Here is a 72089-nt window from a genome sequence, read left to right as displayed (position 1 = left end):
ATTTTAATTTTAAAAAGAATAACATAAATGTTAAAATGAAACTAAAAACATTAAAATACATGCTGTTTTGAGAAATGCTTAAACTTTGTTTCACATCTATTAATTTTCATGTTTAAATATTAACAGCCTTTGTAAAATTTTTAACAAAGTTTAAAAATGTAGTTTACAACCAGAAAAGAAAATGTAGAAAAATAAATACGCGTTTACATTTCAATTTGAAACAGTAAAAATAACTGCTAAAATGAATGTAAGTGCATTTTAGGAAATGATTAAACATAGGTTTCCATCTATGAGCTTCTTTGTTAATATATAATCAGTACATGTAAAACGTGCTTCAGAGGTTGTAAAGTTCTTTTATACATGCAAATAAAATGTAGATCTCGAAATTCACAAACAGATTTCAGTATGGAAAAGAATAATATAAATGGTAAAATGAAATTACAAACATAAAAATTAAATGATTTTTGAGAAATGTTTAAACATGGTTTCACATCTATGAAACAGTACATGGAAAAATTACTTTTCTACAAGAAAGCAAGACGTAGATCCGTAAATTCAGTTCTACATTTTAATTTTAAAAAGAATGACATAAATGTTAAAATTAAACTACAAACATTAAAATACGACTTTTTATAAGAAACGTTTAAACTTTGCTTCTCATCTATGAATTTTGATGTTTAAAAATTAACAGCCTTTGTAAAATATTTAACAAAGTTTAAAAATGTAGTTTAAAACCAGAAAAGAAAATGTAGAAGAATCAATACGCGTTTAAATTTCAATTTGAAAAAAGTAAAATTAACTGCTAAAATGAATGTTCACACATTGAAATAAGAGCATTTTAGGGAATGATTAACCATAGTTTTCCATCTATGAGCTTCATTGTTAATATATAAACAGTACATGTAAAACGTGTTTCTGAGGTTGTAAAGTTCTTTTCTACATGCAAATAAAATGTAGATCTCGAAATTCACAAACAGATTTCAGTATTGAAAAGAATAATATAAATGGTAAAATGAAATTACAAACATAAAAATTAAATGCTTTTTTTATAAATGTTTAACCATGGTTTCACATCTAAGAAACTGCACATGTAAAAACTACTTTTCTACAAGAAAGCAAGACGTAGATCAGTAAATTCACTTCTACATTTTAATTTTAAAAAGAATGACATAAATGTTAAAATTAAACTACAAACATTAAAATACGACTTTTTTGAGAAACGTTTAAACTTTGCTTCTCATCTATGAATTTTGATGTTTAAAAATTAACAGCCTTTGTAAAATTTTTAACAAAGGTTAAAAATGTAGTTTACAACCAGAAAAGAAAATGTAGAAAATTAAATACGTGTTTAAATTTCAATTTGAAAAAGTAAAATTAACTGCTAAAATGAATGTTGACACATTGAAATAAGTGCATTTTAGGGAATGATTAACCATAGCGTTCCATCTATGAGCTTTATTGTTAATATATAAACAGTAGATGAAAAACGTGTTTCTGAGGTTGTAAAGTTCTTTTCTACATGCAAATAAAATGTAGATCTCGAAATTCACAAACAGATTTCAGTATGGAAAAGAATAATATAAATGGTAAAATGAAATTACAAACATAAAAAATAAATGATTTTTGAGAAATGTTTAAACATGGTTTCACAACTATGAAACAGTACATGGAAAAATTACATTTCTACAAGAAAGCAAGACGTAGTTCCGTAAATTCAGTTCTACATTTCAATTTTAAAAAGAATAACATAAATGTTAAAATTAAACTACAAACATTAAAATATATGCTGTTTTGAGAAATGCTTAAACTTTGTTTCACATCTACTAATTTTCATGTTTAAATATTAACAGCCTTTGTAAAATTTTTAACAAAGTTTAAAAATGTAGTTTACAACCAGAAAAGAAAATGTAGAAAAATAAATACGCGTTTACATTTCAATTTGAAACAGTAAAATTAACTGCTAAAATGAATGTTCACACATTGAAGTAAGTGCATTTTAGGAAATGATTAACCATAGCGTTCCATCTATGAGCTTTATTGTTAATATATAAACAATACATGTAAAACGTGTTTCAGAGGTTGTAAAGTAATTTTCTACATGCAAATAAAATGTAGATCTGTAAATTCACAAACAGATTTCAATTTTGAAGTGCGTAAAATGAAATTACAAACATAAAAATTAAATGCTTTTTTTATAAATGTTTAACCATGGTTTCACATCTAAGAAACTGCACATGTAAAAACTACTTTTTACAAGAAAGCAAGACGTAGGTCCGTAAATTCACTTCTACATTTTAATTTTAAAAAGAATGACATAAATGTTAAAATTAAACTACAAACATTAAAATACGACTTTTTTGAGAAACGTTTAAACTTTGCTTCTCATCTATGAATTTTGATGTTTAAAAATTAACAGCCTTTGTAAAATTTTTAACAAAGGTTAAAAATGTAGATTACAACCAGAAAAGAAAATGTAGAAAATTAAATACGTGTTTAAATTTCAATTTGAAAAAGTAAAATTAACTGCTAAAATGAATGTTCACACATTGAAATAAGTGCATTTTAGGGAATGATTAACCATAGCGTTCCATCTATGAGCTTTATTGTTAATATATAAACAGTAGATGAAAAACGTGTTTCTGAGGTTGTAAAGTTCTTTTCTACATGCAAATAAAATGTAGATCTCGAAATTCACAAACAGATTTCAGTATGGAAAAGAATAATATAAATGGTAAAATGAAATTACAAACATAAAAAATAAATGATTTTTGAGAAATGTTTAAACATGGTTTCACATCTATGAAACAGTACATGGAAAAATTACTTTTCTACAAGAAAGCAAGACGTAGATCCGTAAATTCAGTTCTACATTTCAATTTTAAGAAGAATAACATAAATGTTAAAATTAAACTACAAACATTAAAATACGACTTTTTTTAAGAAACGTTTAAACTTTGCTTCTCATCTATGAATTTTGACGTTTAAAAATTAACAGCCTTTGTAAAATATTTAACAAAGTTTAAAAATGTAGTTTAAAACCAGAAAAGAAAATGTAGAAGAATCAATACACGTTTAAATTTCAATTTGAAAAAGTAAAATTAACTGCTAAAATGAATGTTCACACATTGAAATAAGAGCATTTTAGGAAATGATTAACCATAGTTTTCCATCTATGAGCTTCATTGTTAATATATAAACAGTACATGTAAAACGTGTTTCAGAGGTTGTAAAGTAATTTTCTACATGCAAATAAAATGTAGATCTGGAAATTCACAAACAGATTTTAATTTTGAAAAGCATAATATAAATGGTAAAATGAAATTACAAACATAAAAATTAAATGCTTTTTTGAGAAATGATTAACCATGGTTTCACATCTATGAAACAGCACATGTAAAAACTACTTTTCTACAAGAAAGCAAGACGTAGATCCGTAAATTCACTTCTACATTTTAATTTTAAAAAGAATAACATAAATGTTAAAATGAAACTAAAAACATTAAAATACATGCTGTTTTGAGAAATGCTTAAACTTTGTTTCACATCTATAAATTTTCATGTTTAAATATTAACAGCCTTTGTAAAATTTTTAACAAAGTTTAAAAATGTAGTTTACAACCAGAAAAGAAAATGTAGAAGAATAAATACGCGTTTGAATTTCAATTTGAAAAAGTAAAATTAACTGCTAAAATGAAATAAGTGCATTTTAGGAAATGATTAACCATAGCGTTCCATCTATGAGCTTCACTGTTAATATATAAACAGTACATGTAAAAGGTGTTTCTGAGGTTGTAAAGTACATGCAAATAAAATGTAGATCTGGAAATTCACAAACAGATTTCAATTTTGAAAAGCATAATATAAATGGTAAAATAAAATTACAAACATAAAAATTAAATGCTTTTTTGAGAAATGTTTAACCATGGTTTCACATCTATGAAACAGCACATGTAAAAAGTACTTTTCTACAAGAAAGCAAGACGTAGATCCGTAAATTCAGTTCTACATTTCAATTTTAAAAAGAATAACATAAAAGTTAAAATGAAACTACAAACATTAAAATACATGCTGTTTTGAGAAATGCTTAAACTTTGTTTCACATCTATGAATTTTTTTGTTTAAATATTAAAAGCCTTTGTAAAACTTTTAACAAAGTTTAAAAATGTAGTTTACAATCAGAAAAGATTATGTAGAAAAATAAACACGCGTTTACATTTCATTTTGAAAAAGTAAAATTAACTGCTAAAATGAATGTTAACACTTTGAAATAAGTGCATTTTAGGAAAAGATTAAACATAGTTTTCTATCTGTGAGCTTCATTGTTAATATATAAACAGTACATGTAAAACGTGTTTCAGAGGATGTAAAGTACTTTTCTACATGCAAATAAAATGTAGATCTGGAAATTCACAAACAGATTTCAATTTTGAAATGCGTAAAATGAAATTACAAACATAAACATTAAATGCTTTTTTGAGAAATGTCTAACCATGGTTTCACATCTATGAAACAGCACATAATTCACTTCTACATTTTAATTTTAAAAAGAATAACATAAGTGTTAAAATTAAACTACAAATATTAAAATACGACTTTTTTGAGAAAGGTTTAAACTTTGTTTCACATCTATTAATTTTCATGTTCAAATATTAACAGCCTTTGTGAAATTTTTAACAAAGTTTAAAAATGTAGTTTACAAGCAGAAAAGAAAAGGTAGAAAATTAAATACGTGTTTAAATATCAATTTGAAAAAGTAAAATTAACTGCTAATATGAATGTTCACACATTGATATAAGTGCATTTTAGGAAATGATAGCGTTCCATCTATGAGCTTCACTGTTAATATATAAACAGTACATGTAAAAGGTGTTTCTGAGGTTGTAAAGTACTTTTCTACATGCAAATGAAATGTAGATCTGGAAATTCACAAACAGATTTTGAAAAGCATAATATAAATGGTAAACTGAAATTACAAACATAAAAATTAAATGCTTTTTTGAGAAATGTTTAACCATGGTTTCACATCTATGAAACAGCACATGTAAAAACTACTTTTCTACAAGAAAGCAACACGTAGATCCATAAATTCACTTCTACATTTTAATTTTAAAATGAATAACATAAAAGTTATTTAAACATGAAAATTCATAGATGTGAAACAAAGTTTAAGCATTTCTCAAAACAGCATGTATTTTAATGTTTGTAGTTTCATTTTAACAGCCTTTGTAAAAATTTTAACAAAGTATAAAAATGTAGTTTACAACCAGAAAAGAAAATGTAGAAGAATAAATACGCGTTTGAATTTCAATTTGAAAAAGTAAAATTAACTGCTAAAATGAATGTTCACACATTGAAATAAGTGCATTTTAGGATATGATTAACCATAGCGTTCCATCTATGAGCTTCACTGTTAATATATAAACAGTACATGTAAAAGGTGTTTCTGAGGTTGTAAAGTACTTTTCTACATGCAAATGAAATGTAGATCTGGAAATTCACAAACAGATTTCAATTTTGAAAAGCATAATATAAATGGTAAAATGAAATTACAAACATCAAAATTAAATGCTTTTTTGAGAAATGTCTAACCATGGTTTCACATCTATGAAACAGCACATAATTCACTTCTACATTTTAATTTTAAAAAGAATAACATAAGTGTTAAAATTAAACTACAAATATTAAAATACGACTTTTTTGAGAAAGGTTTAAACTTTGTTTCACATCTATTAATTTTCATGTTCAAATATTAACAGCCTTTGTGAAATTTTTAACAAAGTTTAAAAATGTAGTTTACAAGCAGAAAAGAAAAGGTAGAAAATTAAATACGTGTTTAAATATCAATTTGAAAAAGTAAAATTAACTGCTAATATGAATGTTCACACATTGATATAAGTGCATTTTAGGAAATGATTAACCATAGTTTTCCATCTATGAGCTTCATGGTTAATATATAAACAGTACATGTTAAACGTGTTTCAGAGGTTGTAAAGTACTTTTCTACATGCAAATAAAATGTAGATCTGGAAATTCACAAACAGATTTCAATTTTGAAAAGCATAATATAAATGGTAAACTGAAATTACAAACATAAAAATTAAATGCTTTTTTGAGAAATGTTTAACCATGGTTTCACATCTATGAAACAGCACATGTAAAAACTACTTTTCTACAAGAAAGCAAGACGTAGATCCATAAATTCACTTCTACATTTTAATTTTAAAATGAATAACATAAAAGTTAAAGTGAAACTACAAACATTAAAATACATGCTGTTTTGAGAAATGCTTAAACTTTGTTTCACATCTATGAATTTTCATGTTTAAATATTAACAGCCTTTGTAAAAATTTTAACAAAGTTTAAAAATGTAGTTTACAACCAGAAAAGAAAATGTAGAAGAATAAATATGCGTTTGAATTTCAATTTGAAAAAGTAAAATTAACTGCTAAAATGAATGTTCACACATTGAAATAAGTGCATTTTAGGAAATGATTAACCATAGCGTTCCATCTATGAGCTTCACTGTTAATATATAAACAGTACATGTAAAAGGTGTTTCTGAGGTTGTAAAGTACTTTTCTACATGCAAATGAAATGTAGATCTGGAAATTCACAAACAGATTTCAATTTTGAAAAGCATAATATAAATGGTAAAATGAAATTACAAACATCAAAATTAAATGCTTTTTTGAGGAATGTTTAACCATGGTTTCACATCTATGAAACAGCACATGTAAAAAGTACTTTTCTACAAGAAAGCAAGACGTAGATCCGTAAATTCAGTTCTACATTTCAATTTTAAAAAGAATAACATAAAAGTTAAAATGAAACTACAAACATTAAAATACATGCTGTTTTGAGAAATGCTTAAACTTTGTTTCACATCTATGAATTTTCATGTTTAAATATTAACAGCCTTTGTAAAAATTTTAACAAAGTTTAAAAATGTAGTTTACAACCAGAAAAGAAAATGTAGAAGAATAAATACGCGTTTGAATTTCAATTTGAAAAAGTAAAATTAACTGCTAAAATGAAATAAGTGCATTTTAGGAAATGATTAACCATAGCGTTCCATCTATGAGCTTCACTGTTAATATATAAACAGTACATGTAAAAGGTGTTTCTGAGGTTGTAAAGTACATGCAAATAAAATGTAGATCTGGAAATTCACAAACAGATTTCAATTTTGAAAAGCATAATATAAATGGTAAAATAAAATTACAAACATAAAAATTAAATGCTTTTTTGAGAAATGTTTAACCATGGTTTCACATCTATGCAACAGCACATGTAAAAAGTATGTCAGAGGTTTTAAAAGTATTTTTATACAAGAAAGCAAAATGTAGATGGGTAAATTCACCTACATTTCAATTGTAGAAAGAATAACATAAATGTTAAAATGAAACTACAAACATAAAAATAAATGCTTTTTTGAGAAATGTTTAAACATGGTTTCACATCTATACAACAGCACATGTAAAAAGTTTGTCAGAGGTTTTAAAAGTACTTTTCTACAAGAAAGCATAATGTAGATGCGTAACGTCACTTCTACATTTCAATTTTAGAAATAATAACATAAATGTTAAAATGAAACTACAAACATTAAAATACATGCTTTTTTGTGAAATGTTTAACCTTTGTTCACATCTATGATTTTTCACGTTTAAGTATTAATAGCCTTTGTAAAACTTTTAACAACATTCAAAAATATAGTTTACAACCAGAAAAGAACATGTAGACAAAGAAATACGAGTTTATATGACAATTTCAAAAAGTATCAATAAATGCTAAAAGCAATGTCCACACATTTAAATAAATGCATTTTTGGAAATGATTAAACATACTTTTCTCATCTATGAACTTCCTTGTTAATATATAAACAGTACATGTAAAACGTTTTTCAGACGTTGTAATGTACTTTTCTACAATCAAAAAAAATGTAGATCTGGAATTTCACATCCAGATTTCAACTTTGAAAAGAATAGTATAAATGGTGACATGAAATTACAAACATAAAAATAAATGCTTTTTTGAGAAATGTTTAAACATTGTTTAACATCTATGAATTTTCACGTTTAAGCATTGATAGCCTTTGTAAAACTTTTAACAACATTCAAAAATATAGTTTACAACCAGAAAAGAACATGTAGACAAAGAAATACGTGTTTATATTACAATTTCAAAAAGTATCAATAAATGTAAAACATTTTTCAGAGGTTGTAATATACCTTTCTACAATGAAATAAAATGTAGATCTGGAAATACACATCCAGATTTCAATTTTGAAAAGAATAGTATAAATTGTCACATGAAATTACAAACATGAAAATAAATGCTTTTTTGAGAAATGTTCAAACATGGTTTCACATCTATGCAACAGCACATGTAAAAAGTATGTCAGAGGTTTTAAAAGTATTTTTATACAAGAAAGCAAAATGTAGATGGGTAAATTCACCTACATTTCAATTGTAGAAAGAATAACATAAATGTTAAAATGAAACTACAAACATTAAAATACATGCTTTTTTGAGATGTGTTTAACCTTTGTTTCACATCTATGAATTTTCACGTTTAAGCATTAATAGCCTTTGTAAAACTTTTAGCAACTTTCAAAAATATAGTTTACAACCAGAAAAGAACATGAAGAAAAAGAAATGCGTGTTGATATTACAATTTCAAAACGTATCAATAAATGCTAAAATCAATGTCCACACATTGAAATAAATGCATTTTTGGAAAAGATTAAACATAGATTTCTCATCAATGTACTTCCTTGTTAAAACAGTACATGTAAAACATTTTTCAGAGGTTGTAATGTAGTTTTCTACAATCAAATAAAATATAGATCTGGAAATTCACATCCAGATTTCAATTTTGAAAAGAATAGTATAAATGGTCACATGATATTACAAACATGAAAATAAATGCTTTTTTGAGTAAAGTTTAAACATGGTTTCACATCTATGCAACAGCACATGTAAAAAGTTTGTCAGAGGTTTTAAAAGTACTTTTCTACAAGAAAGCAAAATGTAGATGCGTAAATTCACTTCTACATTTCAATTTTAAAAAGAATAACATAAATGTTAAAATGAAACTACAAACATTAAAATACATGCTTTTTTCAGAAATGTTTAAACATGGTTTCACATCTATGCAACAGCACATGTAAAAAGTTTGTCAGAGGTTTTAAAAGTACTTTTATACAAGAAAGCAAAATGTAGATGGGTAAATTCACTTCTACATTTCAATTATAGAAAGAATAACATAAATGTTAAAATGAAACTACAAACATTAAAATACATGCTTTTTTGAGAAATGTTTAACCTTTGTTTCACATCTATGAATTTTCACGTTTAAGCATTAATAGCCTTTGTAAAACTTTTAACAACATTCAAAAATATAGTTTACAACCAGAAAAGAACATGTAGACAAAGAAATACGTGTTTATATTACAATTTCAAAAAGTATCAATAAATGCTAAAATGAATGTCCACACATTGAAATAAATGCATTTTTGGAAAAGATTAAACATAGATTTCTCATCAATGAACTTCCTTGTTAAAACAGTACATGTAAAACATTTTTCAGAGGTTGTATTGTAATTTTCTACAATCAAATAAAATGTAGATCTGGAAATTCACATCCAGATTTCAATTTTGAAAAGAATAGTATAAATGGTGACATGAAATTACAAACATAAAAATAAATGCTTTTTTGAGAAATGTTTAAACATGTTTTCACATCTGTGCAACAGCACATGTAAAAAGTTTGTCAGAGGTTTTAAAAGTACTTTTCTACAAGAAAGCAAAATGTAGGTGGATAAATTCACTTCTACATTTCAATTGTAGAAAGAATAACATAAATGTTAAAATGAAACTACAAACATAAAAATAAATGCTTTTTTGAGAAATGTTTAAACATGGTTTCACATCTATGCAACAGCACATGTAAAAAGTTTGTCAGAGGTTTTAAAAGTACTTTTATACAAGAAAGCAAAATGTAGATGGGTAAATTCACTTCTACATTTCAATTATAGAAAGAATAACATAAATGTTAAAATGAAACTACAAACATTAAAATACATGCTTTTTTGAGAAATGTTTAACCTTTGTTTCACATCTATGAATTTTCACGTTTAAGCATTAATAGCCTTTGTAAAACTTTTAACAACATTCAAAAATATAGTTTACAACCAGAAAAGAACATGTAGACAAAGAAATACGTGTTTATATTACAATTTCAAAAAGTATCAATAAATGCTAAAATGAATGTCCACACATTGAAATAAATGCATTTTTGGAAAAGATTAAACATAGATTTCTCATCAATGAACTTCCTTGTTAAAACAGTACATGTAAAACATTTTTCAGAGGTTGTATTGTAATTTTCTACAATCAAATAAAATGTAGATCTGGAAATTCACATCCAGATTTCAATTTTGAAAAGAATAGTATAAATGGTGACATGAAATTACAAACATAAAAATAAATGCTTTTTTGAGAAATGTTTAAACATGTTTTCACATCTGTGCAACAGCACATGTAAAAAGTTTGTCAGAGGTTTTAAAAGTACTTTTCTACAAGAAAGCAAAATGTAGGTGGATAAATTCACTTCTACATTTCAATTGTAGAAAGAATAACATAAATGTTAAAATGAAACTACAAACATAAAAATAAATGCTTTTTTGAGAAATGTTTAAACATGGTTTCACATCTATGCAACAGCACATGTAAAAAGTTTGTCAGAGGTTTTAAAAGTACTTTTATACAAGAAAGCAAAATGTAGATGGGTAAATTCACTTCTACATTTCAATTGTAGAAAGAATAACATAAATGTTAAAATGAAACTACAAACATTAAAATACATGCTTTTTTGTGAAATGTTTAACCTTTGTTTAACATCTATGAATTTTCACGTTAAAGTATTAATAGCCTTTGTAAAACTTTTAACAACATTCAAAAATATAGTTTACAACCAGAAAAGAACATGTAGACAAAGAAATACGAGTTTATATTACAATTTCAAAAAGTATCAATAAATGCTAAAGGCAATGTCCACACATTTAAATAAATGCATTTTTGGAAAAGCTTAAACATTGATTTCTCATCAATGAACTTCCTTGTTAATATATAAACAGTACATGTAAAACGTTTTTCAGAGGTTGTAATGTACTTTTCTACAATCAAATAAAATGTAGATCTGGAAATTCACATCCAGATTTCAATTTTGAAAAGAATAGTATAAATGGTCACATGAAATTACAAACATAAAAATTAAATGCTTTTTTGAGAAATGTCTAACCATGGTTTCACATCTATGAAACAGCACATGTAAAAAGTACTTTTCTACAAGAAAGCAAGACGTAGATCCGTAAATTCAGTTCTACATTTCAATTTTAAAAAGAATAACATAAAAGTTAAAATGAAACTACAAACATTAAAATACATGCTGTTTTGAGAAATGCTTAAACTTTGTTTCACATCTATGAATTTTCTTGTTTAAATATTAACAGCCTTTGTAAAACTTTTAACAAAGTTTAAAAATGTAGTTTACAATCAGAAAAGATTATGTAGAAAAATAAACACGCGTTTACATTTCATTTTGAAAAAGTAAAATTAACTGCTAAAATGAATGTTAACACTTTGAAATAAGTGCATTTTAGGAAAAGATTAAACATAGTTTTCCATCTGTGAGCTTCATTGTTAATATATAAACAGTACATGTAAAACGTGTTTCAGAGGATGTAAAGTACTTTTCTACATGCAAATAAAATGTAGATCTGGAAATTCACAAACAGATTTCAATTTTGAAATGCGTAAAATGAAATTACAAACATAAACATTAAATGCTTTTTTGAGAAATGTCTAACCATGGTTTCACATCTATGAAACAGCACATGTAAAAACTACTTTACTAAAAGAAAACAAGACGTAGATCCGTAAATTCACTTCTACATTTTAATTTTAAAAAGAATAACATAAGTGTTAAAATTAAACTACAAATATTAAAATACGACTTTTTTGAGAAAGGTTTAAACTTTGTTTCACATCTATTAATTTTCATGTTCAAATATTAACAGCCTTTGTGAAATTTTTAACAAAGTTTAAAAATGTAGTTTACAAGCAGAAAAGAAAAGGTAGAAAATTAAATACGTGTTTAAATATCAATTTGAAAAAGTAAAATTAACTGCTAATATGAATGTTCACACATTGAAATAAGTGCATTTTAGGAAATGATTAACCATAGCGTTCCATCTATGAGCTTCACTGTTAATATATAAACAGTACATGTAAAAGGTGTTTCTGAGGTTGTAAAGTACATGCAAATAAAATGTAGATCTGGAAATTCACAAACAGATTTCAATTTTGAAAAGCATAATATAAATGGTAAACTGAAATTACAAACATAAAAATTAAATGCTTTTTTGAGAAATGTTTAACCATGGTTTCACATCTATGAAACAGCACATGTAAAAACTACTTTTCTACAAGAAAGCAAGACGTAGATCCATAAATTCACTTCTACATTTTAATTTTAAAATGAATAACATAAAAGTTAAAGTGAAACTACAAACATTAAAATACATGCTGTTTTGAGAAATGCTTAAACTTTGTTTCACATCTATGAATTTTCATGTTTAAATATTAACAGCCTTTGTAAAAATTTTAACAAAGTTTAAAAATGTAGTTTACAACCAGAAAAGAAAATGTAGAAGAATAAATACGCGTTTGAATTTCAATTTGAAAAAGTAAAATTAACTGCTAAAATGAAATAAGTGCATTTTAGGAAATGATTAACCATAGCGTTCCATCTATGAGCTTCACTGTTAATATATAAACAGTACATGTAAAAGGTGTTTCTGAGGTTGTAAAGTACATGCAAATAAAATGTAGATCTGGAAATTCACAAACAGATTTCAATTTTGAAAAGCATAATATAAATGGTAAAATAAAATTACAAACATAAAAATTAAATGCTTTTTTGAGAAATGTTTAACCATGGTTTCACATCTATGAAACAGCACATGTAAAAAGTACTTTTCTACAAGAAAGCAAGACGTAGATCCGTAAATTCAGTTCCACATTTCAATTTTAAAAAGAATAACATAAAAGTTAAAATGAAACTACAAACATTAAAATATATGCTGTTTTGAGAAATGCTTAAACTTTGTTTCACATCTATAAATTTTCATGTTTAAATATTAACAGCCTTTGTAAAACTTTTAACAAAGTTTAAAAATGTAGTTTACAATCAGAAAAGAATATGTAGAAAAATAAACACGCGTTTACATTTCATTTTGAAAAAGTAAAATTAACTGCTAAAATGAATGTGAACACTTTGAAATAAGTGCATTTTAGGAAAAGATTAAACATAGTTTTCCATCTGTGAGCTTCATTGTTAATATATAAACAGTACATGTAAAACGTGTTTCAGAGGTTGTAAAGTACTTTTCTACATGCAAATAAAATGTAGATCTGGAAATTCACAAACAGATTTCAATTTTGAAATGCGTAAAATGAAATTACAAACATAAACATTAAATGCTTTTTTGAGAAATGTCTAACCATGGTTTCACATCTATGAAACAGCACATGTAAAAACTACTTTACTAAAAGAAAGCAAGACATAGATCCGTAAATTCAGTTCTACATTTCAATTTTAAAAAGAATAACATAAATGTTAAAATTAAACTACAAACATTAAAATACGACTTTTTTCAGAAATGTTTAAACTTTGCTTCACATCTATGAATTTTCATGTTTAAAAATTAACAGCCTTTGTAAAATTTTTAACAAAGTTTAAAAATGTAGTTTACAACCAGAAAAGAAAATGTAGAAGAATAAATACGCGTTTGAATTTCAATTTGAAAAAGTAAAATTAACTGCTAAAATGAATGTTCACACATTGAAATAAGTGCATTTTAGGAAATGATTAACCATAGCGTTCCATCTATGAGCTTCACTGTTAATATATAAACAGTACATGTAAAAGGTGTTTCTGAGGTTGTAAAGTACTTTTCTACATGCAAATGAAATGTAGATCTGGAAATTCACAAACAGATTTCAATTTTGAAAAGCATAATATAAATGGTAAAATGAAATTACAAACATCAAAATTAAATGCTTTTTTGAGAAATGTTTAACCATGGTTTCACATCTATGAAACAGCACATGTAAAAAGTACTTTTCTACAAGAAAGCAAGACGTAGATCCGTAAATTCAGTTCTACATTTCAATTTTAAAAAGAATAACATAAAAGTTAAAATGAAACTACAAACATTAAAATACATGCTGTTTTGAGAAATGCTTAAACTTTGTTTCACATCTATGAATTTTCTTGTTTAAATATTAACAGCCTTTGTAAAACTTTTAACAAAGTTTAAAAATGTAGTTTACAACCAGAAAAGAAAATGTAGAAGAATAAATACGCGTTTGAATTTCAATTTGAAAAAGTAAAATTAACTGCTAAAATGAATGTTCACACATTGAAATAAGTGCATTTTAGGAAATGATTAACCATAGCGTTCCATCTATGAGCTTCACTGTTAATATATAAACAGTACATGTAAAAGGTGTTTCTGAGGTTGTAAAGTACTTTTCTACATGCAAATGAAATGTAGATCTGGAAATTCACAAACAGATTTCAATTTTGAAAAGCATAATATAAATGGTAAAATGAAATTACAAACATCAAAATTAAATGCTTTTTTGAGAAATGTTTAACCATGGTTTCACATCTATGAAACAGCACATGTAAAAACTACTTTTCTACAAGAAAGCAAGACGTAGATCCATAAATTCACTTCTACATTTTAATTTTAAAATGAATAACATAAAAGTTAAAGTGAAACTACAAACATTAAAATACATGCTGTTTTGAGAAATGCTTAAACTTTGTTTCACATCTATGAATTTTCTTGTTTAAATATTAACAGCCTTTGTAAAACTTTTAACAAAGTTTAAAAATGTAGTTTACAACCAGAAAAGAAAATGTAGAAGAATAAATACGCGTTTGAATTTCAATTTGAAAAAGTAAAATTAACTGCTAAAATGAAATAAGTGCATTTTAGGAAATGATTAACCATAGCGTTCCATCTATGAGCTTCACTGTTAATATATAAACAGTACATGTAAAAGGTGTTTCTGAGGTTGTAAAGTACATGCAAATAAAATGTAGATCTGGAAATTCACAAACAGATTTCAATTTTGAAAAGCATAATATAAATGGTAAAATAAAATTACAAACATAAAAATTAAATGCTTTTTTGAGAAATGTTTAACCATGGTTTCACATCTATGAAACAGCACATGTAAAAAGTACTTTTCTACAAGAAAGCAAGACGTAGATCCGTAAATTCAGTTCCACATTTCAATTTTAAAAAGAATAACATAAAAGTTAAAATGAAACTACAAACATTAAAATATATGCTGTTTTGAGAAATGCTTAAACTTTGTTTCACATCTATAAATTTTCATGTTTAAATATTAACAGCCTTTGTAAAACTTTTAACAAAGTTTAAAAATGTAGTTTACAATCAGAAAAGAATATGTAGAAAAATAAACACGCGTTTACATTTCATTTTGAAAAAGTAAAATTAACTGCTAAAATGAATGTTAACACTTTGAAATAAGTGCATTTTAGGAAAAGATTAAACATAGTTTTCCATCTGTGAGCTTCATTGTTAATATATAAACAGTACATGTAAAACGTGTTTCAGAGGTTGTAAAGTACTTTTCTACATGCAAATAAAATGTAGATCTGGAAATTCACAAACAGATTTCAATTTTGAAATGCGTAAAATGAAATTACAAACATAAACATTAAATGCTTTTTTGAGAAATGTCTAACCATGGTTTCACATCTATGAAACAGCACATGTAAAAACTACTTTACTAAAAGAAAGCAAGACATAGATCCGTAAATTCAGTTCTACATTTCAATTTTAAAAAGAATAACATAAATGTTAAAATTAAACTACAAACATTAAAATACGACTTTTTTCAGAAATGTTTAAACTTTGCTTCACATCTATGAATTTTCATGTTTAAAAATTAACAGCCTTTGTAAAATTTTTAACAAAGTTTAAAAATGTAGTTTACAACCAGAAAAGAAAATGTAGAAGAATAAATACGCGTTTGAATTTCAATTTGAAAAAGTAAAATTAACTGCTAAAATGAATGTTCACACATTGAAATAAGTGCATTTTAGGAAATGATTAACCATAGCGTTCCATCTATGAGCTTCACTGTTAATATATAAACAGTACATGTAAAAGGTGTTTCTGAGGTTGTAAAGTACTTTTCTACATGCAAATGAAATGTAGATCTGGAAATTCACAAACAGATTTCAATTTTGAAAAGCATAATATAAATGGTAAAATGAAATTACAAACATCAAAATTAAATGCTTTTTTGAGAAATGTTTAACCATGGTTTCACATCTATGAAACAGCACATGTAAAAAGTACTTTTCTACAAGAAAGCAAGACGTAGATCCGTAAATTCAGTTCTACATTTCAATTTTAAAAAGAATAACATAAAAGTTAAAATGAAACTACAAACATTAAAATACATGCTGTTTTGAGAAATGCTTAAACTTTGTTTCACATCTATGAATTTTCTTGTTTAAATATTAACAGCCTTTGTAAAACTTTTAACAAAGTTTAAAAATGTAGTTTACAATCAGAAAAGATTATGTAGAAAAATAAACACGCGTTTACATTTCATTTTGAAAAAGTAAAATTAACTGCTAAAATGAATGTTAACACTTTGAAATAAGTGCATTTTAGGAAAAGATTAAACATAGTTTTCCATCTGTGAGCTTCATTGTTAATATATAAACAGTACATGTAAAACGTGTTTCAGAGGATGTAAAGTACTTTTCTACATGCAAATAAAATGTAGATCTGGAAATTCACAAACAGATTTCAATTTTGAAATGCGTAAAATGAAATTACAAACATAAACATTAAATGCTTTTTTGAGAAATGTCTAACCATGGTTTCACATCTATGAAACAGCACATGTAAAAACTACTTTACTAAAAGAAAACAAGACGTAGATCCGTAAATTCACTTCTACATTTTAATTTTAAAAAGAATAACATAAGTGTTAAAATTAAACTACAAATATTAAAATACGACTTTTTTGAGAAAGGTTTAAACTTTGTTTCACATCTATTAATTTTCATGTTCAAATATTAACAGCCTTTGTGAAATTTTTAACAAAGTTTAAAAATGTAGTTTACAAGCAGAAAAGAAAAGGTAGAAAATTAAATACGTGTTTAAATATCAATTTGAAAAAGTAAAATTAACTGCTAATATGAATGTTCACACATTGAAATAAGTGCATTTTAGGAAATGATTAACCATAGCGTTCCATCTATGAGCTTCACTGTTAATATATAAACAGTACATGTAAAAGGTGTTTCTGAGGTTGTAAAGTACTTTTCTACATGCAAATGAAATGTAGATCTGGAAATTCACAAACAGATTTCAATTTTGAAAAGCATAATATAAATGGTAAACTGAAATTACAAACATAAAATTTAAATGCTTTTTTGAGAAATGTTTAACCATGGTTTCACATCTATGAAACAGCACATGTAAAAACTACTTTTATACAAGAAAGCAAGACGTAGATCCATAAATTCACTTCTACATTTTAATTTTAAAATGAATAACATAAAAGTTAAAATGAAACTACAAACATTAAAATACATGCTGTTTTGAGAAATGCTTAAACTTTGTTTCACATCTATGAATTTTCATGTTTAAATATTAACAGCCTTTGTAAAAATTTTAACAAAGTTTAAAAATGTAGTTTACAACCAGAAAAGAAAATGTAGAAGAATAAATACGCGTTTGAATTTCAATTTGAAAAAGTAAAATTAACTGCTAAAATGAATGTTCACACATTGAAATAAGTGCATTTTAGGAAATGATTAACCATAGCGTTCCATCTATGAGCTTCACTGTTAATATATAAACAGTACATGTAAAAGGTGTTTCTGAGGTTGTAAAGTACTTTTCTACATGCAAATGAAATGTAGATCTGGAAATTCACAAACAGATTTCAATTTTGAAAAGCATAATATAAATGGTAAAATGAAATTACAAACATCAAAATTAAATGCTTTTTTGAGAAATGTTTAACCATGGTTTCACATCTATGAAACAGCACATGTAAAAAGTACTTTTCTACAAGAAAGCAAGACGTAGATCCGTAAATTCAGTTCTACATTTCAATTTTAAAAAGAATAACATAAAAGTTAAAATGAAACTACAAACATTAAAATACATGCTGTTTTGAGAAATAGTTAAACTTTGTTTCACATCTATGAATTTTCTTGTTTAAATATTAACAGCCTTTGTAAAACTTTTAACAAAGTTTAAAAATGTAGTTTACAATCAGAAAAGATTATGTAGAAAATTAAACACGCGTTTACATTTCATTTTGAAAAAGTAAAATTAACTGCTAAAATGAATGTTAACACTTTGAAATAAGTGCATTTTAGGAAAAGATTAAACATAGTTTTCCATCTGTGAGCTTCATTGTTAATATATAAACAGTACATGTAAAACGTGTTTCAGAGGATGTAAAGTACTTTTCTACATGCAAATAAAATGTAGATCTGGAAATTCACAAACAGATTTCAATTTTGAAATGCGTAAAATGAAATTACAAACATAAACATTAAATGCTTTTTTGAGAAATGTCTAACCATGGTTTCACATCTATGAAACAGCACATAATTCACTTCTACATTTTAATTTTAAAAAGAATAACATAAGTGTTAAAATTAAACTACAAATATTAAAATACGACTTTTTTGAGAAAGGTTTAAACTTTGTTTCACATCTATTAATTTTCATGTTTAAATATTAACAGCCTTTGTAAAAATTTTAACAAAGTTTAAAAATGTAGTTTACAACCAGAAAAGAAAATGTAGAAGAATAAATACGCGTTTGAATTTCAATTTGAAAAAGTAAAATTAACTGCTAAAATGAAATAAGTGCATTTTAGGAAATGATTAACCATAGCGTTCCATCTATGAGCTTCACTGTTAATATATAAACAGTACATGTAAAAGGTGTTTCTGAGGTTGTAAAGTACATGCAAATAAAATGTAGATCTGGAAATTCACAAACAGATTTCAATTTTGAAAAGCATAATATAAATGGTAAACTGAAATTACAAACATAAAAATTAAATGCTTTTTTGAGAAATGTCTAACCATGGTTTCACATCTATGAAACAGCACATGTAAAAAGTACTTTTCTACAAGAAAGGAAGACGTAGATCCATAAATTCACTTCTACATTTTAATTTTAAAATGAATAACATAAATGTTAAAATTAAACTACAAAGATTAAAATACATGAGAAATGGTTAAACTTTGTTTCACATCTATTAATTTTCAAGTTTAAATATTAACAGCCTTTGTAAAACTTTTAACAAAGTTTAAAAATGTAGTTTACAACCAGAAAAGAAAATGTAGAAGAATAAATACGCGTTTGAATTTCAATTTGAAAAAGTAAAATTAACTGCTAAAATGAAATAAGTGCATTTTAGGAAATGATTAACCATAGCGTTCCATCTATGAGCTTCACTGTTAATATATAAACAGTACATGTAAAAGGTGTTTCTGAGGTTGTAAAGTACATGCAAATAAAATGTAGATCTGGAAATTCACAAACAGATTTCAATTTTGAAAAGCATAATATAAATGGTAAAATAAAATTACAAACATAAAAATTAAATGCTTTTTTGAGAAATGTTTAACCATGGTTTCACATCTATGAAACAGCACATGTAAAAAGTACTTTTCTACAAGAAAGCAAGACGTAGATCCGTAAATTCAGTTCCACATTTCAATTTTAAAAAGAATAACATAAAAGTTAAAATGAAACTACAAACATTAAAATATATGCTGTTTTGAGAAATGCTTAAACTTTGTTTCACATCTATAAATTTTCATGTTTAAATATTAACAGCCTTTGTAAAACTTTTAACAAAGTTTAAAAATGTAGTTTACAATCAGAAAAGAATATGTAGAAAAATAAACACGCGTTTACATTTCATTTTGAAAAAGTAAAATTAACTGCTAAAATGAATGTTAACACTTTGAAATAAGTGCATTTTAGGAAAAGATTAAACATAGTTTTCCATCTGTGAGCTTCATTGTTAATATATAAACAGTACATGTAAAACGTGTTTCAGAGGTTGTAAAGTACTTTTCTACATGCAAATAAAATGTAGATCTGGAAATTCACAAACAGATTTCAATTTTGAAATGCGTAAAATGAAATTACAAACATAAACATTAAATGCTTTTTTGAGAAATGTCTAACCATGGTTTCACATCTATGAAACAGCACATGTAAAAACTACTTTACTAAAAGAAAGCAAGACATAGATCCGTAAATTCAGTTCTACATTTCAATTTTAAAAAGAATAACATAAATGTTAAAATTAAACTACAAACATTAAAATACGACTTTTTTCAGAAATGTTTAAACTTTGCTTCACATCTATGAATTTTCATGTTTAAAAATTAACAGCCTTTGTAAAATTTTTAACAAAGTTTAAAAATGTAGTTTACAACCAGAAAAGAAAATGTAGAAGAATAAATACGCGTTTGAATTTCAATTTGAAAAAGTAAAATTAACTGCTAAAATGAATGTTCACACATTGAAATAAGTGCATTTTAGGAAATGATTAACCATAGCGTTCCATCTATGAGCTTCACTGTTAATATATAAACAGTACATGTAAAAGGTGTTTCTGAGGTTGTAAAGTACTTTTCTACATGCAAATGAAATGTAGATCTGGAAATTCACAAACAGATTTCAATTTTGAAAAGCATAATATAAATGGTAAACTGAAATTACAAACATAAAAATTAAAGGCTTTTTTGAGAAATGTTTAACCATGGTTTCACATCTATGAAACAGCACATGTAAAAACTACTTTTCTACAAGAAAGCAAGACGTAGATCCATAAATTCACTTCTACATTTTAATTTTAAAATGAATAACATAAAAGTTAAAGTGAAACTACAAACATTAAAATACATGCTGTTTTGAGAAATGCTTAAACTTTGTTTCACATCTATGAATTTTCATGTTTAAATATTAACAGCCTTTGTAAAAATTTTAACAAAGTTTAAAAATGTAGTTTACAACCAGAAAAGAAAATGTAGAAGAATAAATACGCGTTTGAATTTCAATTTGAAAAAGTAAAATTAACTGCTAAAATGAATGTTCACACATTGAAATAAGTGCATTTTAGGAAATGATTAACCATAGCGTTCCATCTATGAGCTTCACTGTTAATATATAAACAGTACATGTAAAAGGTGTTTCTGAGGTTGTAAAGTACTTTTCTACATGCAAATGAAATGTAGATCTGGAAATTCACAAACAGATTTCAATTTTGAAAAGCATAATATAAATGGTAAACTGAAATTACAAACATAAAAATTAAATGCTTTTTTGAGAAATGTTGAACCATGGTTTCACATCTATGAAACAGCACATGTAAAAAGTACTTTTCTACAAGAAAGCAAGACGTAGATCCGTAAATTCAGTTCCACATTTCAATTTTAAAAAGAATAACATAAAAGTTAAAATGAAACTACAAACATTAAAATATATGCTGTTTTGAGAAATGCTTAAACTTTGTTTCACATCTATAAATTTTCATGTTTAAATATTAACAGCCTTTGTAAAACTTTTAACAAAGTTTAAAAATGTAGTTTACAATCAGAAAAGAATATGTAGAAAAATAAACACGCGTTTACATTTCATTTTGAAAAAGTAAAATTAACTGCTAAAATGAATGTTAACACTTTGAAATAAGTGCATTTTAGGAAAAGATTAAACATAGTTTTCCATCTGTGAGCTTCATTGTTAATATATAAACAGTACATGTAAAACGTGTTTCAGAGGTTGTAAAGTACTTTTCTACATGCAAATAAAATGTAGATCTGGAAATTCACAAACAGATTTCAATTTTGAAATGCGTAAAATGAAATTACAAACATAAACATTAAATGCTTTTTTGAGAAATGTCTAACCATGGTTTCACATCTATGAAACAGCACATGTAAAAACTACTTTACTAAAAGAAAGCAAGACATAGATCCGTAAATTCAGTTCTACATTTCAATTTTAAAATGAATAACATAAAAGTTAAAGTGAAACTACAAACATTAAAATACATGCTGTTTTGAGAAATGCTTAAACTTTGTTTCACATCTATGAATTTTCATGTTTAAATATTAACAGCCTTTGTAAAAATTTTAACAAAGTTTAAAAATGTAGTTTACAACCAGAAAAGAAAATGTAGAAGAATAAATACGCGTTTGAATTTCAATTTGAAAAAGTAAAATTAACTGCTAAAATGAATGTTCACACATTGAAATAAGTGCATTTTAGGAAATGATTAACCATAGCGTTCCATCTATGAGCTTCACTGTTAATATATAAACAGTACATGTAAAAGGTGTTTCTGAGGTTGTAAAGTACTTTTCTACATGCAAATGAAATGTAGATCTGGAAATTCACAAACAGATTTCAATTTTGAAAAGCATAATATAAATGGTAAACTGAAATTACAAACATTAAAATTAAATGCTTTTTTGAGAAATGTTGAACCATGGTTTCACATCTATGAAACAGCACATGTAAAAAGTACTTTTCTACAAGAAAGCAAGACGTAGATCCGTAAATTCAGTTCCACATTTCAATTTTAAAAAGAATAACATAAAAGTTAAAATGAAACTACAAACATTAAAATATATGCTGTTTTGAGAAATGCTTAAACTTTGTTTCACATCTATAAATTTTCATGTTTAAATATTAACAGCCTTTGTAAAACTTTTAACAAAGTTTAAAAATGTAGTTTACAATCAGAAAAGAATATGTAGAAAAATAAACACGCGTTTACATTTCATTTTGAAAAAGTAAAATTAACTGCTAAAATGAATGTTAACACTTTGAAATAAGTGCATTTTAGGAAAAGATTAAACATAGTTTTCCATCTGTGAGCTTCATTGTTAATATATAAACAGTACATGTAAAACGTGTTTCAGAGGTTGTAAAGTACTTTTCTACATGCAAATAAAATGTAGATCTGGAAATTCACAAACAGATTTCAATTTTGAAATGCGTAAAATGAAATTACAAACATAAACATTAAATGCTTTTTTGAGAAATGTCTAACCATGGTTTCACATCTATGAAACAGCACATGTAAAAACTACTTTACTAAAAGAAAGCAAGACATAGATCCGTAAATTCAGTTCTACATTTCAATTTTAAAAAGAATAACATAAATGTTAAAATTAAACTACAAACATTAAAATACGACTTTTTTCAGAAATGTTTAAACTTTGCTTCACATCTATGAATTTTCATGTTTAAAAATTAACAGCCTTTGTAAAATTTTTAACAAAGTTTAAAAATGTAGTTTACAACCAGAAAAGAAAATGTAGAAGAATAAATACGCGTTTGAATTTCAATTTGAAAAAGTAAAATTAACTGCTAAAATGAATGTTCACACATTGAAATAAGTGCATTTTAGGAAATGATTAACCATAGCGTTCCATCTATGAGCTTCACTGTTAATATATAAACAGTACATGTAAAAGGTGTTTCTGAGGTTGTAAAGTACTTTTCTACATGCAAATGAAATGTAGATCTGGAAATTCACAAACAGATTTCAATTTTGAAAAGCATAATATAAATGGTAAAATGAAATTACAAACATCAAAATTAAATGCTTTTTTGAGAAATGTTTAACCATGGTTTCACATCTATGAAACAGCACATGTAAAAAGTACTTTTCTACAAGAAAGCAAGACGTAGATCCGTAAATTCAGTTCTACATTTCAATTTTAAAAAGAATAACATAAAAGTTAAAATGAAACTACAAACATTAAAATACATGCTGTTTTGAGAAATGCTTAAACTTTGTTTCACATCTATGAATTTTCTTGTTTAAATATTAACAGCCTTTGTAAAACTTTTAACAAAGTTTAAAAATGTAGTTTACAATCAGAAAAGATTATGTAGAAAAATAAACACGCGTTTACATTTCATTTTGAAAAAGTAAAATTAACTGCTAAAATGAATGTTAACACTTTGAAATAAGTGCATTTTAGGAAAAGATTAAACATAGTTTTCCATCTGTGAGCTTCATTGTTAATATATAAACAGTACATGTAAAACGTGTTTCAGAGGATGTAAAGTACTTTTCTACATGCAAATAAAATGTAGATCTGGAAATTCACAAACAGATTTCAATTTTGAAATGCGTAAAATGAAATTACAAACATAAACATTAAATGCTTTTTTGAGAAATGTCTAACCATGGTTTCACATCTATGAAACAGCACATGTAAAAACTACTTTACTAAAAGAAAACAAGACGTAGATCCGTAAATTCACTTCTACATTTTAATTTTAAAAAGAATAACATAAGTGTTAAAATTAAACTACAAATATTAAAATACGACTTTTTTGAGAAAGGTTTAAACTTTGTTTCACATCTATTAATTTTCATGTTCAAATATTAACAGCCTTTGTGAAATTTTTAACAAAGTTTAAAAATGTAGTTTACAAGCAGAAAAGAAAAGGTAGAAAATTAAATACGTGTTTAAATATCAATTTGAAAAAGTAAAATTAACTGCTAATATGAATGTTCACACATTGAAATAAGTGCATTTTAGGAAATGATTAACCATAGCATTCCATCTATGAGCTTCACTGTTAATATATAAACAGTACATGTAAAAGGTGTTTCTGAGGTTGTAAAGTACATGCAAATAAAATGTAGATCTGGAAATTCACAAACAGATTTCAATTTTGAAAAGCATAATATAAATGGTAAACTGAAATTACAAACATAAAAATTAAATGCTTTTTTGAGAAATGTTTAACCATGGTTTCACATCTATGAAACAGCACATGTAAAAACTACTTTTCTACAAGAAAGCAAGACGTAGATCCATAAATTCACTTCTACATTTTAATTTTAAAATGAATAACATAAAAGTTAAAGTGAAACTACAAACATTAAAATACATGCTGTTTTGAGAAATGCTTAAACTTTGTTTCACATCTATGAATGTTCATGTTTAAATATTAACAGCCTTTGTAAAAATTTTAACAAAGTTTAAAAATGTAGTTTACAACCAGAAAAGAAAATGTAGAAGAATAAATACGCGTTTGAATTTCAATTTGAAAAAGTAAAATTAACTGCTAAAATGAATGTTCACACATTGAAATAAGTGCATTTTAGGAAATGATTAACCATAGCGTTCCATCTATGAGCTTCACTGTTAATATATAAACAGTACATGTAAAAGGTGTTTCTGAGGTTGTAAAGTACTTTTCTACATGCAAATGAAATGTAGATCTGGAAATTCACAAACAGATTTCAATTTTGAAAAGCATAATATAAATGGTAAACTGAAATTACAAACATAAAAATTAAATGCTTTTTTGAGAAATGTTGAACCATGGTTTCACATCTATGAAACAGCACATGTAAAAAGTACTTTTCTACAAGAAAGCAAGACGTAGATCCGTAAATTCAGTTCCACATTTCAATTTTAAAAAGAATAACATAAAAGTTAAAATGAAACTACAAACATTAAAATATATGCTGTTTTGAGAAATGCTTAAACTTTGTTTCACATCTATAAATTTTCATGTTTAAATATTAACAGCCTTTGTAAAACTTTTAACAAAGTTTAAAAATGTAGTTTACAATCAGAAAAGAATATGTAGAAAAATAAACACGCGTTTACATTTCATTTTGAAAAAGTAAAATTAACTGCTAAAATGAATGTTAACACTTTGAAATAAGTGCATTTTAGGAAAAGATTAAACATAGTTTTCCATCTGTGAGCTTCATTGTTAATATATAAACAGTACATGTAAAACGTGTTTCAGAGGTTGTAAAGTACTTTTCTACATGCAAATAAAATGTAGATCTGGAAATTCACAAACAGATTTCAATTTTGAAATGCGTAAAATGAAATTACAAACATAAACATTAAATGCTTTTTTGAGAAATGTCTAACCATGGTTTCACATCTATGAAACAGCACATGTAAAAACTACTTTACTAAAAGAAAGCAAGACATAGATCCGTAAATTCAGTTCTACATTTCAATTTTAAAATGAATAACATAAAAGTTAAAGTGAAACTACAAACATTAAAATACATGCTGTTTTGAGAAATGCTTAAACTTTGTTTCACATCTATGAATTTTCATGTTTAAATATTAACAGCCTTTGTAAAAATTTTAACAAAGTTTAAAAATGTAGTTTACAACCAGAAAAGAAAATGTAGAAGAATAAATACGCGTTTGAATTTCAATTTGAAAAAGTAAAATTAACTGCTAAAATGAATGTTCACACATTGAAATAAGTGCATTTTAGGAAATGATTAACCATAGCGTTCCATCTATGAGCTTCACTGTTAATATATAAACAGTACATGTAAAAGGTGTTTCTGAGGTTGTAAAGTACTTTTCTACATGCAAATGAAATGTAGATCTGGAAATTCACAAACAGATTTCAATTTTGAAAAGCATAATATAAATGGTAAACTGAAATTACAAACATTAAAATTAAATGCTTTTTTGAGAAATGTTGAACCATGGTTTCACATCTATGAAACAGCACATGTAAAAAGTACTTTTCTACAAGAAAGCAAGACGTAGATCCGTAAATTCAGTTCCACATTTCAATTTTAAAAAGAATAACATAAAAGTTAAAATGAAACTACAAACATTAAAATATATGCTGTTTTGAGAAATGCTTAAACTTTGTTTCACATCTATAAATTTTCATGTTTAAATATTAACAGCCTTTGTAAAACTTTTAACAAAGTTTAAAAATGTAGTTTACAATCAGAAAAGAATATGTAGAAAAATAAACACGCGTTTACATTTCATTTTGAAAAAGTAAAATTAACTGCTAAAATGAATGTTAACACTTTGAAATAAGTGCATTTTAGGAAAAGATTAAACATAGATTTCCATCTGTGAGCTTCATTGTTAATATATAAACAGTACATGTAAAACGTGTTTCAGAGGTTGTAAAGTACTTTTCTACATGCAAATAAAATGTAGATCTGGAAATTCACAAACAGATTTCAATTTTGAAATGCGTAAAATGAAATTACAAACATAAACATTAAATGCTTTTTTGAGAAATGTCTAACCATGGTTTCACATCTATGAAACAGCACATGTAAAAACTACTTTACTAAAAGAAAGCAAGACATAGATCCGTAAATTCAGTTCTACATTTCAATTTTAAAAAGAATAACATAAATGTTAAAATTAAACTACAAACATTAAAATACGACTTTTTTCAGAAATGTTTAAACTTTGCTTCACATCTATGAATTTTCATGTTTAAAAATTAACAGCCTTTGTAAAATTTTTAACAAAGTTTAAAAATGTAGTTTACAACCAGAAAAGAAAATGTAGAAGAATAAATACGCGTTTGAATTTCAATTTGAAAAAGTAAAATTAACTGCTAAAATGAATGTTCACACATTGAAATAAGTGCATTTTAGGAAATGATTAACCATAGCGTTCCATCTATGAGCTTCACTGTTAATATATAAACAGTACATGTAAAAGGTGTTTCTGAGGTTGTAAAGTACTTTTCTACATGCAAATGAAATGTAGATCTGGAAATTCACAAACAGATTTCAATTTTGAAAAGCATAATATAAATGGTAAAATGAAATTACAAACATCAAAATTAAATGCTTTTTTGAGAAATGTTTAACCATGGTTTCACATCTATGAAACAGCACATGTAAAAAGTACTTTTCTACAAGAAAGCAAGACGTAGATCCGTAAATTCAGTTCTACATTTCAATTTTAAAAAGAATAACATAAAAGTTAAAATGAAACTACAAACATTAAAATACATGCTGTTTTGAGAAATGCTTAAACTTTGTTTCACATCTATGAATTTTCTTGTTTAAATATTAACAGCCTTTGTAAAACTTTTAACAAAGTTTAAAAATGTAGTTTACAATCAGAAAAGATTATGTAGAAAAATAAACACGCGTTTACATTTCATTTTGAAAAAGTAAAATTAACTGCTAAAATGAATGTTAACACTTTGAAATAAGTGCATTTTAGGAAAAGATTAAACATAGTTTTCCATCTGTGAGCTTCATTGTTAATATATAAACAGTACATGTAAAACGTGTTTCAGAGGATGTAAAGTACTTTTCTACATGCAAATAAAATGTAGATCTGGAAATTCACAAACAGATTTCAATTTTGAAATGCGTAAAATGAAATTACAAACATAAACATTAAATGCTTTTTTGAGAAATGTCTAACCATGGTTTCACATCTATGAAACAGCACATGTAAAAACTACTTTACTAAAAGAAAACAAGACGTAGATCCGTAAATTCACTTCTACATTTTAATTTTAAAAAGAATAACATAAGTGTTAAAATTAAACTACAAATATTAAAATACGACTTTTTTGAGAAAGGTTTAAACTTTGTTTCACATCTATTAATTTTCATGTTCAAATATTAACAGCCTTTGTGAAATTTTTAACAAAGTTTAAAAATGTAGTTTACAAGCAGAAAAGAAAAGGTAGAAAATTAAATACGTGTTTAAATATCAATTTGAAAAAGTAAAATTAACTGCTAATATGAATGTTCACACATTGAAATAAGTGCATTTTAGGAAATGATTAACCATAGCATTCCATCTATGAGCTTCACTGTTAATATATAAACAGTACATGTAAAAGGTGTTTCTGAGGTTGTAAAGTACATGCAAATAAAATGTAGATCTGGAAATTCACAAACAGATTTCAATTTTGAAAAGCATAATATAAATGGTAAACTGAAATTACAAACATAAAAATTAAATGCTTTTTTGAGAAATGTTTAACCATGGTTTCACATCTATGAAACAGCACATGTAAAAACTACTTTTCTACAAGAAAGCAAGACGTAGATCCATAAATTCACTTCTACATTTTAATTTTAAAATGAATAACATAAAAGTTAAAGTGAAACTACAAACATTAAAATACATGCTGTTTTGAGAAATGCTTAAACTTTGTTTCACATCTATGAATGTTCATGTTTAAATATTAACAGCCTTTGTAAAAATTTTAACAAAGTTTAAAAATGTAGTTTACAACCAGAAAAGAAAATGTAGAAGAATAAATACGCGTTTGAATTTCAATTTGAAAAAGTAAAATTAACTGCTAAAATGAATGTTCACACATTGAAATAAGTGCATTTTAGGAAATGATTAACCATAGCGTTCCATCTATGAGCTTCACTGTTAATATATAAACAGTACATGTAAAAGGTGTTTCTGAGGTTGTAAAGTACTTTTCTACATGCAAATGAAATGTAGATCTGGAAATTCACAAACAGATTTCAATTTTGAAAAGCATAATATAAATGGTAAACTGAAATTACAAACATAAAAATTAAATGCTTTTTTGAGAAATGTTTAACCATGGTTTCACATCTATGAAACAGCACATGTAAAAAGTACTTTTCTACAAGAAAGCAAGACGTAGATCCGTAAATTCAGTTCCACATTTCAATTTTAAAAAGAATAACATAAAAGTTAAAATGAAACTACAAACATTAAAATATATGCTGTTTTGAGAAATGCTTAAACTTTGTTTCACATCTATAAATTTTCATGTTTAAATATTAACAGCCTTTGTAAAACTTTTAACAAAGTTTAAAAATGTAGTTTACAATCAGAAAAGAATATGTAGAAAAATAAACACGCGTTTACATTTCATTTTGAAAAAGTAAAATTAACTGCTAAAATGAATGTTAACACTTTGAAATAAGTGCATTTTAGGAAAAGATTAAACATAGTTTTCCATCTGTGAGCTTCATTGTTAATATATAAACAGTACATGTAAAACGTGTTTCAGAGGTTGTAAAGTACTTTTCTACATGCAAATAAAATGTAGATCTGGAAATTCACAAACAGATTTCAATTTTGAAATGCGTAAAATGAAATTACAAACATAAACATTAAATGCTTTTTTGAGAAATGTCTAACCATGGTTTCACATCTATGAAACAGCACATGTAAAAACTACTTTACTAAAAGAAAGCAAGACATAGATCCGTAAATTCAGTTCTACATTTCAATTTTAAAAAGAATAACATAAATGTTAAAATTAAACTACAAACATTAAAATACGACTTTTTTCAGAAATGTTTAAACTTTGCTTCACATCTATGAATTTTCATGTTTAAAAATTAACAGCCTTTGTAAAATTTTTAACAAAGTTTAAAAATGTAGTTTACAACCAGAAAAGAAAATGTAGAAGAATAAATACGCGTTTGAATTTCAATTTGAAAAAGTAAAATTAACTGCTAAAATGAATGTTCACACATTGAAATAAGTGCATTTTAGGAAATGATTAACCATAGCGTTCCATCTATGAGCTTCACTGTTAATATATAAACAGTACATGTAAAAGGTGTTTCTGAGGTTGTAAAGTACTTTTCTACATGCAAATGAAATGTAGATCTGGAAATTCACAAACAGATTTCAATTTTGAAAAGCATAATATAAATGGTAAACTGAAATTACAAACATAAAAATTAAATGCTTTTTTGAGAAATGTTTAACCATGGTTTCACATCTATGAAACAGCACATGTAAAAACTACTTTTCTACAAGAAAGCAAGACGTAGATCCATAAATTCACTTCTACATTTTAATTTTAAAATGAATAACATAAAAGTTAAAGTGAAACTACAAACATTAAAATACATGCTGTTTTGAGAAATGCTTAAACTTTGTTTCACATCTATGAATTTTCATGTTTAAATATTAACAGCCTTTGTAAAAATTTTAACAAAGTTTAAAAATGTAGTTTACAACCAGAAAAGAAAATGTAGAAGAATAAATACGCGTTTGAATTTCAATTTGAAAAAGTAAAATTAACTGCTAAAATGAATGTTCACACATTGAAATAAGTGCATTTTAGGAAATGATTAACCATAGCGTTCCATCTATGAGCTTCACTGTTAATATATAAACAGTACATGTAAAAGGTGTTTCTGAGGTTGTAAAGTACTTTTCTACATGCAAATGAAATGTAGATCTGGAAATTCACAAACAGATTTCAATTTTGAAAAGCATAATATAAATGGTAAACTGAAATTACAAACATAAAAATTAAATGCTTTTTTGAGAAATGTTGAACCATGGTTTCACATCTATGAAACAGCACATGTAAAAAGTACTTTTCTACAAGAAAGCAAGACGTAGATCCGTAAATTCAGTTCCACATTTCAATTTTAAAAAGAATAACATAAAAGTTAAAATGAAACTACAAACATTAAAATATATGCTGTTTTGAGAAATGCTTAAACTTTGTTTCACATCTATAAATTTTCATGTTTAAATATTAACAGCCTTTGTAAAACTTTTAACAAAGTTTAAAAATGTAGTTTACAATCAGAAAAGAATATGTAGAAAAATAAACACGCGTTTACATTTCATTTTGAAAAAGTAAAATTAACTGCTAAAATGAATGTTAACACTTTGAAATAAGTGCATTTTAGGAAAAGATTAAACATAGTTTTCCATCTGTGAGCTTCATTGTTAATATATAAACAGTACATGTAAAACGTGTTTCAGAGGTTGTAAAGTACTTTTCTACATGCAAATAAAATGTAGATCTGGAAATTCACAAACAGATTTCAATTTTGAAATGCGTAAAATGAAATTACAAACATAAACATTAAATGCTTTTTTGAGAAATGTCTAACCATGGTTTCACATCTATGAAACAGCACATGTAAAAACTACTTTACTAAAAGAAAGCAAGACATAGATCCGTAAATTCAGTTCTACATTTCAATTTTAAAATGAATAACATAAAAGTTAAAGTGAAACTACAAACATTAAAATACATGCTGTTTTGAGAAATGCTTAAACTTTGTTTCACATCTATGAATTTTCATGTTTAAATATTAACAGCCTTTGTAAAAATTTTAACAAAGTTTAAAAATGTAGTTTACAACCAGAAAAGAAAATGTAGAAGAATAAATACGCGTTTGAATTTCAATTTGAAAAAGTAAAATTAACTGCTAAAATGAATGTTCACACATTGAAATAAGTGCATTTTAGGAAATGATTAACCATAGCGTTCCATCTATGAGCTTCACTGTTAATATATAAACAGTACATGTAAAAGGTGTTTCTGAGGTTGTAAAGTACTTTTCTACATGCAAATGAAATGTAGATCTGGAAATTCACAAACAGATTTCAATTTTGAAAAGCATAATATAAATGGTAAACTGAAATTACAAACATAAAAATTAAATGCTTTTTTGAGAAATGTTGAACCATGGTTTCACATCTATGAAACAGCACATGTAAAAAGTACTTTTCTACAAGAAAGCAAGACGTAGATCCGTAAATTCAGTTCCACATTTCAATTTTAAAAAGAATAACATAAAAGTTAAAATGAAACTACAAACATTAAAATATATGCTGTTTTGAGAAATGCTTAAACTTTGTTTCACATCTATAAATTTTCATGTTTAAATATTAACAGCCTTTGTAAAACTTTTAACAAAGTTTAAAAATGTAGTTTACAATCAGAAAAGAATATGTAGAAAAATAAACACGCGTTTACATTTCATTTTGAAAAAGTAAAATTAACTGCTAAAATGAATGTTAACACTTTGAAATAAGTGCATTTTAGGAAAAGATTAAACATAGTTTTCCATCTGTGAGCTTCATTGTTAATATATAAACAGTACATGTAAAACGTGTTTCAGAGGTTGTAAAGTACTTTTCTACATGCAAATAAAATGTAGATCTGGAAATTCACAAACAGATTTCAATTTTGAAATGCGTAAAATGAAATTACAAACATAAACATTAAATGCTTTTTTGAGAAATGTCTAACCATGGTTTCACATCTATGAAACAGCACATGTAAAAACTACTTTACTAAAAGAAAGCAAGACATAGATCCGTAAATTCAGTTCTACATTTCAATTTTAAAAAGAATAACATAAATGTTAAAATTAAACTACAAACATTAAAATACGACTTTTTTCAGAAATGTTTAAACTTTGCTTCACATCTATGAATTTTCATGTTTAAAAATTAACAGCCTTTGTAAAATTTTTAACAAAGTTTAAAAATGTAGTTTACAACCAGAAAAGAAAATGTAGAAGAATAAATACGCGTTTGAATTTCAATTTGAAAAAGTAAAATTAACTGCTAAAATGAATGTTCACACATTGAAATAAGTGCATTTTAGGAAATGATTAACCATAGCGTTCCATCTATGAGCTTCACTGTTAATATATAAACAGTACATGTAAAAGGTGTTTCTGAGGTTGTAAAGTACTTTTCTACATGCAAATGAAATGTAGATCTGGAAATTCACAAACAGATTTCAATTTTGAAAAGCATAATATAAATGGTAAAATGAAATTACAAACATCAAAATTAAATGCTTTTTTGAGAAATGTTTAACCATGGTTTCACATCTATGAAACAGCACATGTAAAAAGTACTTTTCTACAAGAAAGCAAGACGTAGATCCGTAAATTCAGTTCTACATTTCAATTTTAAAAAGAATAACATAAAAGTTAAAATGAAACTACAAACATTAAAATACATGCTGTTTTGAGAAATGCTTAAACTTTGTTTCACATCTATGAATTTTCTTGTTTAAATATTAACAGCCTTTGTAAAACTTTTAACAAAGTTTAAAAATGTAGTTTACAATCAGAAAAGATTATGTAGAAAAATAAACACGCGTTTACATTTCATTTTGAAAAAGTAAAATTAACTGCTAAAATGAATGTTAACACTTTGAAATAAGTGCATTTTAGGAAAAGATTAAACATAGTTTTCCATCTGTGAGCTTCATTGTTAATATATAAACAGTACATGTAAAACGTGTTTCAGAGGATGTAAAGTACTTTTCTACATGCAAATAAAATGTAGATCTGGAAATTCACAAACAGATTTCAATTTTGAAATGCGTAAAATGAAATTACAAACATAAACATTAAATGCTTTTTTGAGAAATGTCTAACCATGGTTTCACATCTATGAAACAGCACATGTAAAAACTACTTTACTAAAAGAAAACAAGACGTAGATCCGTAAATTCACTTCTACATTTTAATTTTAAAAAGAATAACATAAGTGTTAAAATTAAACTACAAATATTAAAATACGACTTTTTTGAGAAAGGTTTAAACTTTGTTTCACATCTATTAATTTTCATGTTCAAATATTAACAGCCTTTGTAAAACTTTTAACAAAGTTTAAAAATGTAGTTTACAATCAGAAAAGAATATGTAGAAAAATAAACACGCGTTTACATTTCATTTTGAAAAAGTAAAATTAACTGCTAAAATGAATGTTAACACTTTGAAATAAGTGCATTTTAGGAAAAGATTAAACATAGTTTTCCATCTGTGAGCTTCATTGTTAATATATAAACAGTACATGTAAAACGTGTTTCAGAGGTTGTAAAGTACTTTTCTACATGCAAATAAAATGTAGATCTGGAAATTCACAAACAGATTTCAATTTTGAAATGCGTAAAATGAAATTACAAACATAAACATTAAATGCTTTTTTGAGAAATGTCTAACCATGGTTTCACATCTATGAAACAGCACATGTAAAAACTACTTTACTAAAAGAAAGCAAGACATAGATCCGTAAATTCAGTTCTACATTTCAATTTTAAAAAGAATAACATAAATGTTAAAATTAAACTACAAACATTAAAATACGACTTTTTTCAGAAATGTTTAAACTTTGCTTCACATCTATGAATTTTCATGTTTAAAAATTAACAGCCTTTGTAAAATTTTTAACAAAGTTTAAAAATGTAGTTTACAACCAGAAAAGAAAATGTAGAAGAATAAATACGCGTTTGAATTTCAATTTGAAAAAGTAAAATTAACTGCTAAAATGAATGTTCACACATTGAAATAAGTGCATTTTAGGAAATGATTAACCATAGCGTTCCATCTATGAGCTTCACTGTTAATATATAAACAGTACATGTAAAAGGTGTTTCTGAGGTTGTAAAGTACTTTTCTACATGCAAATGAAATGTAGATCTGGAAATTCACAAACAGATTTCAATTTTGAAAAGCATAATATAAATGGTAAAATGAAATTACAAACATCAAAATTAAATGCTTTTTTGAGAAATGTTTAACCATGGTTTCACATCTATGAAACAGCACATGTAAAAAGTACTTTTCTACAAGAAAGCAAGACGTAGATCCGTAAATTCAGTTCTACATTTCAATTTTAAAAAGAATAACATAAAAGTTAAAATGAAACTACAAACATTAAAATACATGCTGTTTTGAGAAATGCTTAAACTTTGTTTCACATCTATGAATTTTCTTGTTTAAATATTAACAGCCTTTGTAAAACTTTTAACAAAGTTTAAAAATGTAGTTTACAATCAGAAAAGATTATGTAGAAAAATAAACACGCGTTTACATTTCATTTTGAAAAAGTAAAATTAACTGCTAAAATGAATGTTAACACTTTGAAATAAGTGCATTTTAGGAAAAGATTAAACATAGTTTTCCATCTGTGAGCTTCATTGTTAATATATAAACAGTACATGTAAAACGTGTTTCAGAGGATGTAAAGTACTTTTCTACATGCAAATAAAATGTAGATCTGGAAATTCACAAACAGATTTCAATTTTGAAATGCGTAAAATGAAATTACAAACATAAACATTAAATGCTTTTTTGAGAAATGTCTAACCATGGTTTCACATCTATGAAACAGCACATGTAAAAACTACTTTACTAAAAGAAAACAAGACGTAGATCCGTAAATTCACTTCTACATTTTAATTTTAAAAAGAATAACATAAGTGTTAAAATTAAACTACAAATATTAAAATACGACTTTTTTGAGAAAGGTTTAAACTTTGTTTCACATCTATTAATTTTCATGTTCAAATATTAACAGCCTTTGTGAAATTTTTAACAAAGTTTAAAAATGTAGTTTACAAGCAGAAAAGAAAAGGTAGAAAATTAAATACGTGTTTAAATATCAATTTGAAAAAGTAAAATTAACTGCTAATATGAATGTTCACACATTGAAATAAGTGCATTTTAGGAAATGATTAACCATAGCATTCCATCTATGAGCTTCACTGTTAATATATAAACAGTACATGTAAAAGGTGTTTCTGAGGTTGTAAAGTACATGCAAATAAAATGTAGATCTGGAAATTCACAAACAGATTTCAATTTTGAAAAGCATAATATAAATGGTAAACTGAAATTACAAACATAAAAATTAAATGCTTTTTTGAGAAATGTTTAACCATGGTTTCACATCTATGAAACAGCACATGTAAAAACTACTTTTCTACAAGAAAGCAAGACGTAGATCCATAAATTCACTTCTACATTTTAATTTTAAAATGAATAACATAAAAGTTAAAGTGAAACTACAAACATTAAAATACATGCTGTTTTGAGAAATGCTTAAACTTTGTTTCACATCTATGAATGTTCATGTTTAAATATTAACAGCCTTTGTAAAAATTTTAACAAAGTTTAAAAATGTAGTTTACAACCAGAAAAGAAAATGTAGAAGAATAAATACGCGTTTGAATTTCAATTTGAAAAAGTAAAATTAACTGCTAAAATGAATGTTCACACATTGAAATAAGTGCATTTTAGGAAATGATTAACCATAGCGTTCCATCTATGAGCTTCACTGTTAATATATAAACAGTACATGTAAAAGGTGTTTCTGAGGTTGTAAAGTACTTTTCTACATGCAAATGAAATGTAGATCTGGAAATTCACAAACAGATTTCAATTTTGAAAAGCATAATATAAATGGTAAACTGAAATTACAAACATAAAAATTAAATGCTTTTTTGAGAAATGTTGAACCATGGTTTCACATCTATGAAACAGCACATGTAAAAAGTACTTTTCTACAAGAAAGCAAGACGTAGATCCGTAAATTCAGTTCCACATTTCAATTTTAAAAAGAATAACATAAAAGTTAAAATGAAACTACAAACATTAAAATATATGCTGTTTTGAGAAATGCTTAAACTTTGTTTCACATCTATAAATTTTCATGTTTAAATATTAACAGCCTTTGTAAAACTTTTAACAAAGTTTAAAAATGTAGTTTACAATCAGAAAAGAATATGTAGAAAAATAAACACGCGTTTACATTTCATTTTGAAAAAGTAAAATTAACTGCTAAAATGAATGTTAACACTTTGAAATAAGTGCATTTTAGGAAAAGATTAAACATAGTTTTCCATCTGTGAGCTTCATTGTTAATATATAAACAGTACATGTAAAACGTGTTTCAGAGGTTGTAAAGTACTTTTCTACATGCAAATAAAATGTAGATCTGGAAATTCACAAACAGATTTCAATTTTGAAATGCGTAAAATGAAATTACAAACATAAACATTAAATGCTTTTTTGAGAAATGTCTAACCATGGTTTCACATCTATGAAACAGCACATGTAAAAACTACTTTACTAAAAGAAAGCAAGACATAGATCCGTAAATTCAGTTCTACATTTCAATTTTAAAATGAATAACATAAAAGTTAAAGTGAAACTACAAACATTAAAATACATGCTGTTTTGAGAAATGCTTAAACTTTGTTTCACATCTATGAATTTTCATGTTTAAATATTAACAGCCTTTGTAAAAATTTTAACAAAGTTTAAAAATGTAGTTTACAACCAGAAAAGAAAATGTAGAAGAATAAATACGCGTTTGAATTTCAATTTGAAAAAGTAAAATTAACTGCTAAAATGAATGTTCACACATTGAAATAAGTGCATTTTAGGAAATGATTAACCATAGCGTTCCATCTATGAGCTTCACTGTTAATATATAAACAGTACATGTAAAAGGTGTTTCTGAGGTTGTAAAGTACTTTTCTACATGCAAATGAAATGTAGATCTGGAAATTCACAAACAGATTTCAATTTTGAAAAGCATAATATAAATGGTAAACTGAAATTACAAACATTAAAATTAAATGCTTTTTTGAGAAATGTTGAACCATGGTTTCACATCTATGAAACAGCACATGTAAAAAGTACTTTTCTACAAGAAAGCAAGACGTAGATCCGTAAATTCAGTTCCACATTTCAATTTTAAAAAGAATAACATAAAAGTTAAAATGAAACTACAAACATTAAAATATATGCTGTTTTGAGAAATGCTTAAACTTTGTTTCACATCTATAAATTTTCATGTTTAAATATTAACAGCCTTTGTAAAACTTTTAACAAAGTTTAAAAATGTAGTTTACAATCAGAAAAGAATATGTAGAAAAATAAACACGCGTTTACATTTCATTTTGAAAAAGTAAAATTAACTGCTAAAATGAATGTTAACACTTTGAAATAAGTGCATTTTAGGAAAAGATTAAACATAGTTTTCCATCTGTGAGCTTCATTGTTAATATATAAACAGTACATGTAAAACGTGTTTCAGAGGTTGTAAAGTACTTTTCTACATGCAAATAAAATGTAGATCTGGAAATTCACAAACAGATTTCAATTTTGAAATGCGTAAAATGAAATTACAAACATAAACATTAAATGCTTTTTTGAGAAATGTCTAACCATGGTTTCACATCTATGAAACAGCACATGTAAAAACTACTTTACTAAAAGAAAGCAAGACATAGATCCGTAAATTCAGTTCTACATTTCAATTTTAAAAAGAATAACATAAATGTTAAAATTAAACTACAAACATTAAAATACGACTTTTTTCAGAAATGTTTAAACTTTGCTTCACATCTATGAATTTTCATGTTTAAAAATTAACAGCCTTTGTAAAATTTTTAACAAAGTTTAAAAATGTAGTTTACAACCAGAAAAGAAAATGTAGAAGAATAAATACGCGTTTGAATTTCAATTTGAAAAAGTAAAATTAACTGCTAAAATGAATGTTCACACATTGAAATAAGTGCATTTTAGGAAATGATTAACCATAGCGTTCCATCTATGAGCTTCACTGTTAATATATAAACAGTACATGTAAAAGGTGTTTCTGAGGTTGTAAAGTACTTTTCTACATGCAAATGAAATGTAGATCTGGAAATTCACAAACAGATTTCAATTTTGAAAAGCATAATATAAATGGTAAAATGAAATTACAAACATCAAAATTAAATGCTTTTTTGAGAAATGTTTAACCATGGTTTCACATCTATGAAACAGCACATGTAAAAAGTACTTTTCTACAAGAAAGCAAGACGTAGATCCGTAAATTCAGTTCTACATTTCAATTTTAAAAAGAATAACATAAAAGTTAAAATGAAACTACAAACATTAAAATACATGCTGTTTTGAGAAATGCTTAAACTTTGTTTCACATCTATGAATTTTCTTGTTTAAATATTAACAGCCTTTGTAAAACTTTTAACAAAGTTTAAAAATGTAGTTTACAATCAGAAAAGATTATGTAGAAAAATAAACACGCGTTTACATTTCATTTTGAAAAAGTAAAATTAACTGCTAAAATGAATGTTAACACTTTGAAATAAGTGCATTTTAGGAAAAGATTAAACATAGTTTTCCATCTGTGAGCTTCATTGTTAATATATAAACAGTACATGTAAAACGTGTTTCAGAGGATGTAAAGTACTTTTCTACATGCAAATAAAATGTAGATCTGGAAATTCACAAACAGATTTCAATTTTGAAATGCGTAAAATGAAATTACAAACATAAACATTAAATGCTTTTTTGAGAAATGTCTAACCATGGTTTCACATCTATGAAACAGCACATGTAAAAACTACTTTACTAAAAGAAAACAAGACGTAGATCCGTAAATTCACTTCTACATTTTAATTTTAAAAAGAATAACATAAGTGTTAAAATTAAACTACAAATATTAAAATACGACTTTTTTGAGAAAGGTTTAAACTTTGTTTCACATCTATTAATTTTCATGTTCAAATATTAACAGCCTTTGTGAAATTTTTAACAAAGTTTAAAAATGTAGTTTACAAGCAGAAAAGAAAAGGTAGAAAATTAAATACGTGTTTAAATATCAATTTGAAAAAGTAAAATTAACTGCTAATATGAATGTTCACACATTGAAATAAGTGCATTTTAGGAAATGATTAACCATAGCATTCCATCTATGAGCTTCACTGTTAATATATAAACAGTACATGTAAAAGGTGTTTCTGAGGTTGTAAAGTACATGCAAATAAAATGTAGATCTGGAAATTCACAAACAGATTTCAATTTTGAAAAGCATAATATAAATGGTAAACTGAAATTACAAACATAAAAATTAAATGCTTTTTTGAGAAATGTTTAACCATGGTTTCACATCTATGAAACAGCACATGTAAAAACTACTTTTCTACAAGAAAGCAAGACGTAGATCCATAAATTCACTTCTACATTTTAATTTTAAAATGAATAACATAAAAGTTAAAGTGAAACTACAAACATTAAAATACATGCTGTTTTGAGAAATGCTTAAACTTTGTTTCACATCTATGAATGTTCATGTTTAAATATTAACAGCCTTTGTAAAAATTTTAACAAAGTTTAAAAATGTAGTTTACAACCAGAAAAGAAAATGTAGAAGAATAAATACGCGTTTGAATTTCAATTTGAAAAAGTAAAATTAACTGCTAAAATGAATGTTCACACATTGAAATAAGTGCATTTTAGGAAATGATTAACCATAGCGTTCCATCTATGAGCTTCACTGTTAATATATAAACAGTACATGTAAAAGGTGTTTCTGAGGTTGTAAAGTACTTTTCTACATGCAAATGAAATGTAGATCTGGAAATTCACAAACAGATTTCAATTTTGAAAAGCATAATATAAATGGTAAACTGAAATTACAAACATAAAAATTAAATGCTTTTTTGAGAAATGTTTAACCATGGTTTCACATCTATGAAACAGCACATGTAAAAAGTACTTTTCTACAAGAAAGCAAGACGTAGATCCGTAAATTCAGTTCCACATTTCAATTTTAAAAAGAATAACATAAAAGTTAAAATGAAACTACAAACATTAAAATATATGCTGTTTTGAGAAATGCTTAAACTTTGTTTCACATCTATAAATTTTCATGTTTAAATATTAACAGCCTTTGTAAAACTTTTAACAAAGTTTAAAAATGTAGTTTACAATCAGAAAAGAATATGTAGAAAAATAAACACGCGTTTACATTTCATTTTGAAAAAGTAAAATTAACTGCTAAAATGAATGTTAACACTTTGAAATAAGTGCATTTTAGGAAAAGATTAAACATAGTTTTCCATCTGTGAGCTTCATTGTTAATATATAAACAGTACATGTAAAACGTGTTTCAGAGGTTGTAAAGTACTTTTCTACATGCAAATAAAATGTAGATCTGGAAATTCACAAACAGATTTCAATTTTGAAATGCGTAAAATGAAATTACAAACATAAACATTAAATGCTTTTTTGAGAAATGTCTAACCATGGTTTCACATCTATGAAACAGCACATGTAAAAACTACTTTACTAAAAGAAAGCAAGACATAGATCCGTAAATTCAGTTCTACATTTCAATTTTAAAAAGAATAACATAAATGTTAAAATTAAACTACAAACATTAAAATACGACTTTTTTCAGAAATGTTTAAACTTTGCTTCACATCTATGAATTTTCATGTTTAAAAATTAACAGCCTTTGTAAAATTTTTAACAAAGTTTAAAAATGTAGTTTACAACCAGAAAAGAAAATGTAGAAGAATAAATACGCGTTTGAATTTCAATTTGAAAAAGTAAAATTAACTGCTAAAATGAATGTTCACACATTGAAATAAGTGCATTTTAGGAAATGATTAACCATAGCGTTCCATCTATGAGCTTCACTGTTAATATATAAACAGTACATGTAAAAGGTGTTTCTGAGGTTGTAAAGTACTTTTCTACATGCAAATGAAATGTAGATCTGGAAATTCACAAACAGATTTCAATTTTGAAAAGCATAATATAAATGGTAAACTGAAATTACAAACATAAAAATTAAATGCTTTTTTGAGAAATGTTTAACCATGGTTTCACATCTATGAAACAGCACATGTAAAAACTACTTTTCTACAAGAAAGCAAGACGTAGATCCATAAATTCACTTCTACATTTTAATTTTAAAATGAATAACATAAAAGTTAAAGTGAAACTACAAACATTAAAATACATGCTGTTTTGAGAAATGCTTAAACTTTGTTTCACATCTATGAATTTTCATGTTTAAATATTAACAGCCTTTGTAAAAATTTTAACAAAGTTTAAAAATGTAGTTTACAACCAGAAAAGAAAATGTAGAAGAATAAATACGCGTTTGAATTTCAATTTGAAAAAGTAAAATTAACTGCTAAAATGAATGTTCACACATTGAAATAAGTGCATTTTAGGAAATGATTAACCATAGCGTTCCATCTATGAGCTTCACTGTTAATATATAAACAGTACATGTAAAAGGTGTTTCTGAGGTTGTAAAGTACTTTTCTACATGCAAATGAAATGTAGATCTGGAAATTCACAAACAGATTTCAATTTTGAAAAGCATAATATAAATGGTAAACTGAAATTACAAACATAAAAATTAAATGCTTTTTTGAGAAATGTTGAACCATGGTTTCACATCTATGAAACAGCACATGTAAAAAGTACTTTTCTACAAGAAAGCAAGACGTAGATCCGTAAATTCAGTTCCACATTTCAATTTTAAAAAGAATAACATAAAAGTTAAAATGAAACTACAAACATTAAAATATATGCTGTTTTGAGAAATGCTTAAACTTTGTTTCACATCTATAAATTTTCATGTTTAAATATTAACAGCCTTTGTAAAACTTTTAACAAAGTTTAAAAATGTAGTTTACAATCAGAAAAGAATATGTAGAAAAATAAACACGCGTTTACATTTCATTTTGAAAAAGTAAAATTAACTGCTAAAATGAATGTTAACACTTTGAAATAAGTGCATTTTAGGAAAAGATTAAACATAGTTTTCCATCTGTGAGCTTCATTGTTAATATATAAACAGTACATGTAAAACGTGTTTCAGAGGTTGTAAAGTACTTTTCTACATGCAAATAAAATGTAGATCTGGAAATTCACAAACAGATTTCAATTTTGAAATGCGTAAAATGAAATTACAAACATAAACATTAAATGCTTTTTTGAGAAATGTCTAACCATGGTTTCACATCTATGAAACAGCACATGTAAAAACTACTTTACTAAAAGAAAGCAAGACATAGATCCGTAAATTCAGTTCTACATTTCAATTTTAAAATGAATAACATAAAAGTTAAAGTGAAACTACAAACATTAAAATACATGCTGTTTTGAGAAATGCTTAAACTTTGTTTCACATCTATGAATTTTCATGTTTAAATATTAACAGCCTTTGTAAAAATTTTAACAAAGTTTAAAAATGTAGTTTACAACCAGAAAAGAAAATGTAGAAGAATAAATACGCGTTTGAATTTCAATTTGAAAAAGTAAAATTAACTGCTAAAATGAATGTTCACACATTGAAATAAGTGCATTTTAGGAAATGATTAACCATAGCGTTCCATCTATGAGCTTCACTGTTAATATATAAACAGTACATGTAAAAGGTGTTTCTGAGGTTGTAAAGTACTTTTCTACATGCAAATGAAATGTAGATCTGGAAATTCACAAACAGATTTCAATTTTGAAAAGCATAATATAAATGGTAAACTGAAATTACAAACATAAAAATTAAATGCTTTTTTGAGAAATGTTGAACCATGGTTTCACATCTATGAAACAGCACATGTAAAAAGTACTTTTCTACAAGAAAGCAAGACGTAGATCCGTAAATTCAGTTCCACATTTCAATTTTAAAAAGAATAACATAAAAGTTAAAATGAAACTACAAACATTAAAATATATGCTGTTTTGAGAAATGCTTAAACTTTGTTTCACATCTATAAATTTTCATGTTTAAATATTAACAGCCTTTGTAAAACTTTTAACAAAGTTTAAAAATGTAGTTTACAATCAGAAAAGAATATGTAGAAAAATAAACACGCGTTTACATTTCATTTTGAAAAAGTAAAATTAACTGCTAAAATGAATGTTAACACTTTGAAATAAGTGCATTTTAGGAAAAGATTAAACATAGTTTTCCATCTGTGAGCTTCATTGTTAATATATAAACAGTACATGTAAAACGTGTTTCAGAGGTTGTAAAGTACTTTTCTACATGCAAATAAAATGTAGATCTGGAAATTCACAAACAGATTTCAATTTTGAAATGCGTAAAATGAAATTACAAACATAAACATTAAATGCTTTTTTGAGAAATGTCTAACCATGGTTTCACATCTATGAAACAGCACATGTAAAAACTACTTTACTAAAAGAAAGCAAGACATAGATCCGTAAATTCAGTTCTACATTTCAATTTTAAAAAGAATAACATAAATGTTAAAATTAAACTACAAACATTAAAATACGACTTTTTTCAGAAATGTTTAAACTTTGCTTCACATCTATGAATTTTCATGTTTAAAAATTAACAGCCTTTGTAAAATTTTTAACAAAGTTTAAAAATGTAGTTTACAACCAGAAAAGAAAATGTAGAAGAATAAATACGCGTTTGAATTTCAATTTGAAAAAGTAAAATTAACTGCTAAAATGAATGTTCACACATTGAAATAAGTGCATTTTAGGAAATGATTAACCATAGCGTTCCATCTATGAGCTTCACTGTTAATATATAAACAGTACATGTAAAAGGTGTTTCTGAGGTTGTAAAGTACTTTTCTACATGCAAATGAAATGTAGATCTGGAAATTCACAAACAGATTTCAATTTTGAAAAGCATAATATAAATGGTAAAATGAAATTACAAACATCAAAATTAAATGCTTTTTTGAGAAATGTTTAACCATGGTTTCACATCTATGAAACAGCACATGTAAAAAGTACTTTTCTACAAGAAAGCAAGACGTAGATCCGTAAATTCAGTTCTACATTTCAATTTTAAAAAGAATAACATAAAAGTTAAAATGAAACTACAAACATTAAAATACATGCTGTTTTGAGAAATGCTTAAACTTTGTTTCACATCTATGAATTTTCTTGTTTAAATATTAACAGCCTTTGTAAAACTTTTAACAAAGTTTAAAAATGTAGTTTACAATCAGAAAAGATTATGTAGAAAAATAAACACGCGTTTACATTTCATTTTGAAAAAGTAAAATTAACTGCTAAAATGAATGTTAACACTTTGAAATAAGTGCATTTTAGGAAAAGATTAAACATAGTTTTCCATCTGTGAGCTTCATTGTTAATATATAAACAGTACATGTAAAACGTGTTTCAGAGGATGTAAAGTACTTTTCTACATGCAAATAAAATGTAGATCTGGAAATTCACAAACAGATTTCAATTTTGAAATGCGTAAAATGAAATTACAAACATAAACATTAAATGCTTTTTTGAGAAATGTCTAACCATGGTTTCACATCTATGAAACAGCACATGTAAAAACTACTTTACTAAAAGAAAACAAGACGTAGATCCGTAAATTCACTTCTACATTTTAATTTTAAAAAGAATAACATAAGTGTTAAAATTAAACTACAAATATTAAAATACGACTTTTTTGAGAAAGGTTTAAACTTTGTTTCACATCTATTAATTTTCATGTTCAAATATTAACAGCCTTTGTGAAATTTTTAACAAAGTTTAAAAATGTAGTTTACAAGCAGAAAAGAAAAGGTAGAAAATTAAATACGTGTTTAAATATCAATTTGAAAAAGTAAAATTAACTGCTAATATGAATGTTCACACATTGAAATAAGTGCATTTTAGGAAATGATTAACCATAGCATTCCATCTATGAGCTTCACTGTTAATATATAAACAGTACATGTAAAAGGTGTTTCTGAGGTTGTAAAGTACATGCAAATAAAATGTAGATCTGGAAATTCACAAACAGATTTCAATTTTGAAAAGCATAATATAAATGGTAAACTGAAATTACAAACATAAAAATTAAATGCTTTTTTGAGAAATGTTTAACCATGGTTTCACATCTATGAAACAGCACATGTAAAAACTACTTTTCTACAAGAAAGCAAGACGTAGATCCATAAATTCACTTCTACATTTTAATTTTAAAATGAATAACATAAAAGTTAAAGTGAAACTACAAACATTAAAATACATGCTGTTTTGAGAAATGCTTAAACTTTGTTTCACATCTATGAATGTTCATGTTTAAATATTAACAGCCTTTGTAAAAATTTTAACAAAGTTTAAAAATGTAGTTTACAACCAGAAAAGAAAATGTAGAAGAATAAATACGCGTTTGAATTTCAATTTGAAAAAGTAAAATTAACTGCTAAAATGAATGTTCACACATTGAAATAAGTGCATTTTAGGAAATGATTAACCATAGCGTTCCATCTATGAGCTTCACTGTTAATATATAAACAGTACATGTAAAAGGTGTTTCTGAGGTTGTAAAGTACTTTTCTACATGCAAATGAAATGTAGATCTGGAAATTCACAAACAGATTTCAATTTTGAAAAGCATAATATAAATGGTAAACTGAAATTACAAACATAAAAATTAAATGCTTTTTTGAGAAATGTTTAACCATGGTTTCACATCTATGAAACAGCACATGTAAAAAGTACTTTTCTACAAGAAAGCAAGACGTAGATCCGTAAATTCAGTTCCACATTTCAATTTTAAAAAGAATAACATAAAAGTTAAAATGAAACTACAAACATTAAAATATATGCTGTTTTGAGAAATGCTTAAACTTTGTTTCACATCTATAAATTTTCATGTTTAAATATTAACAGCCTTTGTAAAACTTTTAACAAAGTTTAAAAATGTAGTTTACAATCAGAAAAGAATATGTAGAAAAATAAACACGCGTTTACATTTCATTTTGAAAAAGTAAAATTAACTGCTAAAATGAATGTGAACACTTTGAAATAAGTGCATTTTAGGAAAAGATTAAACATAGTTTTCCATCTGTGAGCTTCATTGTTAATATATAAACAGTACATGTAAAACGTGTTTCAGAGGTTGTAAAGTACTTTTCTACATGCAAATAAAATGTAGATCTGGAAATTCACAAACAGATTTCAATTTTGAAATGCGTAAAATGAAATTACAAACATAAACATTAAATGCTTTTTTGAGAAATGTCTAACCATGGTTTCACATCTATGAAACAGCACATGTAAAAACTACTTTACTAAAAGAAAGCAAGACATAGATCCGTAAATTCAGTTCTACATTTCAATTTTAAAAAGAATAACATAAATGTTAAAATTAAACTACAAACATTAAAATACGACTTTTTTCAGAAATGTTTAAACTTTGCTTCACATCTATGAATTTTCATGTTTAAAAATTAACAGCCTTTGTAAAATTTTTAACAAAGTTTAAAAATGTAGTTTACAACCAGAAAAGAAAATGTAGAAGAATAAATACGCGTTTGAATTTCAATTTGAAAAAGTAAAATTAACTGCTAAAATGAATGTTCACACATTGAAATAAGTGCATTTTAGGAAATGATTAACCATAGCGTTCCATCTATGAGCTTCACTGTTAATATATAAACAGTACATGTAAAAGGTGTTTCTGAGGTTGTAAAGTACTTTTCTACATGCAAATGAAATGTAGATCTGGAAATTCACAAACAGATTTCAATTTTGAAAAGCATAATATAAATGGTAAAATGAAATTACAAACATCAAAATTAAATGCTTTTTTGAGAAATGTTTAACCATGGTTTCACATCTATGAAACAGCACATGTAAAAAGTACTTTTCTACAAGAAAGCAAGACGTAGATCCGTAAATTCAGTTCTACATTTCAATTTTAAAAAGAATAACATAAAAGTTAAAATGAAACTACAAACATTAAAATACATGCTGTTTTGAGAAATGCTTAAACTTTGTTTCACATCTATGAATTTTCTTGTTTAAATATTAACAGCCTTTGTAAAACTTTTAACAAAGTTTAAAAATGTAGTTTACAACCAGAAAAGAAAATGTAGAAGAATAAATACGCGTTTGAATTTCAATTTGAAAAAGTAAAATTAACTGCTAAAATGAATGTTCACACATTGAAATAAGTGCATTTTAGGAAATGATTAACCATAGCGTTCCATCTATGAGCTTCACTGTTAATATAGAAACAGTACATGTAAAAGGTGTTTCTGAGGTTGTAAAGTACTTTTCTACATGCAAATGAAATGTAGATCTGGAAATTCACAAACAGATTTCAATTTTGAAAAGCATAATATAAATGGTAAAATGAAATTACAAACATAAAAATTAAATGCTTTTTTGAGAAATGTTTAACCATGGTTTCACATCTATGAAACAGCACATGTAAAAACTACTTTTCTACAAGAAAGCAAGACGTAGATCCATAAATTCACTTCTACATTTTAATTTTAAAATGAATAACATAAAAGTTAAAGTGAAACTACAAACATTAAAATACATGCTGTTTTGAGAAATGCTTAAACTTTGTTTCACATCTATGAATTTTCTTGTTTAAATATTAACAGCCTTTGTAAAACTTTTAACAAAGTTTAAAAATGTAGTTTACAACCAGAAAAGAAAATGTAGAAGAATAAATACGCGTTTGAATTTCAATTTGAAAAAGTAAAATTAACTGCTAAAATGAAATAAGTGCATTTTAGGAAATGATTAACCATAGCGTTCCATCTATGAGCTTCACTGTTAATATATAAACAGTACATGTAAAAGGTGTTTCTGAGGTTGTAAAGTACATGCAAATAAAATGTAGATCTGGAAATTCACAAACAGATTTCAATTTTGAAAAGCATAATATAAATGGTAAAATAAAATTACAAACATAAAAATTAAATGCTTTTTTGAGAAATGTTTAACCATGGTTTCACATCTATGAAACAGCACATGTAAAAAGTACTTTTCTACAAGAAAGCAAGACGTAGATCCGTAAATTCAGTTCCACATTTCAATTTTAAAAAGAATAACATAAAAGTTAAAATGAAACTACAAACATTAAAATATATGCTGTTTTGAGAAATGCTTAAACTTTGTTTCACATCTATAAATTTTCATGTTTAAATATTAACAGCCTTTGTAAAACTTTTAACAAAGTTTAAAAATGTAGTTTACAATCAGAAAAGAATATGTAGAAAAATAAACACGCGTTTACATTTCATTTTGAAAAAGTAAAATTAACTGCTAAAATGAATGTTAACACTTTGAAATAAGTGCATTTTAGGAAAAGATTAAACATAGTTTTCCATCTGTGAGCTTCATTGTTAATATATAAACAGTACATGTAAAACGTGTTTCAGAGGTTGTAAAGTACTTTTCTACATGCAAATAAAATGTAGATCTGGAAATTCACAAACAGATTTCAATTTTGAAATGCGTAAAATGAAATTACAAACATAAACATTAAATGCTTTTTTGAGAAATGTCTAACCATGGTTTCACATCTATGAAACAGCACATGTAAAAACTACTTTACTAAAAGAAAGCAAGACATAGATCCGTAAATTCAGTTCTACATTTCAATTTTAAAAAGAATAACATAAATGTTAAAATTAAACTACAAACATTAAAATACGACTTTTTTCAGAAATGTTTAAACTTTGCTTCACATCTATGAATTTTCATGTTTAAAAATTAACAGCCTTTGTAAAATTTTTAACAAAGTTTAAAAATGTAGTTTACAACCAGAAAAGAAAATGTAGAAGAATAAATACGCGTTTGAATTTCAATTTGAAAAAGTAAAATTAACTGCTAAAATGAATGTTCACACATTGAAATAAGTGCATTTTAGGAAATGATTAACCATAGCGTTCCATCTATGAGCTTCACTGTTAATATATAAACAGTACATGTAAAAGGTGTTTCTGAGGTTGTAAAGTACTTTTCTACATGCAAATGAAATGTAGATCTGGAAATTCACAAACAGATTTCAATTTTGAAAAGCATAATATAAATGGTAAAATGAAATTACAAACATCAAAATTAAATGCTTTTTTGAGAAATGTTTAACCATGGTTTCACATCTATGAAACAGCACATGTAAAAAGTACTTTTCTACAAGAAAGCAAGACGTAGATCCGTAAATTCAGTTCTACATTTCAATTTTAAAAAGAATAACATAAAAGTTAAAATGAAACTACAAACATTAAAATACATGCTGTTTTGAGAAATGCTTAAACTTTGTTTCACATCTATGAATTTTCTTGTTTAAATATTAACAGCCTTTGTAAAACTTTTAACAAAGTTTAAAAATGTAGTTTACAATCAGAAAAGATTATGTAGAAAAATAAACACGCGTTTACATTTCATTTTGAAAAAGTAAAATTAACTGCTAAAATGAATGTTAACACTTTGAAATAAGTGCATTTTAGGAAAAGATTAAACATAGTTTTCCATCTGTGAGCTTCATTGTTAATATATAAACAGTACATGTAAAACGTGTTTCAGAGGATGTAAAGTACTTTTCTACATGCAAATAAAATGTAGATCTGGAAATTCACAAACAGATTTCAATTTTGAAATGCGTAAAATGAAATTACAAACATAAACATTAAATGCTTTTTTGAGAAATGTCTAACCATGGTTTCACATCTATGAAACAGCACATGTAAAAACTACTTTACTAAAAGAAAACAAGACGTAGATCCGTAAATTCACTTCTACATTTTAATTTTAAAAAGAATAACATAAGTGTTAAAATTAAACTACAAATATTAAAATACGACTTTTTTGAGAAAGGTTTAAACTTTGTTTCACATCTATTAATTTTCATGTTCAAATATTAACAGCCTTTGTGAAATTTTTAACAAAGTTTAAAAATGTAGTTTACAAGCAGAAAAGAAAAGGTAGAAAATTAAATACGTGTTTAAATATCAATTTGAAAAAGTAAAATTAACTGCTAATATGAATGTTCACACATTGAAATAAGTGCATTTTAGGAAATGATTAACCATAGCGTTCCATCTATGAGCTTCACTGTTAATATATAAACAGTACATGTAAAAGGTGTTTCTGAGGTTGTAAAGTACTTTTCTACATGCAAATGAAATGTAGATCTGGAAATTCACAAACAGATTTCAATTTTGAAAAGCATAATATAAATGGTAAACTGAAATTACAAACATAAAATTTAAATGCTTTTTTGAGAAATGTTTAACCATGGTTTCACATCTATGAAACAGCACATGTAAAAACTACTTTTCTACAAGAAAGCAAGACGTAGATCCATAAATTCACTTCTACATTTTAATTTTAAAATGAATAACATAAAAGTTAAAATGAAACTACAAACATTAAAATACATGCTGTTTTGAGAAATGCTTAAACTTTGTTTCACATCTATGAATTTTCATGTTTAAATATTAACAGCCTTTGTAAAAATTTTAACAAAGTTTAAAAATGTAGTTTACAACCAGAAAAGAAAATGTAGAAGAATAAATACGCGTTTACATTTCATTTTGAAAAAGTAAAATTAACTGCTAAAATGAATGTTAACACTTTGAAATAAGTGCATTTTAGGAAAAGATTAAACATAGTTTTCCATCTGTGAGCTTCATTGTTAATATATAAACAGTACATGTAAAACGTGTTTCAGAGGTTGTAAAGTACTTTTCTACATGCAAATAAAATGTAGATCTGGAAATTCACAAACAGATTTCAATTTTGAAATGCGTAAAATGAAATTACAAACATAAACATTAAATGCTTTTTTGAGAAATGTCTAACCATGGTTTCACATCTATGAAACAGCACATGTAAAAACTACTTTACTAAAAGAAAGCAAGACATAGATCCGTAAATTCAGTTCTACATTTCAATTTTAAAAAGAATAACATAAATGTTAAAATTAAACTACAAACATTAAAATACGACTTTTTTCAGAAATGTTTAAACTTTGCTTCACATCTATGAATTTTCATGTTTAAAAATTAACAGCCTTTGTAAAATTTTTAACAAAGTTTAAAAATGTAGTTTACAACCAGAAAAGAAAATGTAGAAGAATAAATACGCGTTTGAATTTCAATTTGAAAAAGTAAAATTAACTGCTAAAATGAATGTTCACACATTGAAATAAGTGCATTTTAGGAAATGATTAACCATAGCGTTCCATCTATGAGCTTCACTGTTAATATATAAACAGTACATGTAAAAGGTGTTTCTGAGGTTGTAAAGTACTTTTCTACATGCAAATGAAATGTAGATCTGGAAATTCACAAACAGATTTCAATTTTGAAAAGCATAATATAAATGGTAAAATGAAATTACAAACATCAAAATTAAATGCTTTTTTGAGAAATGTTTAACCATGGTTTCACATCTATGAAACAGCACATGTAAAAAGTACTTTTCTACAAGAAAGCAAGACGTAGATCCGTAAATTCAGTTCTACATTTCAATTTTAAAAAGAATAACATAAAAGTTAAAATGAAACTACAAACATTAAAATACATGCTGTTTTGAGAAATGCTTAAACTTTGTTTCACATCTATGAATTTTCTTGTTTAAATATTAACAGCCTTTGTAAAACTTTTAACAAAGTTTAAAAATGTAGTTTACAATCAGAAAAGATTATGTAGAAAAATAAACACGCGTTTACATTTCATTTTGAAAAAGTAAAATTAACTGCTAAAATGAATGTTAACACTTTGAAATAAGTGCATTTTAGGAAAAGATTAAACATAGTTTTCCATCTGTGAGCTTCATTGTTAATATATAAACAGTACATGTAAAACGTGTTTCAGAGGATGTAAAGTACTTTTCTACATGCAAATAAAATGTAGATCTGGAAATTCACAAACAGATTTCAATTTTGAAATGCGTAAAATGAAATTACAAACATAAACATTAAATGCTTTTTTGAGAAATGTCTAACCATGGTTTCACATCTATGAAACAGCACATGTAAAAACTACTTTACTAAAAGAAAACAAGACGTAGATCCGTAAATTCACTTCTACATTTTAATTTTAAAAAGAATAACATAAGTGTTAAAATTAAACTACAAATATTAAAATACGACTTTTTTGAGAAAGGTTTAAACTTTGTTTCACATCTATTAATTTTCATGTTCAAATATTAACAGCCTTTGTGAAATTTTTAACAAAGTTTAAAAATGTAGTTTACAAGCAGAAAAGAAAAGGTAGAAAATTAAATACGTGTTTAAATATCAATTTGAAAAAGTAAAATTAACTGCTAATATGAATGTTCACACATTGAAATAAGTGCATTTTAGGAAATGATTAACCATAGCGTTCCATCTATGAGCTTCACTGTTAATATATAAACAGTACATGTAAAAGGTGTTTCTGAGGTTGTAAAGTACTTTTCTACATGCAAATGAAATGTAGATCTGGAAATTCACAAACAGATTTCAATTTTGAAAAGCATAATATAAATGGTAAACTGAAATTACAAACATAAAATTTAAATGCTTTTTTGAGAAATGTTTAACCATGGTTTCACATCTATGAAACAGCACATGTAAAAACTACTTTTCTACAAGAAAGCAAGACGTAGATCCATAAATTCACTTCTACATTTTAATTTTAAAATGAATAACATAAAAGTTAAAATGAAACTACAAACATTAAAATACATGCTGTTTTGAGAAATGCTTAAACTTTGTTTCACATCTATGAATTTTCATGTTTAAATATTAACAGCCTTTGTAAAAATTTTAACAAAGTTTAAAAATGTAGTTTACAACCAGAAAAGAAAATGTAGAAGAATAAATACGCGTTTGAATTTCAATTTGAAAAAGTAAAATTAACTGCTAAAATGAATGTTCACACATTGAAATAAGTGCATTTTAGGAAATGATTAACCATAGCGTTCCATCTATGAGCTTCACTGTTAATATATAAACAGTACATGTAAAAGGTGTTTCTGAGGTTGTAAAGTACTTTTCTACATGCAAATGAAATGTAGATCTGGAAATTCACAAACAGATTTCAATTTTGAAAAGCATAATATAAATGGTAAAATGAAATTACAAACATCAAAATTAAATGCTTTTTTGAGAAATGTTTAACCATGGTTTCACATCTATGAAACAGCACATGTAAAAAGTACTTTTCTACAAGAAAGCAAGACGTAGATCCGTAAATTCAGTTCTACATTTCAATTTTAAAAAGAATAACATAAAAGTTAAAATGAAACTACAAACATTAAAATACATGCTGTTTTGAGAAATAGTTAAACTTTGTTTCACATCTATGAATTTTCTTGTTTAAATATTAACAGCCTTTGTAAAACTTTTAACAAAGTTTAAAAATGTAGTTTACAATCAGAAAAGATTATGTAGAAAATTAAACACGCGTTTACATTTCATTTTGAAAAAGTAAAATTAACTGCTAAAATGAATGTTAACACTTTGAAATAAGTGCATTTTAGGAAAAGATTAAACATAGTTTTCCATCTGTGAGCTTCATTGTTAATATATAAACAGTACATGTAAAACGTGTTTCAGAGGATGTAAAGTACTTTTCTACATGCAAATAAAATGTAGATCTGGAAATTCACAAACAGATTTCAATTTTGAAATGCGTAAAATGAAATTACAAACATAAACATTAAATGCTTTTTTGAGAAATGTCTAACCATGGTTTCACATCTATGAAACAGCACATAATTCACTTCTACATTTTAATTTTAAAAAGAATAACATAAGTGTTAAAATTAAACTACAAATATTAAAATACGACTTTTTTGAGAAAGGTTTAAACTTTGTTTCACATCTATTAATTTTCATGTTTAAATATTAACAGCCTTTGTAAAAATTTTAACAAAGTTTAAAAATGTAGTTTACAACCAGAAAAGAAAATGTAGAAGAATAAATACGCGTTTGAATTTCAATTTGAAAAAGTAAAATTAACTGCTAAAATGAAATAAGTGCATTTTAGGAAATGATTAACCATAGCGTTCCATCTATGAGCTTCACTGTTAATATATAAACAGTACATGTAAAAGGTGTTTCTGAGGTTGTAAAGTACTTTTCTACATGCAAATAAAATGTAGATCTGGAAATTCACAAACAGATTTCAATTTTGAAAAGCATAATATAAATGGTAAAATCAAATTACAAACATAAAAATTAAATGCTTTTTTGTGAAATGTTTAACCATGGTTTCACATCTATGAAACAGCACATGTAAAAACTACTTTTCTACAAGAAAGCAAGACGTAGATCCGTAAATTCAGTTCCACATTTCAATTTTAAAAAGAATAACATAAAAGTTAAAATGAAACTACAAACATTAAAATATATGCTGTTTTGAGAAATGCTTAAACTTTGTTTCACATCTATAAATTTTCATGTTTAAATATTAACAGCCTTTGTAAAACTTTTAACAAAGTTTAAAAATGTAGTTTACAATCAGAAAAGAATATGTAGAAAAATAAACACGCGTTTACATTTCATTTTGAAAAAGTAAAATTAACTGCTAAAATGAATGTTAACACTTTGAAATAAGTGCATTTTAGGAAAAGATTAAACATAGTTTTCCATCTGTGAGCTTCATTGTTAATATATAAACAGTACATGTAAAACGTGTTTCAGAGGTTGTAAAGTACTTTTCTACATGCAAATAAAATGTAGATCTGGAAATTCACAAACAGATTTCAATTTTGAAATGCGTAAAATGAAATTACAAACATAAACATTAAATGCTTTTTTGAGAAATGTCTAACCATGGTTTCACATCTATGAAACAGCACATGTAAAAACTACTTTACTAAAAGAAAGCAAGACATAGATCCGTAAATTCAGTTCTACATTTCAATTTTAAAAAGAATAACATAAATGTTAAAATTAAACTACAAACATTAAAATACGACTTTTTTCAGAAATGTTTAAACTTTGCTTCACATCTATGAATTTTCATGTTTAAAAATTAACAGCCTTTGTAAAATTTTTAACAAAGTTTAAAAATGTAGTTTACAACCAGAAAAGAAAATGTAGAAGAATAAATACGCGTTTGAATTTCAATTTGAAAAAGTAAAATTAACTGCTAAAATGAATGTTCACACATTGAAATAAGTGCATTTTAGGAAATGATTAACCATAGCGTTCCATCTATGAGCTTCACTGTTAATATATAAACAGTACATGTAAAAGGTGTTTCTGAGGTTGTAAAGTACTTTTCTACATGCAAATGAAATGTAGATCTGGAAATTCACAAACAGATTTCAATTTTGAAAAGCATAATATAAATGGTAAACTGAAATTACAAACATAAAAATTAAATGCTTTTTTGAGAAATGTTTAACCATGGTTTCACATCTATGAAACAGCACATGTAAAAACTACTTTTCTACAAGAAAGCAAGACGTAGATCCATAAATTCACTTCTACATTTTAATTTTAAAATGAATAACATAAAAGTTAAAGTGAAACTACAAACATTAAAATACATGCTGTTTTGAGAAATGCTTAAACTTTGTTTCACATCTATGAATTTTCATGTTTAAATATTAACAGCCTTTGTAAAAATTTTAACAAAGTTTAAAAATGTAGTTTACAACCAGAAAAGAAAATGTAGAAGAATAAATACGCGTTTGAATTTCAATTTGAAAAAGTAAAATTAACTGCTAAAATGAATGTTCACACATTGAAATAAGTGCATTTTAGGAAATGATTAACCATAGCGTTCCATCTATGAGCTTCACTGTTAATATATAAACAGTACATGTAAAAGGTGTTTCTGAGGTTGTAAAGTACTTTTCTACATGCAAATGAAATGTAGATCTGGAAATTCACAAACAGATTTCAATTTTGAAAAGCATAATATAAATGGTAAACTGAAATTACAAACATAAAAATTAAATGCTTTTTTGAGAAATGTTGAACCATGGTTTCACATCTATGAAACAGCACATGTAAAAAGTACTTTTCTACAAGAAAGCAAGACGTAGATCCGTAAATTCAGTTCCACATTTCAATTTTAAAAAGAATAACATAAAAGTTAAAATGAAACTACAAACATTAAAATATATGCTGTTTTGAGAAATGCTTAAACTTTGTTTCACATCTATAAATTTTCATGTTTAAATATTAACAGCCTTTGTAAAACTTTTAACAAAGTTTAAAAATGTAGTTTACAATCAGAAAAGAATATGTAGAAAAATAAACACGCGTTTACATTTCATTTTGAAAAAGTAAAATTAACTGCTAAAATGAATGTTAACACTTTGAAATAAGTGCATTTTAGGAAAAGATTAAACATAGTTTTCCATCTGTGAGCTTCATTGTTAATATATAAACAGTACATGTAAAACGTGTTTCAGAGGTTGTAAAGTACTTTTCTACATGCAAATAAAATGTAGATCTGGAAATTCACAAACAGATTTCAATTTTGAAATGCGTAAAATGAAATTACAAACATAAACATTAAATGCTTTTTTGAGAAATGTCTAACCATGGTTTCACATCTATGAAACAGCACATGTAAAAACTACTTTACTAAAAGAAAGCAAGACATAGATCCGTAAATTCAGTTCTACATTTCAATTTTAAAATGAATAACATAAAAGTTAAAGTGAAACTACAAACATTAAAATACATGCTGTTTTGAGAAATGCTTAAACTTTGTTTCACATCTATGAATTTTCATGTTTAAATATTAACAGCCTTTGTAAAAATTTTAACAAAGTTTAAAAATGTAGTTTACAACCAGAAAAGAAAATGTAGAAGAATAAATACGCGTTTGAATTTCAATTTGAAAAAGTAAAATTAACTGCTAAAATGAATGTTCACACATTGAAATAAGTGCATTTTAGGAAATGATTAACCATAGCGTTCCATCTATGAGCTTCACTGTTAATATATAAACAGTACATGTAAAAGGTGTTTCTGAGGTTGTAAAGTACTTTTCTACATGCAAATGAAATGTAGATCTGGAAATTCACAAACAGATTTCAATTTTGAAAAGCATAATATAAATGGTAAACTGAAATTACAAACATAAAAATTAAATGCTTTTTTGAGAAATGTTGAACCATGGTTTCACATCTATGAAACAGCACATGTAAAAACTACTTTACTAAAAGAAAACAAGACGTAGATCCGTAAATTCAGTTCTACATTTCAATTTTAAAAAGAATAACATAAAAGTTAAAATGAAACTACAAACATTAAAATACATGCTGTTTTGAGAAATGCTTAAACTTTGTTTCACATCTATGAATTTTCTTGTTTAAATATTAACAGCCTTTGTAAAACTTTTAACAAAGTTTAAAAATGTAGTTTACAATCAGAAAAGATTATGTAGAAAAATAAACACGCGTTTACATTTCATTTTGAAAAAGTAAAATTAACTGCTAAAATGAATGTTAACACTTTGAAATAAGTGCATTTTAGGAAAAGATTAAACATAGTTTTCCATCTGTGAGCTTCATTGTTAATATATAAACAGTACATGTAAAACGTGTTTCAGAGGATGTAAAGTACTTTTCTACATGCAAATAAAATGTAGATCTGGAAATTCACAAACAGATTTCAATTTTGAAATGCGTAAAATGAAATTACAAACATAAACATTAAATGCTTTTTTGAGAAATGTCTAACCATGGTTTCACATCTATGAAACAGCACATGTAAAAACTACTTTACTAAAAGAAAACAAGACGTAGATCCGTAAATTCACTTCTACATTTTAATTTTAAAAAGAATAACATAAGTGTTAAAATTAAACTACAAATATTAAAATACGACTTTTTTGAGAAAGGTTTAAACTTTGTTTCACATCTATTAATTTTCATGTTCAAATATTAACAGCCTTTGTGAAATTTTTAACAAAGTTTAAAAATGTAGTTTACAAGCAGAAAAGAAAAGGTAGAAAATTAAATACGTGTTTAAATATCAATTTGAAAAAGTAAAATTAACTGCTAATATGAATGTTCACACATTGAAATAAGTGCATTTTAGGAAATGATTAACCATAGCGTTCCATCTATGAGCTTCACTGTTAATATATAAACAGTACATGTAAAAGGTGTTTCTGAGGTTGTAAAGTACATGCAAATAAAATGTAGATCTGGAAATTCACAAACAGATTTCAATTTTGAAAAGCATAATATAAATGGTAAACTGAAATTACAAACATAAAAATTAAATGCTTTTTTGAGAAATGTTTAACCATGGTTTCACATCTATGAAACAGCACATGTAAAAACTACTTTTCTACAAGAAAGCAAGACGTAGATCCATAAATTCACTTCTACATTTTAATTTTAAAATGAATAACATAAAAGTTAAAGTGAAACTACAAACATTAAACTACATGCTGTTTTGAGAAATGCTTAAACTTTGTTTCACATCTATGAATGTTCATGTTTAAATATTAACAGCCTTTGTAAAAATTTTAACAAAGTTTAAAAATGTAGTTTACAACCAGAAAAGAAAATGTAGAAGAATAAATACGCGTTTGAATTTCAATTTGAAAAAGTAAAATTAACTGCTAAAATGAATGTTCACACATTGAAATAAGTGCATTTTAGGAAATGATTAACCATAGCGTTCCATCTATGAGCTTCACTGTTAATATATAAACAGTACATGTAAAAGGTGTTTCTGAGGTTGTAAAGTACTTTTCTACATGCAAATGAAATGTAGATCTGGAAATTCACAAACAGATTTCAATTTTGAAAAGCATAATATAAATGGTAAACTGAAATTACAAACATAAAAATTAAATGCTTTTTTGAGAAATGTTTAACCATGGTTTCACATCTATGAAACAGCACATGTAAAAAGTACTTTTCTACAAGAAAGCAAGACGTAGATCCGTAAATTCAGTTCCACATTTCAATTTTAAAAAGAATAACATAAAAGTTAAAATGAAACTACAAACATTAAAATATATGCTGTTTTGAGAAATGCTTAAACTTTGTTTCACATCTATAAATTTTCATGTTTAAATATTAACAGCCTTTGTAAAACTTTTAACAAAGTTTAAAAATGTAGTTTACAATCAGAAAAGAATATGTAGAAAAATAAACACGCGTTTACATTTCATTTTGAAAAAGTAAAATTAACTGCTAAAATGAATGTGAACACTTTGAAATAAGTGCATTTTAGGAAAAGATTAAACATAGTTTTCCATCTGTGAGCTTCATTGTTAATATATAAACAGTACATGTAAAACGTGTTTCAGAGGTTGTAAAGTACTTTTCTACATGCAAATAAAATGTAGATCTGGAAATTCACAAACAGATTTCAATTTTGAAATGCGTAAAATGAAATTACAAACATAAACATTAAATGCTTTTTTGAGAAATGTCTAACCATGGTTTCACATCTATGAAACAGCACATGTAAAAACTACTTTACTAAAAGAAAGCAAGACATAGATCCGTAAATTCAGTTCTACATTTCAATTTTAAAAAGAATAACATAAATGTTAAAATTAAACTACAAACATTAAAATACGACTTTTTTCAGAAATGTTTAAACTTTGCTTCACATCTATGAATTTTCATGTTTAAAAATTAACAGCCTTTGTAAAATTTTTAACAAAGTTTAAAAATGTAGTTTACAACCAGAAAAGAAAATGTAGAAGAATAAATACGCGTTTGAATTTCAATTTGAAAAAGTAAAATTAACTGCTAAAATGAATGTTCACACATTGAAATAAGTGCATTTTAGGAAATGATTAACCATAGCGTTCCATCTATGAGCTTCACTGTTAATATATAAACAGTACATGTAAAAGGTGTTTCTGAGGTTGTAAAGTACTTTTCTACATGCAAATGAAATGTAGATCTGGAAATTCACAAACAGATTTCAATTTTGAAAAGCATAATATAAATGGTAAAATGAAATTACAAACATCAAAATTAAATGCTTTTTTGAGAAATGTTTAACCATGGTTTCACATCTATGAAACAGCACATGTAAAAAGTACTTTTCTACAAGAAAGCAAGACGTAGATCCGTAAATTCAGTTCTACATTTCAATTTTAAAAAGAATAACATAAAAGTTAAAATGAAACTACAAACATTAAAATACATGCTGTTTTGAGAAATGCTTAAACTTTGTTTCACATCTATGAATTTTCTTGTTTAAATATTAACAGCCTTTGTAAAACTTTTAACAAAGTTTAAAAATGTAGTTTACAACCAGAAAAGAAAATGTAGAAGAATAAATACGCGTTTGAATTTCAATTTGAAAAAGTAAAATTAACTGCTAAAATGAAATAAGTGCATTTTAGGAAATGATTAACCATAGCGTTCCATCTATGAGCTTCACTGTTAATATATAAACAGTACATGTAAAAGGTGTTTCTGAGGTTGTAAAGTACATGCAAATAAAATGTAGATCTGGAAATTCACAAACAGATTTCAATTTTGAAAAGCATAATATAAATGGTAAAATAAAATTACAAACATAAAAATTAAATGCTTTTTTGAGAAATGTTTAACCATGGTTTCACATCTATGAAACAGCACATGTAAAAAGTACTTTTCTACAAGAAAGCAAGACGTAGATCCGTAAATTCAGTTCCACATTTCAATTTTAAAAAGAATAACATAAAAGTTAAAATGAAACTACAAACATTAAAATATATGCTGTTTTGAGAAATGCTTAAACTTTGTTTCACATCTATAAATTTTCATGTTTAAATATTAACAGCCTTTGTAAAACTTTTAACAAAGTTTAAAAATGTAGTTTACAATCAGAAAAGAATATGTAGAAAAATAAACACGCGTTTACATTTCATTTTGAAAAAGTAAAATTAACTGCTAAAATGAATGTTAACACTTTGAAATAAGTGCATTTTAGGAAAAGATTAAACATAGTTTTCCATCTGTGAGCTTCATTGTTAATATATAAACAGTACATGTAAAACGTGTTTCAGAGGTTGTAAAGTACTTTTCTACATGCAAATAAAATGTAGATCTGGAAATTCACAAACAGATTTCAATTTTGAAATGCGTAAAATGAAATTACAAACATAAACATTAAATGCTTTTTTGAGAAATGTCTAACCATGGTTTCACATCTATGAAACAGCACATGTAAAAACTACTTTACTAAAAGAAAGCAAGACATAGATCCGTAAATTCAGTTCTACATTTCAATTTTAAAAAGAATAACATAAATGTTAAAATTAAACTACAAACATTAAAATACGACTTTTTTCAGAAATGTTTAAACTTTGCTTCACATCTATGAATTTTCATGTTTAAAAATTAACAGCCTTTGTAAAATTTTTAACAAAGTTTAAAAATGTAGTTTACAACCAGAAAAGAAAATGTAGAAGAATAAATACGCGTTTGAATTTCAATTTGAAAAAGTAAAATTAACTGCTAAAATGAATGTTCACACATTGAAATAAGTGCATTTTAGGAAATGATTAACCATAGCGTTCCATCTATGAGCTTCACTGTTAATATATAAACAGTACATGTAAAAGGTGTTTCTGAGGTTGTAAAGTACTTTTCTACATGCAAATGAAATGTAGATCTGGAAATTCACAAACAGATTTCAATTTTGAAAAGCATAATATAAATGGTAAAATGAAATTACAAACATCAAAATTAAATGCTTTTTTGAGAAATGTTTAACCATGGTTTCACATCTATGAAACAGCACATGTAAAAAGTACTTTTCTACAAGAAAGCAAGACGTAGATCCGTAAATTCAGTTCTACATTTCAATTTTAAAAAGAATAACATAAAAGTTAAAATGAAACTACAAACATTAAAATACATGCTGTTTTGAGAAATGCTTAAACTTTGTTTCACATCTATGAATTTTCTTGTTTAAATATTAACAGCCTTTGTAAAACTTTTAACAAAGTTTAAAAATGTAGTTTACAATCAGAAAAGATTATGTAGAAAAATAAACACGCGTTTACATTTCATTTTGAAAAAGTAAAATTAACTGCTAAAATGAATGTTAACACTTTGAAATAAGTGCATTTTAGGAAAAGATTAAACATAGTTTTCCATCTGTGAGCTTCATTGTTAATATATAAACAGTACATGTAAAACGTGTTTCAGAGGATGTAAAGTACTTTTCTACATGCAAATAAAATGTAGATCTGGAAATTCACAAACAGATTTCAATTTTGAAATGCGTAAAATGAAATTACAAACATAAACATTAAATGCTTTTTTGAGAAATGTCTAACCATGGTTTCACATCTATGAAACAGCACATGTAAAAACTACTTTACTAAAAGAAAACAAGACGTAGATCCGTAAATTCACTTCTACATTTTAATTTTAAAAAGAATAACATAAGTGTTAAAATTAAACTACAAATATTAAAATACGACTTTTTTGAGAAAGGTTTAAACTTTGTTTCACATCTATTAATTTTCATGTTCAAATATTAACAGCCTTTGTGAAATTTTTAACAAAGTTTAAAAATGTAGTTTACAAGCAGAAAAGAAAAGGTAGAAAATTAAATACGTGTTTAAATATCAATTTGAAAAAGTAAAATTAACTGCTAATATGAATGTTCACACATTGAAATAAGTGCATTTTAGGAAATGATTAACCATAGCGTTCCATCTATGAGCTTCACTGTTAATATATAAACAGTACATGTAAAAGGTGTTTCTGAGGTTGTAAAGTACTTTTCTACATGCAAATGAAATGTAGATCTGGAAATTCACAAACAGATTTCAATTTTGAAAAGCATAATATAAATGGTAAACTGAAATTACAAACATAAAATTTAAATGCTTTTTTGAGAAATGTTTAACCATGGTTTCACATCTATGAAACAGCACATGTAAAAACTACTTTTCTACAAGAAAGCAAGACGTAGATCCATAAATTCACTTCTACATTTTAATTTTAAAATGAATAACATAAAAGTTAAAATGAAACTACAAACATTAAAATACATGCTGTTTTGAGAAATGCTTAAACTTTGTTTCACATCTATGAATTTTCATGTTTAAATATTAACAGCCTTTGTAAAAATTTTAACAAAGTTTAAAAATGTAGTTTACAACCAGAAAAGAAAATGTAGAAGAATAAATACGCGTTTGAATTTCAATTTGAAAAAGTAAAATTAACTGCTAAAATGAATGTTCACACATTGAAATAAGTGCATTTTAGGAAATGATTAACCATAGCGTTCCATCTATGAGCTTCACTGTTAATATATAAACAGTACATGTAAAAGGTGTTTCTGAGGTTGTAAAGTACTTTTCTACATGCAAATGAAATGTAGATCTGGAAATTCACAAACAGATTTCAATTTTGAAAAGCATAATATAAATGGTAAAATGAAATTACAAACATCAAAATTAAATGCTTTTTTGAGAAATGTTTAACCATGGTTTCACATCTATGAAACAGCACATGTAAAAAGTACTTTTCTACAAGAAAGCAAGACGTAGATCCGTAAATTCAGTTCTACATTTCAATTTTAAAAAGAATAACATAAAAGTTAAAATGAAACTACAAACATTAAAATACATGCTGTTTTGAGAAATAGTTAAACTTTGTTTCACATCTATGAATTTTCTTGTTTAAATATTAACAGCCTTTGTAAAACTTTTAACAAAGTTTAAAAATGTAGTTTACAATCAGAAAAGATTATGTAGAAAATTAAACACGCGTTTACATTTCATTTTGAAAAAGTAAAATTAACTGCTAAAATGAATGTTAACACTTTGAAATAAGTGCATTTTAGGAAAAGATTAAACATAGTTTTCCATCTGTGAGCTTCATTGTTAATATATAAACAGTACATGTAAAACGTGTTTCAGAGGATGTAAAGTACTTTTCTACATGCAAATAAAATGTAGATCTGGAAATTCACAAACAGATTTCAATTTTGAAATGCGTAAAATGAAATTACAAACATAAACATTAAATGCTTTTTTGAGAAATGTCTAACCATGGTTTCACATCTATGAAACAGCACATAATTCACTTCTACATTTTAATTTTAAAAAGAATAACATAAGTGTTAAAATTAAACTACAAATATTAAAATACGACTTTTTTGAGAAAGGTTTAAACTTTGTTTCACATCTATTAATTTTCATGTTTAAATATTAACAGCCTTTGTAAAAATTTTAACAAAGTTTAAAAATGTAGTTTACAACCAGAAAAGAAAATGTAGAAGAATAAATACGCGTTTGAATTTCAATTTGAAAAAGTAAAATTAACTGCTAAAATGAAATAAGTGCATTTTAGGAAATGATTAACCATAGCGTTCCATCTATGAGCTTCACTGTTAATATATAAACAGTACATGTAAAAGGTGTTTCTGAGGTTGTAAAGTACATGCAAATAAAATGTAGATCTGGAAATTCACAAACAGATTTCAATTTTGAAAAGCATAATATAAATGGTAAACTGAAATTACAAACATAAAAATTAAATGCTTTTTTGAGAAATGTCTAACCATGGTTTCACATCTATGAAACAGCACATGTAAAAAGTACTTTTCTACAAGAAAGGAAGACGTAGATCCATAAATTCACCTCTACATTTTAATTTTAAAATGAATAACATAAATGTTAAAATTAAACTACAAAGATTAAAATACATGAGAAATGGTTAAACTTTGTTTCACATCTATTAATTTTCAAGTTTAAATATTAACAGCCTTTGTGAAATTTTTAACAAAGTTTAAAAATGTAGTTTACAAGCAGAAACGAAAAGGTAGAAAATTAAATACGTGTTTAAATTTCAATTTGAAAAAGTAAAATTAACTGCTAATATGAATGTTCACACATTGAAATAAGTGCATTTTAGGAAATGATTAACCATAGCGTTCCATCTATGAGCTTTATTGTTAATATATAAACAGTACATGTAAAAGGTGTTTCTGAGGTTGTAAAGTACTTTTCTACATGCAAATAAAATGTAGATCTGGAAATTCACAAACAGATTTCAATTTTGAAAAGCATAATATAAATGGTAAAATCAAATTACAAACATAAAAATTAAATGCTTTTTTGTGAAATGTTTAACCATGGTTTCACATCTATGAAACAGCACATGTAAAAACTACTTTTCTACAAGAAAGCAAGACGTAGATCCGTAAATTCAGTTCCACATTTCAATTTTAAAAAGAATAACATAAAAGTTAAAATGAAACTACAAACATTAAAATATATGCTGTTTTGAGAAATGCTTAAACTTTGTTTCACATCTATAAATTTTCATGTTTAAATATTAACAGCCTTTGTAAAACTTTTAACAAAGTTTAAAAATGTAGTTTACAATCAGAAAAGAATATGTAGAAAAATAAACACGCGTTTACATTTCATTTTGAAAAAGTAAAATTAACTGCTAAAATGAATGTTAACACTTTGAAATAAGTGCATTTTAGGAAAAGATTAAACATAGTTTTCCATCTGTGAGCTTCATTGTTAATATATAAACAGTACATGTAAAACGTGTTTCAGAGGATGTAAAGTACTTTTCTACATGCAAATAAAATGTAGATCTGGAAATTCACAAACAGATTTCAATTTTGAAATGCGTAAAATGAAATTACAAACATAAACATTAAATGCTTTTTTGAGAAATGTCTAACCATGGTTTCACATCTATGAAACAGCACATGTAAAAACTACTTTACTAAAAGAAAACAAGACGTAGATCCGTAAATTCACTTCTACATTTTAATTTTAAAAAGAATAACATAAGTGTTAAAATTAAACTACAAATATTAAAATACGACTTTTTTGAGAAAGGTTTAAACTTTGTTTCACATCTATTAATTTTCATGTTCAAATATTAACAGCCTTTGTGAAATTTTTAACAAAGTTTAAAAATGTAGTTTACAAGCAGAAAAGAAAAGGTAGAAAATTAAATACGTGTTTAAATATCAATTTGAAAAAGTAAAATTAACTGCTAATATGAATGTTCACACATTGAAATAAGTGCATTTTAGGAAATGATTAACCATAGCGTTCCATCTATGAGCTTCACTGTTAATATATAAACAGTACATGTAAAAGGTGTTTCTGAGGTTGTAAAGTACTTTTCTACATGCAAATGAAATGTAGATCTGGAAATTCACAAACAGATTTCAATTTTGAAAAGCATAATATAAATGGTAAACTGAAATTACAAACATAAAATTTAAATGCTTTTTTGAGAAATGTTTAACCATGGTTTCACATCTATGAAACAGCACATGTAAAAACTACTTTTCTACAAGAAAGCAAGACGTAGATCCATAAATTCACTTCTACATTTTAATTTTAAAATGAATAACATAAAAGTTAAAATGAAACTACAAACATTAAAATACATGCTGTTTTGAGAAATGCTTAAACTTTGTTTCACATCTATGAATTTTCATGTTTAAATATTAACAGCCTTTGTAAAAATTTTAACAAAGTTTAAAAATGTAGTTTACAACCAGAAAAGAAAATGTAGAAGAATAAATACGCGTTTGAATTTCAATTTGAAAAAGTAAAATTAACTGCTAAAATGAATGTTCACACATTGAAATAAGTGCATTTTAGGAAATGATTAACCATAGCGTTCCATCTATGAGCTTCACTGTTAATATATAAACAGTACATGTAAAAGGTGTTTCTGAGGTTGTAAAGTACTTTTCTACATGCAAATGAAATGTAGATCTGGAAATTCACAAACAGATTTCAATTTTGAAAAGCATAATATAAATGGTAAAATGAAATTACAAACATCAAAATTAAATGCTTTTTTGAGAAATGTTTAACCATGGTTTCACATCTATGAAACAGCACATGTAAAAAGTACTTTTCTACAAGAAAGCAAGACGTAGATCCGTAAATTCAGTTCTACATTTCAATTTTAAAAAGAATAACATAAAAGTTAAAATGAAACTACAAACATTAAAATACATGCTGTTTTGAGAAATAGTTAAACTTTGTTTCACATCTATGAATTTTCTTGTTTAAATATTAACAGCCTTTGTAAAACTTTTAACAAAGTTTAAAAATGTAGTTTACAATCAGAAAAGATTATGTAGAAAATTAAACACGCGTTTACATTTCATTTTGAAAAAGTAAAATTAACTGCTAAAATGAATGTTAACACTTTGAAATAAGTGCATTTTAGGAAAAGATTAAACATAGTTTTCCATCTGTGAGCTTCATTGTTAATATATAAACAGTACATGTAAAACGTGTTTCAGAGGATGTAAAGTACTTTTCTACATGCAAATAAAATGTAGATCTGGAAATTCACAAACAGATTTCAATTTTGAAATGCGTAAAATGAAATTACAAACATAAACATTAAATGCTTTTTTGAGAAATGTCTAACCATGGTTTCACATCTATGAAACAGCACATAATTCACTTCTACATTTTAATTTTAAAAAGAATAACATAAGTGTTAAAATTAAACTACAAATATTAAAATACGACTTTTTTGAGAAAGGTTTAAACTTTGTTTCACATCTATTAATTTTCATGTTTAAATATTAACAGCCTTTGTAAAAATTTTAACAAAGTTTAAAAATGTAGTTTACAACCAGAAAAGAAAATGTAGAAGAATAAATACGCGTTTGAATTTCAATTTGAAAAAGTAAAATTAACTGCTAAAATGAAATAAGTGCATTTTAGGAAATGATTAACCATAGCGTTCCATCTATGAGCTTCACTGTTAATATATAAACAGTACATGTAAAAGGTGTTTCTGAGGTTGTAAAGTACATGCAAATAAAATGTAGATCTGGAAATTCACAAACAGATTTCAATTTTGAAAAGCATAATATAAATGGTAAACTGAAATTACAAACATAAAAATTAAATGCTTTTTTGAGAAATGTCTAACCATGGTTTCACATCTATGAAACAGCACATGTAAAAAGTACTTTTCTACAAGAAAGGAAGACGTAGATCCATAAATTCACCTCTACATTTTAATTTTAAAATGAATAACATAAATGTTAAAATTAAACTACAAAGATTAAAATACATGAGAAATGGTTAAACTTTGTTTCACATCTATTAATTTTCAAGTTTAAATATTAACAGCCTTTGTGAAATTTTTAACAAAGTTTAAAAATGTAGTTTACAAGCAGAAACGAAAAGGTAGAAAATTAAATACGTGTTTAAATTTCAATTTGAAAAAGTAAAATTAACTGCTAATATGAATGTTCACACATTGAAATAAGTGCATTTTAGGAAATGATTAACCATAGCGTTCCATCTATGAGCTTTATTGTTAATATATAAACAGTACATGTAAAAGGTGTTTCTGAGGTTGTAAAGTACTTTTCTACATGCAAATAAAATGTAGATCTGGAAATTCACAAACAGATTTCAATTTTGAAAAGCATAATATAAATGGTAAAATCAAATTACAAACATAAAAATTAAATGCTTTTTTGTGAAATGTTTAACCATGGTTTCACATCTATGAAACAGCACATGTAAAAACTACTTTTCTACAAGAAAGCAAGACGTAGATCCGTAAATTCAGTTCCACATTTCAATTTTAAAAAGAATAACATAAAAGTTAAAATGAAACTACAAACATTAAAATATATGCTGTTTTGAGAAATGCTTAAACTTTGTTTCACATCTATAAATTTTCATGTTTAAATATTAACAGCCTTTGTAAAACTTTTAACAAAGTTTAAAAATGTAGTTTACAATCAGAAAAGAATATGTAGAAAAATAAACACGCGTTTACATTTCATTTTGAAAAAGTAAAATTAACTGCTAAAATGAATGTTAACACTTTGAAATAAGTGCATTTTAGGAAAAGATTAAACATAGTTTTCCATCTGTGAGCTTCATTGTTAATATATAAACAGTACATGTAAAACGTGTTTCAGAGGTTGTAAAGTACTTTTCTACATGCAAATAAAATGTAGATCTGGAAATTCACAAACAGATTTCAATTTTGAAATGCGTAAAATGAAATTACAAACATAAACATTAAATGCTTTTTTGAGAAATGTCTAACCATGGTTTCACATCTATGAAACAGCACATGTAAAAACTACTTTACTAAAAGAAAGCAAGACATAGATCCGTAAATTCAGTTCTACATTTCAATTTTAAAAAGAATAACATAAATGTTAAAATTAAACTACAAACATTAAAATACGACTTTTTTCAGAAATGTTTAAACTTTGCTTCACATCTATGAATTTTCATGTTTAAAAATTAACAGCCTTTGTAAAATTTTTAACAAAGTTTAAAAATGTAGTTTACAACCAGAAAAGAAAATATAGAAGAATAAATACGCGTTTGAATTTCAATTTGAAAAAGTAAAATTAACTGCTAAAATGAATGTTCACACATTGAAATAAGTGCATTTTAGGAAATGATTAACCATAGCGTTCCATCTATGAGCTTCACTGTTAATATATAAACAGTACATGTAAAAGGTGTTTCTGAGGTTGTAAAGTACTTTTCTACATGCAAATGAAATGTAGATCTGGAAATTCACAAACAGATTTCAATTTTGAAAAGCATAATATAAATGGTAAACTGAAATTACAAACATAAAAATTAAATGCTTTTTTGAGAAATGTTTAACCATGGTTTCACATCTATGAAACAGCACATGTAAAAACTACTTTTCTACAAGAAAGCAAGACGTAGATCCATAAATTCACTTCTACATTTTAATTTTAAAATGAATAACATAAAAGTTAAAGTGAAACTACAAACATTAAAATACATGCTGTTTTGAGAAATGCTTAAACTTTGTTTCACATCTATGAATTTTCATGTTTAAATATTAACAGCCTTTGTAAAAATTTTAACAAAGTTTAAAAATGTAGTTTACAACCAGAAAAGAAAATGTAGAAGAATAAATACGCGTTTGAATTTCAATTTGAAAAAGTAAAATTAACTGCTAAAATGAATGTTCACACATTGAAATAAGTGCATTTTAGGAAATGATTAACCATAGCGTTCCATCTATGAGCTTCACTGTTAATATATAAACAGTACATGTAAAAGGTGTTTCTGAGGTTGTAAAGTACTTTTCTACATGCAAATGAAATGTAGATCTGGAAATTCACAAACAGATTTTGAAAAGCATAATATAAATGGTAAACTGAAATTACAAACATAAAAATTAAATGCTTTTTTGAGAAATGTTTAACCATGGTTTCACATCTATGAAACAGCACATGTAAAAACTACTTTTCTACAAGAAAGCAAGACGTAGATCCATAAATTTAATTTTAATTTTAATTTTAAAATGAATAACATAAAAGTTATTTAAACATGAAAATTCATAGATGTGAAACAAAGTTTAAGCATTTCTCAAAACAGCATGTATTTTAATGTTTGTAGTTTCATTTTAACAGCCTTTGTAAAAATTTTAACAAAGTATAAAAATGTAGTTTACAACCAGAAAAGAAAATGTAGAAGAATAAATACGCGTTTGAATTTCAATTTGAAAAAGTAAAATTAACTGCTAAAATGAATGTTCACACATTGAAATAAGTGCATTTTAGGATATGATTAACCATAGCGTTCCATCTATGAGCTTCACTGTTAATATATAAACAGTACATGTAAAAGGTGTTTCTGAGGTTGTAAAGTACTTTTCTACATGCAAATGAAATGTAGATCTGGAAATTCACAAACAGATTTCAATTTTGAAAAGCATAATATAAATGGTAAAATGAAATTACAAACATCAAAATTAAATGCTTTTTTGAGAAATGTCTAACCATGGTTTCACATCTATGAAACAGCACATAATTCACTTCTACATTTTAATTTTAAAAAGAATAACATAAGTGTTAAAATTAAACAACAAATATTAAAATACGACTTTTTTGAGAAAGGTTTAAACTTTGTTTCACATCTATTAATTTTCATGTTCAAATATTAACAGCCTTTGTGAAATTTTTAACAAAGTTTAAAAATGTAGTTTACAAGCAGAAAAGAAAAGGTAGAAAATTAAATACGTGTTTAAATATCAATTTGAAAAAGTAAAATTAACTGCTAATATGAATGTTCACA

The sequence above is a fragment of the Narcine bancroftii genome, chromosome 10 (assembly GCF_036971445.1).
Source record: "Narcine bancroftii isolate sNarBan1 chromosome 10, sNarBan1.hap1, whole genome shotgun sequence".
Lineage (NCBI taxonomy): Eukaryota > Metazoa > Chordata > Chondrichthyes > Torpediniformes > Narcinidae > Narcine > Narcine bancroftii.
The sequence above is the reverse complement of the archived record's forward strand: the minus strand, read 5'-3'. Positions refer to the sequence as shown.